This window comes from Aulonocara sp. 'chitande type north' Nkhata Bay, linkage group LG3, assembly GCF_057382095.1.
Source record: "Aulonocara sp. 'chitande type north' Nkhata Bay isolate Kocher_YH1m ecotype deep benthic linkage group LG3, A_spYH_male_GT1.1, whole genome shotgun sequence".
Lineage (NCBI taxonomy): Eukaryota > Metazoa > Chordata > Actinopteri > Cichliformes > Cichlidae > Aulonocara > Aulonocara sp. 'chitande type north' Nkhata Bay.
The window spans coordinates 10,360,612-10,421,559 of record NC_141346.1 but is presented as its reverse complement, the minus strand read 5'-3'; the positions used below and the strand labels follow the sequence as shown (position 1 = coordinate 10,421,559).

Genomic DNA, 60,948 nt, shown 5'->3' with positions numbered 1-60,948 from the left:
AGTGGAAATGGAGAGTAGTTGGACTATACTGTTTTACTTTTGCTTATGCACAATTAATGAAGCAGTGTGTTGATCAAGTACTGAGGCCAACTATTTATTTTACTTGAAATGCCAATTTTCACATTTTTAAGAGAAAAAACTGCATATTTATATATATGCATATATTGTTTATATATATTATTTAAAAAAATAATTTCTATTAGAAATAAGTTAAAGTTTGCCTGATATGTCTTACTCCTGCATCACTGTATTTCCAGGTAAAACTGCACATTGTATGTAACTTTGCTTTTCTGAAGGCTTCAGTTATTAGTCATGCAGTAGATTAAGAGATTACAGTAAGGGTGGCGTTAAAGATGAAAGATTTCCAAGTGTAAGCTTTTTCTAATCTGCTAAATCTGGTAATCTATAGTGAGGATTATCAGCATGTTGACAATAACAATCATCAGCTGGCATTAAAACCTTTGAAGAAGTCACTCCGGGTACTTCTTGAGTTTGGACTTCTTTTCAGGTTCTTGGAGAAGTTTCACTGTTTATCCATCCAAGAGGTTTGTTCAGGTCTAAAAGCTGGTGGAGACTCTCAGGTATTTACTCGTTGTTGGAGAGTCACCTTGCAGAGGGTTCAACCCTATAATCATGAGAATCATTTGGGGTCACAGGGGCCAAGGTGGGAATCAAGGCGTGGGTCACTGAAGTGAATTTCTTATGAGTCGCTGATCGCTCTACAGTCATGTGAGGCATTGAGGCATTAGGAGCACATTGGCTAAGGTGTGAGTGGAGATTAAATTGGATGAGAAGGGATCTCAGGACAGCATTAAGTGGAATTTCTGGTGAAGCAGAGGTGGTGCGTTCACTGTCCACCGCAGTCTTGGGATAGCCTGTCTGCCTGCAAAAAGCTGATGTCAGATGGAGGCGGTGCACAAATGGAGGCCTGTATGTGGACCGACTAGTGTGTGCGTCACTCTTGCTTGTACTGCTGTTGGTCCATTCATCAACCGCAGAGAAGAGCGAAAGGGTTGCAGCGGGCAGATTTGATTGGTAACAACAATGAAAAGTGTCCGTGATTAAAGGTGTTGGTGGGACTAAAGTGCACCTACTTACATGATTACAGGGCGGCTCTGCGAGTCTCTGGACCGCCTGCAATGTGTCCATGAGCCTTTAGAACTGAAATATCCTCTCAGATGAAATGTGGAACATCTTTATTAAAATTTTAAAAAGGTGAATGAAACAAGGATTTAGATGAGGATTTTCTGAATGGTCACACAAAGTAAACTGACACCGTCCATTAAGACGTTTTAAAAAGTTTATTTGGGTGCTCATTTTGTTCATGATTTCCATGACATTTTCACTATTCTTACTTGAATAGACTGATTGGACTTCAATGGCATTTAGCATTAAGGACTTTGTTAGTTTGAAATCAGACTTATTTGAAATATTTAAATGTGGCTCCTCACATATATGAGAAGAAATGCGTGATTGTTTCAGATGATGGATGAAGAGGCCACCAAGCGTTACCTTCGGGTGAGCGACGTTGGGCTGCAGCAGGAACAGGCTGAGGTACCACCGACTGTTCACATCACACAAAACATCCACCTATTAAAACCACACACGTGGAGTCACGTGGCCTACAACTTTATCTTTCCTTCTATTTCTGCTCTGACATGGTAAAGAAAACACAACTGCTCCAGCCATCAAAATAGCCCAGTACGTGTGACCAGTTTGTCATCCAAGACTGGAGATGGTCACTTTAAAGTCTGTTTGAGATAACAAACTGACAGGGTGCTTGTTCTGTACCTGTGAAATCTCTCCCACACCACTGGCAGCTTGAACAGGTGATGTAAGGCAGGATGGATCCACGCTCTGACCCTGCCTGAATGTTGCAACAGAAACTGAGACTCATCAGACCAGGAAATGTTTGTCCAACCGTCTACTGTCCAATTTTGATGAGTCTGTGAATTGTAGCTTTAGTTCTTAGCTCTCTGGAGTGCACCCAGTGCAGACTTCTGTTGACTGTTAGCTTCAAAGTTCAACACGCTGTGCATTCAGAGGCGCTCTTCTGCATGCCTTTGATCTAGCGTTGCCTTCTTGTTAGCTTGAAGCAGTCTGACCTCTGACATCACTGAGGCATTTTCATCCAGAGACTTGAAGACCATTGGATGTTTTCAGATGATTCTCTGTAAACCTTAGAGTTGGCTGTGTGGGAAAAATCCCAACAGATCAGCAGTTTATGAAATACTCTGATAACCAAAGTCTCTTTGAGTTTCAGCAGGTCATCTTGAGTCGTCACCAGTGACTTGCTGATGTAATATTTGCATTCATGAGCAGTTGAACAACTGAATAACTGGCACAAGTTTCCTGACTGACAGTAAAACAAGTGAGTGAGAATAAGGACCAGAGAGACCTGCCTGAGCTGTTGTAGCCTCAAAGCCAGACTTAACTATTAACTATGAATATGGGAATGCAGAGGCCAAAAACCAACAGCGACTCAAAGCAGAGCTAATAAATGACAAGGAGTCATTGACCTGGAACTTGAAATGCTGACGGGCTGATGATCAGATGGATACCTCTGTTCAAGAAAAGAGGGCAGAGGATCTAAGACTATTGATAGTAAATCATAAACCATGTCTGCCATATATGCACTAAACAAACAAACACAATGTGTGACACTTGAAATACAATAGGTTGACAACACTTTGTGTAAAGCAGGATTTCTTACATATTTCATAGTTTTAATGCAGCGTGTTGATATTTCACTCCTCCACCGTCCACCTCCAGTTGGCCCTTGGCGCTTCAGTAAAGGTCATTTTAACCATGTAAAGTGAATGAAGGCCGGAGCAGTAATGCTATCACATGTCACAGTGGACCAATGTATGGCAACGACAGATCATAAAACAATTAACAGATTTAGAGGTACAGATAAGCTGCTATTTGGTCATAAAAAGTTGTTAAGTTCATGAAATTGGATCACCAAACATTAAACACCCGTGTACTTGTTCGGTTATTCTTAGAAACAAAGTCAGCTTTACGTGCATGGCTGTCTGTCACATTTAAGCTGTAAATCACCCATGTGGCTGCAGAGTGTTTAGAAATCATCAAAGTTCTTCTGAAAACATAAAAGGTTGGATACATCAACTGGAAACCAGCGGACTTTAGACATTAGTGAGGGTCCAGAGCCATAAAATGTCGAATGTTGACATTTTTCATGATCTGTATGTGTGTGTGAGAGGTGGACAGTGTATCTGCTCGTTTAGTGACTGATGGGATAAAACAATAACTGTTTGTCTAGTAAACAGACAAACAGGAGGAAAACAAACAGGAATAGGTGTGCGTTCCTCTTTGACATGTGCTCACTCAGTCTCACGGTGGAGGTGTGGCCTTCCACAGGTTAGTGGGGCAAATGGGCAGACCAACAACAACCAATACCAGCACACCATAATGAACACACCCCAGTTTCTTGGCTGCGTTATCTGACTTTTAGGAGGTATGTCAGTAAGGAAGCCATCACATGACCCAATCAGAGATTACACCACACAACTACGTCACAATATTCAATAAAGGTTTTTGACCTTGGTAGTCATACGATATAGTAATGAAAAAAATAATCACTGACAAGTTTTTGCAGCACGAGTCCAATTAATGTACTTGGTTCACAGCAGTTTGGTGCCTCTGCAGACGTTGTACTAACCTGCAGGAATGAGGTGGCTGGCCTTGTACTAGTCAGACTTTTAAAGCATGACTTTACTCAAAAACTGCGAAAGTAACTTTGTGGTATTTGGTTTATAGGTGATATATATGTTGCAGGAAGCCTAAACTGGATAAGTGGTTTAAATAATGCATGGATTTTTAAGATGTAATACAGAAGAGAGTTGACCCCATATGTTATGAGCTTGTTGGCACCTTCTGATCCTCCAAAGATGAGGCTTGTTATATATCTAAAGGGTGACCATAAATTTTTCCATCAGGGCTTTCCAGCTTTGAAATGACCAGCCTGAGGAGATAAGGCTCACAGAAGTATTGGTGTTTTGCTGTGATTGAATCCTTTATGATCTTTTACTGCCTTTGATTGTCTTTTTGAAATCAGCTTTCAATTATTTTACAGTGCTCTCTGTTTTTGGTGGTTCTTCCATACCAGTTTTATTTCTCTTTACTTTTTTTTTTTGGTTTTCCTATTTCTTTCTGTTCATCTCATCACTTAAATGTTATAATAAAATTATTACTATTTTTAAAAAGATCTCTGAACACGAACAAAGTCCTGCATCAGCAGTCTTTTGCCAACTTTTAAAGAAAATCTAGGAAGTATTGAGCAAAACATAAAGAGCAAACAGAGTAACTTCTAGGGCCTTAGTAATTCGCCAACCATTGAAATTCACCTGCTTCAAGAGGTTTGGCTGAAGAGGACAAAGGACAAAACCCTACAGCCCATGTCTTTAAACCCATTCTATCTCTCTCTCTCTCTCTCTCTCTCTCACTTTTGTACACATGCACGTTTCTGGTAAAGGTAGGGAGTAAAGTTCAGGCTGGTCAAGAGGACAGAGAGATCACCGTCCTGCCCCGGAGGAAGGCGGAGGAGCCGGAGGAGCCGGACGACACGACCACGGTGAGTGTGATTCACCTCTGAGCTCTGAGAAAGGCCGTCTATTTATAGAAACCATATGCAAGTGTTGGGGCTCTGTAATTTTTAAGGTTTAGACTGAATGTAGGTGGACAGATGAGAACTGCAGCTAACCTCTGGGCAGTGGGCTCTACATGTGAAAATATGTGTAAAACACTTTGGAGTCAGAGTGAAGGAGACCAGCATGCATACAACGAAAAAAAAAAAAAGACCAAGAATTGTTGTTATTAAGGCAGTTTCTACCCATTTATTGGGAATTTTCCTTTCCAAATGTTAGAACATAAGAATTCCAAGGACAAAATTCATATAAGACACTTAATTTGAAGGGTAACACCTTATAGTTACTGAATCTGTGCTCTTTTAGCAACTACAGATGGATCGAATGCAACCTCACTCTAATGAAACCTCAGCAACCTGGTTGTAGTTGAGGGTTTAAAGTTCTCATGAATATTAATGATAGTAAAGTTTGTGGTTTAGGCGTTGTGTCCTGTAAGTGCTCAGTCACACAAGTGTAGAGACTGGTTGGCGATGTCCTAGAAACAGTCCGTTGCTAGGGAAAAATGAAAATTCACCATCTGGTTGCTGGAGTTTGCTGGCAGACACTGTTTAACTTATTGCTGAAGACTCAGTAGGTCACTGCGCTGACCGAGAGAAAGGCCGGTATAAAAATGGAAATGAAAAAATGTATATTTCCCAAACAGCTGGTCAGTGGTTGCTAGCTGTCTCTAGGTGAAATAAGTTGCAAGTTGTAGGTTGCAGCAAAAATGAAAACGTTTTTCTTGAAAGACAAATGTTCTACATTTGGCAATAGTTCAGACAAGCTGGCGTCTTCTATGCAAACTACTGGTGTCTGCAGCAATCTGTTGCTGTGACCAAATGAATGATGAATATCAGAAACTGAAAAACATCTAATGAACAGATGAAGACGCCATCATCTGACTCTTCCTGCTGCGCGTCCTGTATCAGTCTGAAGGACAGATGTCCTCGACCTCGGGGAATCATCAACCTGCTCATCACCAAAGGTAACGAACACTCATGATGCCTGTGTGTTTGTATAAGGTAACATCCTCAACTATGTGTCTTCATTAAATACTCTACCTGACCAGCAGCACTGTGTAAATGTGTCCTGTCACACTGAATCTTAATGGGATGTCACATCTGCTTGCAGTGTGTTTGTTTGCTCTGCTGTTCGGAGTCGTCTGGACCATCACGGGAAAAGAGTGTTTACCTGGAGGGAACCTGTTCGGCATCATCATCCTCTTCATCTGTTCCGTGCTGGGAGGGAAGCTGGTGGGAATGATCCAACTGCCCACACTGCCCCCCTTCCCTCCACTGCTTGGTACAGCCCAATCACTCATTCCTTTTATAGTTTAAGCAAGTAGAGCTGGGCGATATGAGATTTTTTCATATCACGATATGTTTTTTTCATTTCAGGCGATAACGATATACAGTATATCACGATATAAGCCAAATAACTATATTTGTAAGATTTAAATGTGCCGTTGCTCACAAGTAAAATGTGAAATAATCAGCAGCTTGTTTTGATTTAAATATTTATTTCCCATAATAAGTTCAACAGGGCAGATGTACTTAAAATGAGGCTTCAGTTTCAGATAAATAAAGGCAAATATTACAAACTACACAAAAGGTAGCTGCTAAAGCATTTAAGTTTCAAAATAGAACTCCTTGAATCGCTACCTTATCATGGTGGAGGGGTTTGTGTGTCCCAGGGATCCCAGGGGCTATGTTGTCTGGGGGCTTTGCCCCCTGGTAGGGTCTCCCATTGGTCCTGGGTGAGGGACCAGACAAAGAGCGATTCAGAAGACCCTTATGAAAAGATTATCGAGGGAACAGTTTACCCTGCCCGGGATAGGGTTACCGGGGCCCCGCCCTGGATCCAGGCCCGGGGAGGGTGCCCGAGGGCGAGCGTCTGGTGGCCGGGCCTTAGTCCATGGGGCCCGGCCGGGCACAGCCCGAAGAGGAGACATGGGCCCATCCTCCCGCAGGCCCACCACCCGCAGGAGGCGCCATAGGGGTCGGGTGCATTGTGTGCCGGGTGGCGGCCAGGAGTGGAGGCCCTGGTGGACTGACCCCCGGCTGCCAAGGCTGGCAATAGGGACATGGAATGTCACCTCTCTGGTGGGGAAGGAGCCTGAGTTAGTGCGTGAGGTTGAGAGATACCGGCTAGAAGGTGCTCCACCTGGAGACTCTGTTGTCCTGCTGGGAGACTTCAATGCTCACGTGGGTAACGACAGCGAGACCTGGAGGGGCGTGATTGGGAGGAACGGCCTCCCTGAACTGATCCCGAGCAGTGCTTTGTTATTGGACTTCTGTGCTAATCACAATTTGGCCATAACGAACACCCTGTTCGAACATAAGAGTGTCCATAAGTGCACGTGGCACCAGGACGCTCTAGGCCGTAGGTCGATGATCAATCTTGTAATCGTATCACCAGACCTGCGACCATATGTTCTGGACACTCCGGTAAAGAGAGGGGCTGAGCTGTCAACTGATCACCACCTGGTGGTGAGTTGGATCAGGTGGCGGGGGAGGACGCTGGACAGACCTGGTGCACCTAAACGCGTAGTGAGGGTGTGCTGGGAACGTCTAACAGAGGCCCCAGTCTGCGAGATCTTCAACGCACACCTCCGGCAGACCTTCAACAGCATTCTGAGGGAGACTGGGGACATTGAGTCCGAATGGACCATGTTCAGCGTCTCCATTGCCGAAGCTGCTGCATTGAGCTGCGGCCGCAAGGTGGTTGGTGCCTGCCGCGGTGGTAATCCCCGAACCAAATGGTGGACACCAGAGGTGAAGGGAGCCACCAGGCTGAAGAAGGAGTCCTATCGGGCTTGGTTAGCCTGTGGGACTCCGGAGGCAGCCGACAGGTATCGACAGGCCAAGCGGAATGCGGCTCGGGCAGTGGCTGAAGCAAAAATTCGGGTGTGGGAGGCCATGGAAAAAGACTTTCGGACTGCCTCAAAGAGATTCTGGCAAACCATCAGGCGTCTCAGGAGGGGAAAGCGGTGCTCTACCTGCACTGTGTATAGTGCTGGCGGAGCGCTGCTGACGTCGACTGAGAAAATTGCCAGGCGGTGGAAGGAATACTTCGAGGACCTCCTTAATCCCACTGACACGTCTTCCGAGGAGGAAGCAGAGTCTGGGGATGAGGGGAATGACCCGCCAATTTCCGGGGGCGAGGTCACTGAGACAGTTAAACAACTCCTTGGTGGCAGAGCCCCTGGTGTTGATTAGGTCCGCCCCGAGTTCCTGAAGGCTCTGGACGTTGTAGGGCTGTCCTGGTTGACACGCCTCTGCAATGTTCAGGGGCAGTACCTGTGGACTGGCAGACCGGGGTGGTGGTCCCCATCTTTAAGAAGTAGGACCGGAGGGTGTGTCCCAACTACAGGGGGATCACACTCCTCAGCCTCCCTGGGAAAGTCTATGCCAGGGTGCTGGAAAGGAGAGTTCGTCCGCTAGTCGAACCTCGGATACAGGAGGAACAATGCGGTTTTCGTCCTGGTCGCGGAACACTGGACCAGCTCTTTATCCTCTCCAGGATACTTGAGGGTGCATGGGAGTTTGCCCAACCAGTCTACATGTGTTTTGTGGACTTGGAGAAGGCATTCGACCGTGTCCCTCGGGGTGTCCTGTGGGAGGTGTTGCGGGAGTATGGGGTGTCTGGCCCATTGCTACGGGCCATTCGATCCCTATACAACCGTTGCAAGAGCTTGGTTCGCATTGCCGGCAATAAGTCGGACTCGTTCCCGGTGGGTGATGGGCTCCGCCAGGGCTGCCCTTTGTCTCTGGTTCTGTTCATAATTTTTATGGACAGGATTTCTAGGCGCAGCCAAGTGGCGGAGGGCTTTCGCTTTGGTGGCCTCAGAATCTCATCTCTGATATTTGCGGATGATGTGGTTCTGTTGGCTTCATCGGGTGAGGGCCTCCAGCTCGCACTGGAACGGTTCGCAGCCGAGTGTGAAGCAGTGGGAATGAGGATCAGCACCTCCAAATCTGAGGCCATGGTTCTCAGCCGGAAAAGGGTGGAGTGCCCACTCCGGGACGGGGATGAGTTCCTGCCCCAAGTAGAGGAGTTCAAGTATCTCGGGATCTTGTTCGTGAGTGATGGGAGAAGGGAGCCGGAGATCGACAGACGGATTGGGGTTGCAGCTGCAGTAATGCGGACGCTGCACCGGTCCGTTGTGGTGAAGAGGGAGCTGAGTGTAAAAGCGAAGCTCTCAATTTACCGGTCGATCTACGTCCCTACCCTCACCTATGGCCACGAGCTGTGGGTAGTGACCGAAAGAACGAGATCGCGGATAAAAGCGGCAGAAATGAGCTTCCTCCGAAGGGTGGCTGGCCTCTCCCTTAGAGATAGGGTGAGAAGTTCGGCCACCTGCGGGAGGGGCTCAGAGTAGAGCAGCTGCTGCTCCACATCGAAAGGAGCCAGCTGAGGTGGTTCGGGCATCTGACAAGGATGCCCCCTGGGCGCCTCCTGGGTGAGGTGTTCCAGGCATGTCCCACTGGGAGGAGGCCCTGGGGCAGACCCAGGACACGCTGGAGAGATTATATATCTCGGCTGGCCTGGGAACGCCTTGGTGTTCCCCTGGATAAGCTGGAGGAGGAATGCTTTACAAACATTCAGAGATGGACTTACACACTTGCTTTACTTCTCTCGGGGATAACTTTGTCGGAGATGAAATGCCGGGTTGCTAGCGAAGCTCCACATGCTATCCAGACCAGGTCCCGCATGCCACAGCCGCTCTATCACGTGATGCATACTGCTCCGATGTGCTAACGTTCTGAGGTGAGTTACGCGTGTTGCAAGTTTTGTGAGGTGCTTTCGTGATATTTAATGGATCGGATTACATTTTTTATTTTTCTCCGATATCCGATCCAGTAATTTAGGTCAGTATCGGACCGATACCGATACGTAATATCGGATCGGTCCATCTCTAGTCGGCACACTCATTTCCTCCATTACCCGGCCGCTGGCTGCTTTCCAAACAAATACACATGTGCGGCTTGGCACTTGAGCTGTACGTAACAAGTTAGGTGACGTGACGCTGCGGCTGTGATTGGTTCGGCTCTGCGCTGCTTAATTTGAATTGGCTATTCATTTTTTATAAGAGAGGAAGAGAGAGAGAGATGAGGTCTATCGCAATAGTTTCATTTTTCTATCGGGAAAAGTTATTTCACAATACATATCGTTATCGTTTATCGCCCAGCTCTAGTTTATAAAATCTGTGTTAAGAGCCTCTGATGTAGATCTTCCCAGCAGCTATGCTTGTGTGTCTGTGATGTGCTGCAATATGCAGCATAAACAGTAGAGGGTGGTTTGTGCTCTCTCTTGGAGTTCATCCATTCTCCTTGAGTCAATTAAAAGAGAAAATGGTGACATTAGAAGTAAGCAAAAATGCAAAGGTGGAAACACTGGACCAATCACTGCTTTGAGGAGACGTAGGTCCATTTGATGATGATTTAATAAGACAGTGATTAGGTAGAACTTTATAATACAGCATATGGCTGTAATTCCCCTGGAATTAAATTGATTCTCTGTGTGTTTTATCTGAAATTTTATCTTGGCCATTTGAATAGTGATACACACCAACATAATAAGAAATCAAAAAGGCAAAGCGAATCCCCTTAATAATAAAGCCTGCATCTCTAAAAGTACAGCATAGTGTAAATTACTTAAATATTGATACACTACTTAAAATTACTGTAATTATTTTTTTAATTCCAGTAAAACACGAATTGTTACCCCTTTATTATAACATACTGTATTTTCCAGGAAGCATTTGTAGATAAAAAGAATTTAATTGTAATTTCAGATGCATGTTGAATCATTGTATTTTGCTAGCACAGATTATGTTAGCTGGGGTACTTACAGGTGTGGCAACCATGTAAAAACCTGTGTATGTGTGTGCGTGCGTGTAGGTATGCTGCTGGCAGGTCTGCTATTGCGTAATGTTCCTTACATAACGGACGCCATCTTCATCGACACTCACTGGTCTGCAGCTCTGAGGAACATCGCCTTGTCCATCATCCTGACCAGGGCTGGTCTGGGCCTCAACCCTGAGGTACGTGTACATTTAAATATCAGTCTAAGTTAAGTTGCACACAAAATCAAATGCAGTCTCTTAACTCTGTGTTTGCATGCAGGCTTTAAGTCGACTGAAAGCAGTGTGCGTACGTGTTGCAGTTGGACCCTGTATGGTGGAAGCCTGCATTGTTGCTGTGGTTTCTCACTTCCTGCTGGGTCTGCCATGGGTTTGGGGTTTCATACTGGGGTAAAGTGCACACACACACACACACACACACACACACACACACACACACACACACACACACATAGGGATGGGTACCGGTATCCGGTGCCATGATGGCACCGGTTCTGACATAAACGGTAGTAACCAGACCGAAAAGCAGCGCACATTTCGGTGCTTTTTTTTCCTGACCTGTGATACACTTTGAATTCTAGCCAATCATTTTACGTTTCCGAGGATAGTGGGCGGGCCCAGGTACGTAGGTTCTTTTAGAGCAGAGCTACAGATTAAAAATGCCCAAGGCGAAGCGGTCAAAAGTCTGGCTGTACTTCACAGCAAAATATACAAACTCAGCAGCCTGCAACAAGTGCTTTAAGCTGATACTGTGATACTGTCAAAGGAGGTAACACCTCAAATCCGATGAAACACCTGGCGATGCATAGCGTTTTTTTTTTAAAAGCCGAGAAATGCGCCGTATTTGATAGCTTGCTGTGAGACCTCACACCGAGCACATCTACTGTGGGTATGGTGCCTGTTATTGGACCCGGAGTTAGCAACATCCCCCAAAAACACAAACAGGAGAGTCCTGGCCCCTAGCCCTGCCAGTGTAGCAGAAATGATGAGGATGATGATGCAGCAGCATCCGTTCTTCTTTGTGTGAGTAGCTTCATGTTGTTCGTGTGTAATTTACGTTGAGTAGGCTAACCACGTTATTACATTAATGCATGTAAGGTGAACTAGCAAACATCATCATAGCTACATGCGGCTGTCTTCTTGTTTGATGGCAGATACTCCCTTCACCCTGGCCAAAAAGGCTAAAATGACCAAAGAAAAAGTGGAAAACCGCTAAACATGAGAAGTTTTTGGATAAAGTTTGTATTTATTCCATTGTTTAAGCACTGCTTCCAGCCAAGAGTGATACCATATATGCACTATAGCTGCAGAAAAGGCTAACATTGTTATCTTTTTACAAAAAAAACAGCTGAACATGAGAGGTTTTTGAATTTTGTGTTCTCTATTATTTAAGCACCGGTTTGAGCACCGTTTAAGCACCAGCACTGTTTCAAAAGTACCGGTTTGGCACCGGTATCGGATAAAACCTAAACGATACCCATCCCTAGACACACACACAGAGCCATTTCTTTCTGTATGACTAGATTCAAAGTAAGTAAAGCGACACTCATTGTGCCTGTGATATTTGTGTTTGTGCAGTTTTGTACTGGCTGCCGTTTCTCCAGCAGTTGTTGTTCCTTCAATGCTGCTTCTGCAGAGAGAAGGATATGGAGTGGAGAAGGTAAATTATCACCCGTTACTATCATCACTACATTTGACTGATGAAAGGTTCATCCTGCCACAAGGGGCAGCGTATGGGTGGAAAAACAGATGAGCCTGAGATGAATCTATAGACATGACACATCATCTGTGTAGGCTTATGCAGAGCAAGTATAAAATAAAAATAACAGCAGAACCACCTGCAGGACTGTAAATATTACATAACAATTGACACCATTAATAAAATCAATATAGGGGCCTCTAGAGATCCTCGAGCTCCATCAACACATTCTCAGTGATTGCTAAGCTTCCTAATCATGCTCTACCCCCTTTACAAGAACCCACAGTGACCTCTAGGAGACCCACAGTGGTCCTTAATACCTCATACAAAGTCACTAAAGCCAGCTTAAGCAACACTTGAAACTTTGATAGGATACTGATTAAGTAGCAATACTCTTCTAAAAGCGTTGTACACCTTATTGGTTTTCACAACAACCCCAATACCTATAATACACCACTAGAATCCCTTCAGCTATTTCTCAAAGCGTTTAATCACTTCAAGTCTATTTAAAGGAAGGGAAAGCATCACCAAAAAGATCTAGGGCTCCTCCAGTAAAGCTCCTCAAACCCAAGAGCTTCCATGGGAGTCAAGAAAGATCAAGTCTTCTGCTCTAATATGAATCTTTAATGTCACTGTGTGTTGTTCTTCAGGGAATCCCCACCCTCCTGATGGCTGCTGGAAGCTTTGATGATATTCTCGCCATAACAGGATTCTCTACTTGTTTGGGAATCGCCTTCTCTACAGGTCAGACAAAATGTTTCTGTCCTGTGCTGTTCAGTTCGTTCTTTTCTAGTCTACATGGTCTCGTTGTGTTTGTCCTGCAGGTTCTACATGGATGAACATACTGAAGGGTCTGCTGGAGGTGGTGGGAGGCATCGTAGCTGGTATGATCCTGGGCATGTTCTTGTACTGCTTCCCCAGCAATGACCAGGTCTGACATTTTTTTATTAATAAGATTTTTCCTTTTTTAATTGTTCATAAAATGTGTCTTTAATATCTTCTGTCTGATCGCAGGAGGATCTGGTATTGAGGAGGACCCTCATGTTGCTGGGTCTGTCCACATTTTCAGTCTTCTTCAGTCATGTTATAGGTTTTGCTGGAGCTGGAGGTCTCTGTACACTGGTGCTGGCTTTCCTGGCTGCACTGGGCTGGAAGACTGAAAAGGTATCATATATCAGGATCACTTTAACCTGCATCCTGCCCCTTGGATTTTGTCATGTTTACCCTAAACCAACCTGTCTTTTAATGGCTGGCACCATGGAATGTGGTTAATCCAGGTATCTCTAACTTCACAATCAGGCACCAGTAGCAGAAATGGTGGGTCGGTCATGGGATGTATTTCAGCCACTTCTCTTCGGTCTGATTGGAGCTGAGATCACGATTAAAGCACTCAGCCCAAGTACTGTGGGTAAGAACATTATGCTACCAGTATATTTCAGTTAGACTTTGCTCCATTTGTGTCTAGATTTTGTTCTCAGTTACTAGGAGCCCAGTGGGCCCAGTAATCAAAGAGCTTTAACCTGCAGAGCAAAACATTTCACTGCTTGAGGAAATTTAAGATACTGGTTTCCTCTTTGTTGTTGTGTCTATGCCCTTAGGTCTGGGTATGGCCTGCATTCTTATTGGTCTGGTGATCCGTCTACTTGTCACCTTCCTGTTGGTTCATTACGGAGGATTCAACTTAAAAGAGAAGCTCTTCATTTCTGTGGCCTGGCTGCCTAAAGCTACTGTGCAGGTCTGTGAGTGTGTAATCCTGATATTAGACTGCTAGAAGATATTCATTTTTCAAGAATAATGTGCCCGACTTTATTAAACCAGAACTAGAAGCACCTCAGACTTATCCGGAAACTTCTGCATAAAGCCTCTAAACACTCCTAAAATGCCACTGGTGGTCAAAACAGCTACTAAGATATCATATAGATTTTTCTTTGTAACCACTGAAATCATTAGATTGTAATGGTGTTGATTAGCTACCTACATGGCTCCTGAATTCTCTTTATTGACTTCGAAAACCTAAATTACTACAATAACCACGCAAAGAAGTTCTAGTTCGCCATTAGTTATGATCTAAAGGCCTTTAGATCTAGATGACTAAGAACTAAAAAAGTACCGTTGTTTCCCTTAAAACCACCTCTGTGATCTTAACAATAAACTCCTTCATTGTTAATCTGCACTTCTCCTGAGCAGTTATTTATGTCTGTATGTGCTAGGCTGCCATTGGCTCCAAGGCATTGGACATGGCGAGGGAGGAAGGGGACGAGGCCTTAATTAAGTTTGGTTTGGACGTGCTAACATTAGCGGTGTTAGCCATCTTGACCACAGCTCCAGTTGGTGCACTGGGTATCGGACTGGCAGGACCACGTCTCCTGGCCCGGCAGGTCAAAGGTCAGCAGGCATACACATCTGCACACTGTGTAGTGGCTTACATCACTGAACAGTGTCAGATGTAGTCATATGTAAACAACATATGTCTTTTCTTCCCCTTTCTAAAAATCCCGACCTCAGCAGAAGAGACGGAAGGTGGAGCTACACCATCTTACCGCAACGGGGTTGTTCAAGAAAAAGACAACGGGACTCTCGAGAGCAAGCTATGAAGCATCTGAGTGGAAAAACTGACTATACAAAACTGTATATACAATATATATATATATATGTCCACACATTATGTAAATCATAAACAGAATTTAGCTGCGGTTCATTTATATAAACTGGCTGTCAATATCTTCTATTTTCTCATATGCTCAGGTTAGAAACTGTAAATGTGCAAATGTTTGTGTAGTGTACTATACTGATATTTATGCATTTTGGTAAAGTGCAATGATTGATTTTACATTACACTCAGATTATGTTATCAGCTCATTAGCAGTGACAGAATCTATATTATGAATTAATTTCTGGCTAGCTAGTGTTAACATAAAGCGTATTTGCCACACCAGGTTTCATTTTCTTACTTCATTTTTAATTTTCTTCTGTTTGTCTGTTGCATAAGTGAAGTACAGCTGAGGTCATTCATCATATGGGGACTGGCAGATAGTTTAGCTAGCATGCTAATCTGATGTGTTGGAGTTTAGATATGGTGGAGTAACAAAGGCAGACTTGATGCTGGAGGTCAGGTCTTTAAACTGACATCACATTCTTTCTGGTGTCAGGTTTGGTTATAAGAAGCTAAAATGTTCATTTTTACTGTTTTGTGTGCTTAAAACATGGTTATTTACAAGAGTAATTAATGGCAGTAACAGATAGCTTCATTAAACAGCTTCAAATGTGCAAGTGACTAATCTTAACTGGGTGGGTAATCTATTGTCTAATGACATTTTCAAAGATATATTAATATATTCTTAGATAATACTCATACAAAATAATCTGAATGTTTATCTTTGAGACACACTTCATTACACGCACGGCTGCCAGCCTGGAAGCTTGTATCAGTAATCGTGTAATCATTAAGCATGCTGTAATTGTGTGATGTCCTATTGATCAGCTGTAATTTACATGTGCAGCTTTAATTCAAAGCTCAATAAATATTTATCAATAAAGTTAGAATATTAAAAAAGGTTTCTCTTTTGTATGCATCAAGACTACATGCTATTTACTTAAGTTATGGCAGCTAGAACCACACAATACAGTCTTAATTGGTAACTAAGGTTTTAGGTTCTGCTGGGATGACATGACGAAGCTATGACACACGTATCTGAACTGTTTATGAGCTCACATGGCCACATTCACCACAGATGTCAGTGTGTCATGATTCTTAGGGCACAGTTATCTACAGTACCAGCCTGCACCATGGATCCATGCTTGATCTGATGTGTTTGATTGTCACACTTTGTGTCTGGCCAGTGAGTTGAGCATTTACCATTTCTCCTTCACTCTGTGGTTCAACTGATCCAAGTGATTCCACCTAAGATTACGTTGGTGATTGTGAAGGTAAGATCTCCTGATGCTTTTCCTCTCAGCTGGATGTGTGTTTTGGATTTTCTACTGAAAAACTAATGATAGTCCCATGATTGGTATCAAGTTGGCCCTAAATATGAAAAACATGACATGTACTTTAGTTTCTTACTCAAATCCTTGTCCACCAGCTGCTGCCTGAACACACTGAAATTTAATGGATGTGGAATGAGCCTTTTAACAACCACCAAGTTTCAAGCAACTCATCTAGAGCTGGAGTTTTATTTTAACTGTGTAAATGGGCCTAACCCTAATGAGGGATTCATGGCAGCATTGTGTTTCTTTGCAAAAGTATTTGGTTAAAAGAGTGAAGAATTCTAAGTATATAGCCAGCTGTGTGTAGTCAAAAAGCCCACACCCATACAAACCCAGTGATAAAAGTATCCATTGCTTTAATGCAGATTGTTTCATTTGGTTGTTTGCTTTTTGAGTAGATGTTGTGAACAGGAAACGAGCAAAAGCCGAGTTAATGCTAAGAAAACAAGCATACTGCAAATTGTGAAAAACAAGTGTGGTGTGGATATGATTAAAATGCAATAATGCCACCTAGAGGAATTTCAACGTAGGAAATATAAACGGTAAATGGCCTGTATTTGTACAGCACTTTACTTAGTCCCTAAGGACCCCAAAGCGCTTTACACATTCAGTCACACACACATTCACACACTGGTGATGGCAAGCTACGTTGCAGCCACAGCTGCTCTGGGGCGCACTGACAGAGGCGATTTTCAAACAAACCGACTAGAAGATGAAAATACACAGAGGCAGTCTGGTTTCAGTATTAAGATACCTTTAAGATATTCGCTTTTTTCCTTAAACAATTTCAGCATGGATCACAATAAAAGATGAGTGTGGGAGGGCCATCCTATAGTAGAGTCCCAAATTACGCAAAACAGCCTAATATTGAGCTGGACTAACAGCGAGGACCATTAGAGGAAAATCACATTGTTATGTTCATTTTGATCAATGTTGTCATTGTTGCACTTACACTTGTAAACCTTGCCTTAAACTGCATGTTTAGATATTCTTCTGTTCCTCCCCTACACATCGAAGCAATTGGCTATAGTGTTAAACTGCAGGCACACTCCAATCTAAAGGTTCTGGTTGTCTTCTCTGTAAAGGATGATCACTCTTAGCCATAGTGAACCATTAAAGTTGAGCCATATAAAGGGTGAGAGGAGATGACCCTTTGTGATCAGCAGGATGTCACACACACACACACACACATGCTCGCACATGCATAAACACGCACACACACATACACACGCACACATGCTCGCACACAGTGCTTTAACTGTTATGACACACCATTTATGGTTTTACAATGGGGGGTTGTTTCATTTCAACCAGCGGGGCTGCAAGCGCAGACCCAACATTTATGTACCAAAGAAGCAAAAAAAACAAAAAATAAAATAATACCCTAAAATTTTACACCCAAGTTGCTGTTCAGCAAAAGCAGTGTGGAAGAGGACTCCACCACCAGAGATGTCCCGTGGGTACTGGCTTATCCTCGGTCACTGCAATAAAAAACAAACAAGCAAACGTAGCAAAAACAAGAACCACTAAAATCTCTACTCCAGCAAATCAGTCACTCCGCAAACAGGGCGTCAAATAAGCCATTACACCGCATACGGCCACATTTTTTAATATTTCTGTTATATATTCGTGGGGGGTCTCATGTAATATTGGTACCAAACCATTATCACACAGCTACAACTAATGGGTTTTAGCCCACACATACTAGTAGCATGTGAAACCAACCCTGGGACATGCAGATAAACACTGTGTGTCTCCAAACTTGCAGTGTTGGTCTTAGATATCATTTTCAAATATCTCAAGTTAGATTCAGAACCATCCTGAGTCTCATAACAAACACAAAGAGACATGTGTGTTTCCTGCTTCTGCTCGTCAACTTCTGCTCGTGTTGTTGTTTTTGGTGTTGATGTGTACGGCTGCAGCGGGAGAGCTGCAGCCGTTGAATGTACTGTTACAGCGACCGTGTGATTACTGTAAGGGTGGACAGCGTGCGGCTTGGGGTTAGCTGGAGGCTGGCACGCCGGAGGGACCACGCTTAAATGAACATAAAAATAAAAAGTGCTAAGTAGATATATATATACATGATATATACATGAGTGCAGGTGGTGATCAGTGCCAAACATGGAATGATGCAGTGAACACAGCGTAGGGTCATGTGTTAGTGGTGGGAACAGTCATACGGTTATTGTTCATGTGTCCAACAGCAGAGGGGAAGAAACTGTTCTTATGGCGAGAGGTTCTGGTGCGAATGGACCGGAGCCTCCTGCCTGAGGGGAGCAGGTCAAACAGACTGTGTCCAGGGTGAGAAGGGTCAGCTGAGATCCGGGCTGCACGCCGCAGTGTCCTGGAGGTGTACAGGTCCTGCAGAGATGGGAGTCTGCAGCCAATCACCTTCTCAGCAGAGCGCACAACACGCTGCAGTCTCTGTTTGTCCCTGATAGTGGCTCCAGCGTACCACACGGTGATGGAGGAGGTGATTGTAGTGTAGAATTGCATCATCGTCTGTGTTGGCAGGTTGGCGGGCGATGGGGGTATGTGGCGGGGTGTGTTCTGCGATACCACTGCAGGTTTGGTGGTGGTGATGTGTACAGCTGGCAGTGGGAGAGCTGCAGCCGTTGAATGTACTGTTACGGCGACCGTGTGATTATTGTAAGAATAAACGATGCTGTGAACCATGAAAAAGCCATCGGGTCTGCTGTGGTGGTGATCTTTGTTTTGTTTTTTATCTTAAGTGCACGCAAACCAGTAAACAAATTAAAACAAATGCTGTTGATAAACTATAATACAAAAATTACAATTAAAATTCTCAACAACAAAAACAATTGGTGAAAATATAATTAATATGTAAACAACTTAACAACCCCCAAAATGTCTAAGTCACGTGACGTGACAGCGCAACACCGAAACATAACGTTGGGGGAGAGGGAGCAAAGTGTGCCTGCTCTCCGCTGACACAGCGACCTGGCTGTTTCGTCTTTGCACAGCGTTGTAAACAAGCAGAACTCAAAGTAAAGGATCAATCTCACCAGGCTAGTATCGATCCGATACCGATGCCGACTTGGTATCGACACTATTGATATTTGCTTTGATGTTTGCCAAAACTCATCAGAACTTTTTAGATAACATTTGTTACTTTTCAAATTCTATATGTATTAAGTTATGCAGGCTTGTTTGCACAACAAGGCTAAATAATTAAACTTTTCTGAATCGAAATAGTCTACAGTCGTCGTTTCAGTTGTTTCTGTGATTCACTGAAACATAATTACAAGCACTTCATACGTTTCAAAGGCTTTTATCGACAATTACATGACATGTATGCCAAGAGTCAGTATTTTCCGTGTTGGCCCTTCTTTTTCAGGACCTCTACAATTCGACTGGGCATGCTCTCAATCACTTCTGGGCCAAATCCTGACTGATAGCAACCCATTCTGCCATAATCACTTCTTGGAGTTTGTCAGAATTTATGGGTTTTTGTTTGTCCACCCGCCTCTTGAGGATTGACCGCAAGTTCTCAATGGGATTAACATCTGGGAGTTTCCAGGCCATGGACCCAAAATTTCAACGTTTTGTTCCCCGAGCTACTTAGTTATCACTTTTGCCTTATGGCACGGTGCTCCATCGTGCTGGAAAATCTGTGTCTTACCTCTTACTTTTATTTTTATTTAATTACATCTCTAAAGAGATCTCTGAGCATGAAAAATCTGTAAATCACATTATCATGTTATGTTTATACCTTTTAAGAAGTTGTTGTTGTTGTTTTTTTTAGCTTTTTTTATTTTATTTTATTTTTAGCATTTTTTAAATGTTAACAGCAATTATATGGAGTACATTTTAGGGTCTTAATAATTCTTGACCATGAAATGCACCCACTTTAAGAGGTTTGGCAAGAAGAGGATAAAGGACACCACCTTACTCACAGTCCATGTCTCTAACCCAGTTAGCGCTCTCTCTTACACATGCGCGCGCGCATGCACCTGTTCCTGGTAAAGGTACACAGCAAAATCGCCAGTGTTAAATTGACACTGTGAGTGTTAAATTTAACACTAGAAAAGTGTCTATATGTGTCCACTCTTTTGAGTGTTAAATTAACACTTTTCAAAGTGTTATATTTTTAACAACGAGCTAGTGTTATTTTAACACTGCACAGAGTTAAAAATTAACACTGAGTAACACTGACCAGTGTCAAAAATATTCTACACTGGTGTTAAGTGTTAAAAATTAACACCGAATAGTGTTGGTGGTACTTTACACTAGCCCTGGTGTTAAAAAATTCAACTCTGAATAGTGTTAATTTTCTAACACTAACACTAGTGTCAGTCAAATCATTAATACCACCAGATTACAATAAACTCCCATTAATCTCTGATATCTCTACTGCTACAATTAACCCCCAACATCCACCCATTACAAAGAAATACAAGACATTAACGTTCCAAAATACTTTGTATTCAGATACACCACAAGTAAACAAGTCATACAAAATTACAGTATGGGACAATGTACATTTTGTCATCAGTGCCATTTGAAAATTGCCTATCATAAGGTCTATAGTACACCAGATCATCTACAGAGATCAGTGCAAAGACATCTAATCCATCCTCAATAACAAATGCATTTAAGTGATCATTGAAATATACTGTTGAGACCTTACAAGTTAGAAGATAAGTATTGAAATCGCTAACAATTATACTGACAATCTTACTGAACAAAGGCATCTCATTTTCAACACCAGAACAAACATACATCCCAACTTGATATTCTGTACCATAACTTTTGACCCAGGAAGTTGTAGAAACAATAGAAGAAACATCAAACATTTTATTCAGTGCTTCACTGCCTTTTAAGCTGCTGGCCAAGACTTCATTAATGGGGCCGAACTGTAATCTTTTAAAATAAAAATTTTCAAAATGAAAGGCTAATTGATTCTGATGTTTTTTTACTAGTGTTTTTGTGATATTTTTAAAGTTCTTTACAGATCTTTTGAAGAACTTGTGCTTTGCTTCAAATCTCATGCACCACATATGTATGAGTGGCCCAATTTTTCTAATGCAGCGTGGGTAATGGATCATTAGGTGGTGCTTTGGAATCAAATTCCGTTCTGGAAAGAGAGATTTGAAAGCCTTGTGATGATCGGCAATCAGATGTTTCAAATAGCAAGTCATGCCATGAGTTATAATGGGTGAAAAAACAATGTTCACAATTTGAACTAACAAAAGTAGCAAGTTCCAATGTCCATCATTTCTGCAAACGATATCTCCAAAAATCAATGGGCTATTCCGCAAAAGACACCATGACTGCACAGCATTAAGCCCAAGATCTTTGCTGTTGTCATCCAGTTTTAGCCCACCTGGCCTGTTCCTTCTCTGTGCATATCCGTAGTTAAAGCTTATAATTCTCTGTGACAATGAATTCAAGGATATCAAAGAGGTCTTAATCAAGTACTGAAACACAAGCTTTAACTCATACTGCACCACTCCCTCTAGTAGATCATGCATTATGTCTACAGCATAGTTGTCTGAAATATGGAACAGCCGAAGTGAATTGAGTAAACAATTTCTTTTTACACCAAATGTTGAGGCCAAAGCAGGATTTTGTTGAATGGCACCACAGTGTTTGTAATGAAGTTCTTTGGAACGCAGTGTTAAGCCTACATGATCTTCACTAAAAACTGACTGCAACTCTGTCTTATCAGTTAAACAAAATCTACAACAATAGTTTGCACTAAATGATTCAACAAAACCAAAAATGCTATGTAAAGCCAAGTTGTCACCTGTAATCTGAAAAAGCGAACCTCTCACAGGTGTGGCTGAAAAGGGCACTTGCATTCCTTCAGTTTCTAAAATCTTTAGATCATCAACAAGTGGCTTTAGGATAGGATCAAACCCATATTTTTTTAAGTCTTCTGAATGAAAAAGGGCTACAAGATGAATGTTCATCAACACAGAATTTAACTCTGGTGGCAAATTTCTCAAAACAAAATAAATACAACCAAGTTTGTGCACCCCCTTTTTTGAGCCTAAAGGATTAGCAGTTTCAAAATCGTCATAGTAGAGCTGGATCTGGAGAGCATGTTCTTGTTGTGAGAATAAACTGTGATTTTTGAAGTAGGAGCCGTCATTTAAATCTCTGTACAATCCCTCCATGTTTAGTTTTTTTTCTGGAAACTGCTACAAAGTTCACTGTTTCGAAACATAGATGAAAGGGATCCCATGATAGGAACGTACATGAATTTATCATTGACAGGAACTTGCCTGTATGTCCCTGTTGTTCTATCTTTGCGTACATCAAAACGCACACCAAGAACATGCTCTATGGGTTCAACTATTTTCCATTTTTGCTCAAAATATCTTATCCTTTTAGATTCTGTGTTAAGACATGAAAATGGATTTTCAAGCTGATCAAAGCAATCCTCAACTTTTTCTAAGGTTTCTCTTGATGTATCAGTTGACAAACAGTCGACAACAGATTGTTTTGCATGTGCATGGATGTCATTAACCAGTTCCTCCAATGAACCAACTAAACACTGTACAGTACTTTCAGGAACTCCTGATGATTGTACTTGAGCAATAACAGAGCTGCACATGTTCAGTATTTGCCTTTTTTCAACTGGAACCGGTGTAGTTATTGTCATGGGATGAGCCACATTTACAGGCTGTGAAACAGAGGTTCCATCGTTAGGTACAGGCTCAAAATTGTTGATGACCTCAGAGTGAACGCAGTCTCCATGTGCTCGGAATAAGTGCCGCTTGTAACCAGAGTACGTGTGAAAGATAAATGAACATCCAGGCTCTCCACAGGTCAAACGTAAAAACTTTCCTGGGTACAAACCATGCTGGAACTTCAAATGTCTAAATAACACTGAGCAACTTGTGTGGTGTATCTTGCAAATGTAACAGATGAACATTTCCAGTCAAAGTGCTGAATAGTGGATATCTTTAAACCGTACAGTGAAGACTTCCTCTTGTTTCATTGACCCGAGGACTGTCCTTCACGCTGCCAACATCAATGCCATACACTTGATGGTCTGGATGAATGTGTAGAAGTTGTCCAATGCCTTATCAAAGGACACGGCAAATTAAAAAATGTGCCTTGAAAAGTTTTGCCTTGTCAAAACCTGCATCTCCCATCTGTGTCACACAGGGAATGACCTTTTGATCTAGGACAATGTAGAAACTTTGGGTAGAAACTTTGGATGATGTTCTTTCTTTCTCCAACCCACAGGACGAATGGCTGAGTGGGGCCAGCCTTAAGAAAAGCCTCTGTGCTACCTCCCACCTGAGGGAGAGAAAGAAACCAAGTGATTCACATTAAACAAAATTGATAATCTGATGTTGAGGCATTGCTGTTTGAAATTATGACAATATTAAAATGTTTCACTCCGCGCGCACAATTATTTTTGTTTCAATGTGTACATTTAGTTTTAATAGAAACAATGACATGTCAGTCCTGCAACACCAAGCTTGTCTGGGATAGATACATCTGCTGCAGGTTGGATCACCTTGCCATCTTAAAATATCAGCCGTTGATAATTTGCATCTGTTCTCATCAAAAGAGAAATATACAATTCTAAAAAGCATACCTTGATGAATTTCATTAGGTGGTGAGCAGCATCTGATGTGCTAATCTTTGAAGACGTCCTTCCCTTAGATGTTGGAGTGAAGTGAAGCAGCAAAAGATGGCAGCCGCCTCGCAGTCCCAAACTACAGAATAGAAATTAAGATCATCACAATTACTGTCATTTAAAGGACCACAGCAGTCATTTTTCCACGTTATGTAATACCATGATGACATTTTAGACACCTGATAATTTTTCTAATAAGGCAGTTTTCCAGCGCCTTGGTATAAAAATTCATTTCTAGAGACTTAAAATCTTCTGGCCACCAAGTGAAGTAGATATCGAGTCATAACAATAGTAAGATTATGTAACTTTTTTTGTGTTCAAACTACATTAAATGTCATTTCAGGTTTAACATGTTTGTAAGCTTGTTTTCATACCATACAGAAATGAGTGATATATTGTGTTGCGGGAATTAAGCAAATGCTGTAAAGGCATGCAAAATCTACCATTTCCAACTTACACTTACCAGCCTCGTTAGAGTAACGCTGTGCAGAAATGAGCAGCTCATCCAATTCTGTACTCTGGGACAGATTTTTGCAATCTTTGATGATCCTTGGCTTGAAGAATGTTGGCCACTTTGCAAGGAACTTACCAGACACTTCCTCCCCAAAAAACAGCATTGTGAAGTCTTGGTCAATCTTAAACACAAAGTGTAACAACAGAAACAACACATTAACAAGAAAACAAACAAAGGAACCACAAAGCAGTCATTAAATTATTTTATGCCTTACCAAGCCAGGTGTATCCAGAAATCTTGGGAAAAGGTCCAGGACAGTAGAAGCTGTGGCAGGTTCTTGAACCACTTTTTGCCTATGTTGAAATGTCACCTTCATGTTGTCTTTGACATGTTTCATGTCAGTTGAGTGCCTCTTCCTTGCATTTATCACCTGACAACGGCCTCACATTTGAACACAAGTTGCGAAGAGTCTTGGGGCTGTCTTGAAAAGCTGACTTTGATTAGTTCATCTCTTCTTGGGAACCAGCATATCACCACCTGCCAAGAGTAAAATAAGGTCCAGCATATAACACCATTTCTTTGCAAAATATCTAGCATGTCTAGTCCCTTTAGACTGAGTTAAAATTAATTTTGTTAAGAAAAACATCCTTGATCCATTTTTTAAGTAGTACAAGCTGTGTAACATGACTGCAATACAGTATTCTCTCAACTATCACAGGGGTTAGTAGGAACCATATTTCTATTTTATTATTTTTTATATATTTTAAGCGATAAAAACCCTCCCCACAAATATTCCTGACAATGTAGCGTTTGGTTTGTTCGTTTTTAAATTTCAAATATTGTATAACAAGACAAAACTGCAAATATGAACGCATCCCCCCCTCTCCCTCTTAACTAACCGATGCCTTTAATTGAACTACCAAATTAACACAATGGTCCTCTCTTTCTGGTCAGACACTTTGCAGCACTTCTGCTGTAATTTTATTCATATTTAACAAAATAAAAATGCAGAAATAAGTGTACACATTAGTTTTTGACTCTCACTGAACTAACAAAGCCAATCCCTCCACATGTTTGTACTCTCTTGTTACCTCGGCCAGGTCCGCGGCTCTGAACCGTGGTAATGACACCTCTGGCCAATCCGGTTGTTCAGTGATGACGCGACGAATCCTACTTCCGGGTCTAAAGTAGTCTGCGTTTAATATGGCTTTTGTGTTGTTAACATGTTTAATGTTTTGTATTTTCTTCTATTTGATCTCAAAAAGCTCCTAAAACAGTCAGTGATCCCTGTTGACCTCCCTCGGCTTTTATTACCACTAATCATTTATTTAAGCTCAGTCTTTAAAACCTTAGGATGTAACTACAGCCCAGCCTATGCAGCAGTATATGAATGACTAACCTCGTATTGTGGATGGATTATCTCAGTTGTTCTCCTGGCTGAAGTTTGGTCCTTTTACAGCATCCTGCCATGCGATTACATTTGTTCCTGACCACCGAGAACACTCACGGTAACTTTTATCGAGTGGGAAAAAAGTTAGCTTGTTTATATTATGCTAACATAGCTGTGTCGCTAGCGGTCACCTAGCACATCATTATATACCAGCTAGCCAAACTTCAGTAACCCTACAAACGTCACTGCTGTTTAGTTTTCTGTCTTCATTTATGCTGGAAGTGATAACAGAGCTGTACGTTTTAATTTGTTTCCAAAACCCGCAGTCAGGACATGCTATATTGTATTTAGATAGAAGCTAGCGAGCTAACTCCCTGCTAACTTCTAACTCCGTTAAATGTCATAAATTCCGTTTTCATGGATGCCTGGATGTTAAACTCAATTCTTACACCTGGTAGAGCAGAACGCTGATCATTTTATTAAAGATGGAAGACTTTAGACAGTTTTTCAACTCTCAGTAATCCCATAGTGATCGTTTGATATATGGACCTGCAGCGGAGTTTAGACCCAGACACGGCTAGTGACGTCAGACTGAACAACCGGATACGCTGGGTTGTCGGGCTTGTAGCTTTACTGTCAGCGAACACAGGGTACAGTCGAATCTTAACAGCTTTCTTACAACCAGGCACTCATTTTGGCGGCAGTGGTTATTATTATATTTACATGCTCTCTTCTTCCATTTCTCATCGGTAACAGCTCTTACTTTCTCCCTCTCTCGCGCTCAAACACACAACGGGAGGGGCAGTTCCACACGTTCTCCCCGCAGCACGGACTACACTACCCATGAGGGCCGGTAACACTCTGCCCTCATTGCCTTTATATTAAATCATTTTTGGCTAATGACAAAAAAAAGTCACTTTAAGGGCCAAATTGCATTATACTTCTTCACCTCACCTGACGTGGGCCGCAAGTGGCCTTTGGCCCACGAGTGGCCTCTGGGCCGCGAGTTTGAGACCACTGACCCTAAGGCTTTAAAAGGCATTTAATAAAAACTGTGAAATATATTAACATGTAATATTCATTACAGTCTGCCAATAGCCAGATTATGCTAAATGAATATTAGGAAAGAAACTGGTACTTTGCAGAATTCTAGCTAGCAGTAGCCCAGCTTAACAAAAACAGTTAAAATTCAAATATGACACTTAAAGATGATGTATTTTGATATAAATACTATTTCTTTTACTAGTTATCATGTTACTTGTTCTAACATCAATCTAAAACTTAATATTTAACCGAATAAAACTTACCGCATCAGCAAGAAAAAATGGCGACCGAAGATTCTGGATTGCGAAGCTCCACAGGAAATGAAGGTGTGGTCTAATTTAACACCCACAGTGTTAAAATGCAGTAACGACTAAAATCTACACTTACACTTTTCAGGAATCAACTCCCGATGTGTTATTTTAACTCGATTAAGTGTTGAACTAACTCGGAACTCTGTTGAAATCTACTAACACTGAAAAATCAACACTGGCATTTTTGCTGTAGGGAGTAAAGTTCAGGCTGGTCAAGAGGACAGAGAAATGCCCCGGAGGAAGACGGAGGAGCTGGACGGCACGACCACGGTGAGGGCTTGATGAGTCACCCCTGAAAGGCTATTTATAGAAAACATATGCATGTGTTGCGGTTGTTCTTGCTCCAGACTCTGTGATTATAAAGGTTTAGGCCAAATGTATGTGGACAGATGAGCACTTATAATTTGCACCGATGTTTTTTTGAAATTCTATACGTGAAAAGTGAGCGCGAGAGCCCTCGGTGCGCCTGCTCGCTGCTGAAGTCAAAGTAAACTTTATTGTCATCTCCGCTACATACAGTCCAGTATATAGTGAGACGAGACGACGAGGCTCCAGTTACAGCGGTGCAAGTAAACAAACAATAAATATACACTTTAGGACTCGGGGTAAAGGGATCAATAACAATTTAAAATGTATATTTTATATTTTGTTGATTTAAAGTCTCACACACAACCCGTTTTTAAAGTTTAAAAACAGAGAAAAGAAGAGGAGGAGTGTAGCGACTTCCTCAGTCGCTAGAGGCCGGGGACTGAGCCTGCCTATTTGCCTGACGCGCTGTCAACTTTACGCCATAATGCGAGAGGTGGAATTGCTTGTTTATTAAAGTGCTTGAAAAGTTTACAGAGCAATAAAACATCACAGGCTCTAATGCAACAATTAAGGGGAAACTCGTTGTGCTGCGGTCAACAAAAACTACGGCGACCCAGCCCTCTGTCAAAATCAAACCAGTGAAAGACAAACTGACAACGCCCTCTTAATGTCACCGCTAGCACCCGCGTGACTCCCGTTACACATCACCATAGCAACCAAACAAATGAAAACCCAGTGATCCTTAAAATTCAATACATTTACAGTTTTTTCTGATTGCGTAAGCACATTTTTTGTAACTATTGGCTAATTTTGCAAAACTCTTCACACAAATAAGAAAACCTGTCACCCAATCATCAAAACATTGTAGTTCTCTTGCAAAAGCAAACACAGCTAGATTAACTCTTCACACCTTCGTAAAAATGGTGTTTCCGTATCAAACAGTACACACAAGCCATCATCTACTAAGCACACAATGCGCCAACTACACACTGATGGTATGAATACAAAACACATCTGGCTTTTGCTTTCTCTGTGCACAAGGTAGGCTATGTCAGTTTGAGCTCATACTGCTGTCATAGATCCATAAGCATAGAGGGATCCAAACTTCAAGTACTGGTGTTTATTCAAACACATCAAAACAAACACAAGTGTTTATTTCCAAGTATAGGATTATTTGCAATCGCCATAATGACTATATGGGTTACTTGGTCTGCAGTGAACATGCTTCCTCTGCCCCCAGCATCTGGTCATCTAGCAATTCTGTAAAGTAACAACTTCAGTATTTTTACATCAATGGTATTGGTGTGTTTCTCATTGGCATACGGCAGTGCTACAAATCTTTGTGCAAAGTGACTGTACTAACCGATTCTCATTTCAAGATGTCCTTATGGTGCTTGCTACAGTGTAGCGGCTCGAGTTAGGCTGGACCCGTTGGCCAGCTACCCTCAGGGTCATTCCACGGTTGATTACATGGTCCACTATTGTAGCTCTGATGTCATCAGCAATTCTATTTCTTACTCTTCTTACCCTTCCTCTCCCCCCTCCTCATCTTCCTCTCCCCCTCCTCGTCTTCCTCTCCCCCCTCCTCGTCTTCCTCTTGCTCCTCCTTGTCCTTGTCGTCCTCTTCATCCTACTTCTTCACCTCCACGTCCTCTTCCTCGGCCTCCTCTACTTCTCACTCTTTCTGCTCCTTCCATTGTACTCCGCACACACAGCTTACCTGTATTATAGTGCTTAGGCTGATTGCAAAGTGAACTAATTATCTAAAAAAGTTTTCACATGTGAAAGTGTGTCAGACAGTTGGCAAATTAGTGTTAATGATAGCCATACATGTGTATACTTTTGCTAGGAGTGTGTTGGAGATTTGGTAATTGAGTGTTGTGCAGTGAATTGTGCCTACCGTTTTGCAAAGTGTGTGTTACAAAATTGCAAACTGAGTGCAAAGCAGTCTTTGTGCTTTTAGTTTTGCAAACTCAGTGAGTGGTTTTGCTATAAGTCTGAATAGTTTTAGAAACTGTGCTACAGGAATCACAGTTAGGGTTTAAGCATTCAGAAAAAACTGTAATTATGGCTCCTACAAGGAGAAACGAGCAAAAGATACAGGTAAGCAGATGTGCGATTGGATAATGGCAGGTCATCCTGAAACAATCAGAATACTTTATTAATCCCTAAGGAAATTATGTGGGTTACAGTTACTCCAAGAAGAAATGGTAAAAATAGCAACAGTAACAGACTAAACTCCTAACAATATATACAATAATATAATATTAATTAGTCAATTTTAATTGTTGATTTGTCCTGTTCTCATTGCATGACGAAGTATGATGTCTGTTTAGTAGCCGTTTGCATACTATGCATACTCTCTCTCTCTTCATATGTATGAGGTGTGTGCGTGTGTGTGTGTGTGTGTGTGGAGGGGGGGGGGGGGGGGGGGGGCAGAGGGGGTGTTCGCCCAGGGCGCCCAACAGGCTAGGACCACTGGGTGTGTGTGTCTGTGTGAGTGAAAGACAGAGAGGGAGAGCAAGCGACAGATTTTGTGTTATAAGCTTCATGTTATGGATGCACAGTGTGAGCACTCAGGTCGTATCTGAGCATCGGGCCGTATAGTGTGAGACCCTGCATCGTGACCTATGAACTTCTAAACCCTGCGAGTCAATTGTGCAAAAGCAGAGCAGAAGCTGAATAACGCGACTGAAGAAAAAGAAAACTTGCACAGTGTATGCCCAGCTTAAGACATAAAGACTGGTTGGCAATGTTCTGGAAATGATCAATTGCTAAAAAAAAATGTATTTTCCCATCCGGTTGGTGGGTGGTAGCAGGAGGTAGTAACTATGAAACTGGTTGCAAAAGGAAGTAGTTGCTAGCAATCTCTAGCTGAAATTTGTTGCAAGTTGTGCTCTTTGTCAGTTGGAAGTTGCAATAAAAAGGCACAACTTTTACTTGAAAGACAAATGTCCGATAATCGGCAATATTTCAGACAAGGTGGAGTCTTCTATGCAAACTGCAGTAATCTGTTGAGATATTTTTTCCCTAGCATTTAGTGGTTGCCATGGAATTACCAGGCAGTATCTAGGCAAGTATGATCAGGTGATTAAGGTCCAATTATCTAACTTGATCATATGTATTAAATAAAAATCAAAAACAGAAAAAAAAAATCTGTGTGTGGACAGATGACGATGCCATCATCTGAGTCACCCTCCTCATGCTGCGCGCCCTGCATCAGTCTGAAGGACAGATGTCCTCGACCTCAGGGACTCGTCAACCTGCTCATCACTAAAGGTAACAAACACTCATAATGTGAGAATTATCAGCCCAAGGACCAGAAGTGGGTCGAGTATCCAAAAATTGTACATTGTAAAAACATCAACAAAATAAGGCACACCAATTCCAATTTCCAGATTTCAGTTTTTCACAACATAAAACCTTTTTAATCGGTATCTACAGTAAATAATATAAATATATAAACAATGCAAACCACTTCCAGTGACAATGCTGTATACTTTAACGGAATACAGTTACTCATATTTTGTATTTTAAATAACGGCGGTACATGTATTCCGTTACTCCTCAACACTGACTGTGAATATGTGTACTATCAGAGAAATAGAGAAACTATGAAACTTAACGAGTCTAAAAGATTTCCCGTCTGCTTGCAGTCTGTTTGTTTGCTCTGCTGTTCGGAGTCGTCTGGTCCATCACGGGAAAAGAGTGTTTACCTGGAGGGAACCTGTTCGGCATCATCATCCTCTTCATCTGCTCCGTGCTGGGAGGGAAGCTGGTGGGAATGATCCAGCTGCCCACACTGCCCCCCTTTCCTCCGCTACTTGGTACAGCCCAGTAACTTATTGTGTTGTAGTCTCATCCAGATTAATAGAGGTCATGTAAAACGTAATAAATACTTCCTGTGTTAAATATAGAGCTTACAGTGTAGCACATGCAAGTTCCCAGCATTTATACTCGAGCGCTGTTATGTGCTGCAATTGTGCAGCTAGAACACTAGGGGGTGCTGCGATTTCTCTCTTTGAGAATGATCCATTCTCCATCAATCCAACCACTCGCTTTCAGTCAGTGTTTTGCATTATAAATATGTTCTACTTTCAGGGGTGTATGCAATGTTATGTAGCGGCTTTTGTTTGAAAAACACAAACACAAAAGCTGCCACATATTTTGCTTTTTTTGTAGTTTTACTAAAGTTCTTTTGTAGTCCATTTGAAAGTTGTGGTTGGTGGTTGTGAAAGAAAAAGTCAAGTTCGACTTGGCTCAGTTTTCTCACATGGGCCTCTGCTATTCAGTGTACAATGCTATTTTATTTTCTTATAAGAAGGAGAAGGAGAACAGTCCTCATATGTGACATAAATGGACATTTGAATATTGGAACATCCATGATAAACACCAAAATAATGCATAATAGGAAAGTATAAAGGCAATGTTAATCCACTCTATAATACAGCCTGCATCCCTAACAGTACTTCATGCATACAAACTTTTTCCATTATATTACCTGAAAATCTTCACTGCTTATTATTTCTTCATGTCAGTAAAACTTGAATTGTTGTCCTCTTATCCTATGTACAGTATCTATCAGTAAGTATATGTAGATACTTAGACGTACATTGCGATTTCAAATAAAATACAATTAAATTCCATTTAATTTTAGGGGGATCACACCCTCAGTCACAGGCCATATCACAAAGTGCTACCACACATTATGTTAGTTATGGTCCTTACAACTACAGCATGCCTGTACAAACTTGTGTGTGCGTGCGTGTAGGTATGCTGCTGGCGGGTCTGCTGTTGCGTAATGTTCCTTACATAACAGACGCCATCTTTATTGACACTCACTGGTCTGCAGCTCTGAGGAACATCGCCTTGTCCATCATCCTGACCAGAGCTGGTCTGGGCCTCAACCCTGAGGTACACAAACAGTCAAATACTGTAGCAGCATACAATTCCTGACATGCTGGTAGTTACACACAGAAAATCAAATGCAGTCTCTTAAATCCTTGTTTGCATGCAGGCTTTAAGTCGACTGAAAGCAGTGTGCGTACGTGTTGCAGTTGGACCCTGTATGGTGGAAGCCTGCATTGGTGCTGTGGTTTCTCACTTCCTGCTGGGTCTGCCATGGGTTTGGGGTTTCATACTGGGGTAATTTGCACACACATACACACACACACACACAATGGTCTTAGTCAATACTTTAGTTGACATGTTGGAATCTCTTAAACAGACTTTAAACAGGTGGTTTCTGCATGTTAATTGCAGCTATTTCTTTCTGTATGGCTGATCCAAACTAAGTAAAGTGACACTCACTGTATCTGTGGTGTGTGTGTTTGTGCAGTTTTGTACTGGCTGCCGTTTCTCCAGCAGTTGTTTTTCCTTCAATGCTGCTTCTGCAGAGAGAAGGATATGGAGTGGAGAAGGTAAATTATCACCCGTTACTATCATCACTACATTTGACTGATGAAAGGTTCATCCTGCTAGAAGGGGCAGCATATGGGCGGAAAAACAGATGAGCCTGAGATGAGTCTATAGAAATGAGAAAACATGTGTGTAGGCTTATGCAGAGCAAGTATAACCTAAAAATAACAGCCATTACAGCAGTTCTAGAGGACTCTAGAACTGCTGTAATGGCTCTAGCTCCATCAACACATTCTGAGCGATTGCTAAGCTTCCTAATTGTGTCCTAGCCCCTTTACAAGGACCCACAGTGACCTCTAGGAGACCCACTGTGGCCCTTAATACCTTCTACAAAGTTACAAGCTTAAGCAGAATCAGAATACTTTATTGATCCCTTATTGATCACTTATCAATAAGGTATTAGTCACTCATTAGTCACTTATTGATAAATAGCTGGATAAGAAGAAGAGCATGTGCAACAGGTGCAACAGGGGTGTAGCTGTAGCAGCAAACAGTGTGTTAAGTGGATGCGTTGTACAGGGAGATGGCCACAGGCAGGAATGATTTCCTGTGTCGTTCAGTGGTGCTTTTCGGTAATCTCAGTCTCTCACTGAACGAGCTCCTGTGACTGACCAACATGTCATGGAGTGGGTGGGAGGTGTTATCTAACATTGTCTTTATCTTGGACAGCATCCGCCTCTCCGACACCACCTTGAGGGAGTCCAGCTCCATCCCCACAACATTGCTGGCCTTACGGATCAGTTTATTAAGTCTGTTGGCATCTGCGACCCTCAGCCTGCTCCCCCAGCATGCAACAGCATAGAGGATCGCACTGGCCACAACAGACTCATAGAAAATCCTCAGCATTTTCTGGCAGATGTTGAAGGACCTCAGTCGCCTCAAAAAATAGAGACGACTCTGGCCCGTCCTGTAAAGTGCTGTGGTGTTTTTAGCCCAGTCCAGTTTATTGTGAGTGTGTACTCCAAGGTATTTATAGTCCTCCACAATGTCAACACTGACCCCCTGGATTGAAACAGGGGTCAAGTGTTTCCTGGTTTTCCTGAAGTCCACGATCAGTTCCTTGGTCTTTGCCACGTTGAGCTGCAGATGATTCTGCTCACACCACGTGACAAAGGAGTCGACCACAGCCCGGTACTCTGTCTCATCATCCCTGCTGATGCATCCAACCACCGCAGAGTCATCAGAAAACTTCTGAAGATGGCAGGTCTCTGTGCAGTGGCTGAAGTCTGTGGTGTAGAGGGTGAAGAGGAAGGGGGAGAGGACAGTCCCCTGTGGTGCCCCTGTGTTGCTGATCACCTTGTCAGACACACACTGTGGGAGACGTACATGTTGTGGTCTTCCTGTCAGGTAATCAACAATCCAGGACACCAGAGAAGCATCCACCTGCATCGCTGCTAACTTATCACCCAGGAGGGTCGGCCTGATGGTGTTGAAAGCACTGGAAAAGTCAAAAAACATGACCCTCACAGTGCTCGCCGGCTGGTCCAGATGGGTGTAGACACGATTGAGCAGGTAGATGATGGCGTCCTCAGTTCTGAGACAAGGCTGGTAAGCAAACTGAAGGGGATCCAGATGTGGTCTGACTATGGGTCGGAGCTGGTGCAGGATGAGCCTTTCCAGGGTCTTCATGATGTGGGAGGTCAGTGCCACAGGCCTGTAATCCTGGGGGCCACTGGGACGTGGCGTCTTTGGTACAGGGACGAGGCATGATGTCTTCCACATCACTGGGACCCTCTGCAGACTCAGACTCAGCATGAACAGTTTATGGAAGACTCCACACAGCTGGGGGGCACAGGCCTTGAGGATGCGGAGACTCACTTCGCCTGGTCCACAGACTTGCTTGAGTGGAGTCTCCTCATTTGCATCTGAACCTGGTCTTGAGAGAAAGTGATGGGTGGTGGAGGGGTGTCAGGAGCATCCCTTGAAGCTTTTAATAGGATAGTGATTCAGTAACAATAGCCTTCTAAAGGATTTGTAAACCTTATCAGTTATCCCTCCAAATTAATTCATAAGCTTGTAATACACAAGTACTTTCAGCTACTTAGTAGTAGCTGCTACAGCTACTACTAAAAGTCTTAAAATACTTGAAGTTTATTTAAATCAAAGTGACACTCCTAATCACCCAAAAGAGCTCAAGGCTCCTTCAGGACTGACTAATAGTTAAGCTTCACCAACCCAAGAGCTTCCAAAGGGTCAAGAACATTTAAAGCTCTAATGTCACTGTGTGTTGTTCTTCAGGGAATCCCCACCCTCCTGCTTGCAGCTGGAAGCTTTGATGTTATTCTCGCCATAACAGGATTCTCTACTTGTTTGGGAATCGCCTTCTCTACAGGTCAAAGAAAGTTTTTCTGTCCTGTGCTTTATGGTTTGTGTTTTTTCTAGTCTACATGGTCTCGTTGTGTTTGTCCTGCAGGTTCTACATGGATGAACATACTGAAGGGTCTGCTGGAGGTGGTGGGAGGCATCGTAGCTGGTATGATCCTGGGCATGTTCTTGTACTGCTTCCCCAGCAATGACCAGGTCTGACATTTTTATATTAATATGATTTTTCCTTTTTTAATTGTTCATAAAATGTGTCTTTAATATCTTCTGTCTGATCGCAGGAGGATCTGGTATTGAGGAGGACCCTCATGTTGCTGGGTCTGTCCACATTTTCAGTCTTCACCTGTAATGTTATAGGTTTTGCTGGAGCTGGAAGTCTCTGTACACTGGTGCTGGCTTTCCTGGCTGCACTGGGCTGGAAGACTGAAAAGGTATCATATATCAGGATCACTTTAACCTGCATCCTGCCCCTTGGATTTTTGTCATGTTTACCCTAAACCAACATGTCTTTTAATGGCTGGCACCATGGAATGTGGTTAATCCAGGTATCTCTAACTTCACAATCAGGCACCAGTAGCAGAAATAGTTGGTCGGTCATGGGATGTATTTCAGCCACTTCTCTTTGGTCTGATTGGAGCTGAGATCACGATTAAAGCACTCAGCCCAAGTACTGTGGGTAAGAACATTATGCTACCAGTATATTTCAGTTAGACTTTGCTCCATTTGTGTCTAGATTTTGTTCTCAGTTACTAGGAGCCCAGTGGGCCCAGTAATCAAAGAGCTTTAACCTGCAGAGCAAAAAATTTCACGGCTTGAGGAAAGTTAAGATACTGGTTTCCTCTTTGTTGTTGTGTCTATGCCCTTAGGTCTGGGTATGGCCTGCATTCTTATTGGTCTGGTGATCCGTCTACTTGTCACCTTCCTGTTGGTTCATTACGGAGGATTCAACTTAAAAGAGAAGCTCTTCATTTCTGTGGCCTGGCTGCCTAAAGCTACTGTGCAGGTCTGTGAGTGTGTAATCCTGATATTAGACTGCTAGAAGATATTCATTTTTCAAGAATAGTGTGCCCGACTTTATTAAACCAGAACTAGAAGCACCCCAGACTTATCCAGAAACTTCTAAAGGATCCATAACGTCTCTTAACACTCCTAAAATGCCACTGGTGTCCAGAACAGCCACTAAAATTATCCACACACATCGTGTCTTTTATAAACCACTGAAATCACTAGATTGAATTGATTAGAACTACCTACATGGCTCCTGAATTCTCTTTATTGACTTCGAAAACCTAAATTACTACGTTAATCTCATAAACATGTTCTAGTTTTTCATTAGTCATGAAACCCAAGGTCCTATACATCTTCCTCAGTTATGACTAAGAACTAAAAAAGTACTGTTGTTTCCATTAAAACCACCTCTGTGACTTTAATGATACATGCCTTCATTGTTAATCTGCACTTCTCCTGAGCAGTTATTTATGTCTGTATGTGCTAGGCTGCCATTGGCTCCAAGGCATTGGACATGGCGAGGAAGGAAGGGGACGAGGCCTTAATTAAGTTTGGTTCGGATGTGCTAACATTAGCGGTGTTAGCCATCTTGATCACAGCTCCAGTTGGTGCACTGGGTATCGGACTGGCAGGACCACGTCTCCTGGCCCGGCAGGTCAAAGGTCAGCAGGCATACACATCTACACACTGTGTAGTGGCTTCATAATTTTACTAAAATCACTGAATGTCTTTTTTTCCCGACCTCAGCAGAAGAGATGGAAGGTGAAGCTACACCATCTTACCTGTGAGAGTATTACACCATCTTATCCACCTTATACTTCTAATCAAATAATTGTTGAATCATTGTACGGCCATAGGCCACATTATGCCTTTGATTAAAGGTTGTGAAATCATTACACTGTTTTATGATGCATTTTACTGCTGAGTTATAAGAAATGCTGTTTGTGTAGAATCATGGCCTTCCTTTTCTGATTACAAAGAGAACAGAACATACTGTAGAGTTTTTCTGCCCCATCTCATCAGGAGGAGATAAAACAGGAAGCCAAGGCCGTCACTTAGGCGCTGTAAGATAGAAAGAATGTGAGGGTTTAGGCTTTATGGCCCTGAAGGGAGGGGGAAAAAGCTGTAAGAGTCTTTGTAACTGTTGGACACTTCGAGATGTTGCCAGACACCCTCCTGTGCACATCTCCCGTCTGGACATCGGTAATGCTCAAAGTGTTGTATAGAAAGAATTGTATAGAATAAAGAGATTTTTGATTGAGCATTTATACACCATTTATACACCGAGTGTTGTTTCTCCTTCAGCCCAAAGATGGTAAATGGTAAAGGGCCTGTATTTGTATAGCGCTTTTCTAGCCCCTAAGGACCCCAAAGCGCTTTTCGCAACCAGTCATCCACACAATCACACACTGGTGATGGCAAGCTACAGTGTAGCCACATCCACCCTGGGGCGCACTGACAGAGGCGAGGCTGCTGAACACTGGCGCCACCGGGCCCTCTGACCACCACCAGTAGGCAACGGGTGAAGTGTCTTGCCCAAGGACACAACGACCGAGACTGTCCAAGCCGGGGCTCGAACTGGCAACTTTCCGATTACAAGGCGAACTCTTGAGCCACGATCGCCACAGATGAAAGAATTGGGGTATTTAACATACCGCAACGGGGCCGTTCAAGAAAAAGACCGCTTAAAAAACTCCTTATATACAAACTGTATATACAATATATTGGTATGTCCACACATAATGTAAATGATAATCAGAGTTTAGCTGCAGTTCATTTATATATACTGGCTGTAGGTTTCTCCTATTGTCTCATATACTCAGGTTAGAAACTGTAAATTTGTAAATGTTCATATTTTTATTAGGCTATTATTAATAAAGCAAATGTGTTAAAAGTACTGATATATTCTGTGTTATAACATTTTACATATTTCAGCTATTTTACAATCCTTTGAAATGAACTCTGTTTGTTAAGCGTCACATGTCTGAGCTACACCGGTCTTAGATATACTGGTGGAAACCTCCATGTTTGTATGAAAGATGAGGACTCGTCTGCAAGCACTCGTCCACTCCTGGCCAAGTGGCAGTGAAATGTTTTTACAGGTATTGTTACTACGTCAGTGGTTTTGCTCTTCAAGGGCATCACAAACATGTCCTTTGTAGTGTTGTAAACTATACTATGTTGATTTTTATGCAGCATTTGTTTTTGTTAATCCAATTATTAATTTTACATTACACTATAATGTTATCAGCTCATTAGCAGTGACAGTATGTGTTTTATAAACCAATTCCTGGTTAGCTAGTGTAGCTAGCTAGTAATGGGGTGGCTGTAGCTCAGGTGGCAGAGCAGGTCAGCCACTAATCAGAAGGTCGGTGGTTCGATCCCAGGCTGCCTCCTGGCTGCATGCCAAATATCCTTGGGCAAGATACTAACCCCATGTTTGCCTACTGGTGGTGGTCAGAGGGCCCGGTGGCGCCTGTGTCCGGCAGCCTCGCCTCTGTCAGTGCGCCCCAGGGCAGCTGTGGCTACAATGTAGCTTGCCATCGCCAGTGTGTGAATGTGTGTGTGAATGGGTGAATGACTGAATGTAGTGTAAAGCGCTTTGGGGTCCTATGGACTAGAAAAGCGCTATACAAATGCAGGCCATTTACCATTAGTGTCAATATAAGCTAAAATATATTTGCCACACCAGATTTAATTTTTTTTACTTCAGTTTTTTCTGTTTTTCTGTTTGTCTGTTGAATAAATGAAGTACAGCTGAGGCCATTCATCATATGGGGAGTGGTAGAGTTTAGCTAGCATGCTAGTCTGATGTGTTGTTGTTTTTTGGTTATTTTGGTGTGGTGGACTTATGTAGATAGACTTGATGTTGGAAGTCAGGTCTTTAAAATTACACCACATTCAATAACAAAAAACAAAGCAATCATTTCTGATTTCAGATTTGGTTTGTTATAAAAAGGTATTTTTTTTTTACTGTTATATTTGTTTAAAACATGCAAAACGCAAATATTAGATACAGATTAAGTAAATTATGGCAGTAACTGATGCTTTTCCTCTCAGAGGCTGGATGTGTGCCTTGGATGTTCTACTGAAAAACCAATGGCAGCACAAACTTGACACTAATCATGGGTCTAAAGATGAAAAACGACATGTACTTGAGTTTGTTACTCAAATCCACCAGCTGCTGCCTGAACACACTGAGATTTAATTATAGAGGACTTTTAAGATCCCCCAAGTCCACCAGTGATAGCAGTATCAATACCTTTTAATGCTGCTTGTTAGTAAAGTGGACGTCAACAGGAAACGAGCAAAAACTGAGCTGCTGTAGGCGTTTCCTCAACTTGACTGGACCAAAGCACTTAAACACCAACCGCTTGATGGAGGCAATGACTGGCAGCTATCAGGTCTTAGAAATAACAGTAGCTTAAGCTAATAGCTAAATCCAAGTGCCAGTATTAATGCAACAAGCCTCCCCACCACACAAATAAGCAAGCAAATAAGTCACTACACTGCTTAATAAACCAATAAAATGGATAGTATAGAGGAGGACGAGAACACCTGTAACTGTTGTAGAGCCTGATTAACACTGCCTGGTTATCTGGCTGAGTGCTGAATGAGCCAGCTGTGCTCTTGGGTGTGCCAGGACAGCCACACAACATCTAAGTGTGTGAAGAGGACTTTTGATTTACATTAAAAAACTAGAGTCTACTAAATAGATATCGTTTAAAGCACTGCAGCACAGTACCTTTAATACCTACAGCATGCTCTAGTTGCTATAATAAAATATCATGGTCCACAACACTGAATGTGTGCTTTAGAGCAGGTAACGCTATAACATTACCTGCTGTTCACCATTCGTGGCCTCCCTGTTTCGTGGATTTTTTGTGTGCAATTTTGCATGGTTTTTTTTAAACAGCGCATAGTGTTCTGCTTCCTCATTGGCTGTAGACCACTGTCAATCAGTCTCGTGCCGTGTCTCCTGTACAGTACAGAATGCATTCAGCTTGTCAAATTCCCATTAATCTTCGATCACTAGCAGTGTGACTCTGAAGTGTTTTACTGTAAGTTTTCTCCCCAACAAACAACAATGTTGACGAAACGTTTTGCAGTCAAAGGAATCTGTGGTAGCACCCAAAAGGCAGAGGAAGATGCTAACCATCGCACAAAAAGTTGGACATCTGGACATGCTAAAGAAAGGTAGAAGTTACTGTATTTTTCAGATTATAAAGCTCGCCGGATTATAAGGCGCATTAAGCGAAACAAAACAGTCAGAGAAGTTAAACTTTACTCAGCTCATTCTTCTTGCTTCCCCTACTTCGTACGATTGATTCATAAATGTTGCATTCTCTGCCAGCTGGTCTATTCCTATGTTCTAAACCTGAAAAAAGGGTTTGATCTTTAGTTTCATTCTATTTCTGGACTTATTTTTCTACGATGGTTTGAACTTTTGAGAGTGTTTAAAAGTAATGAAAATATTCATGCCTGTCTGAGAAAAGTGTATAAAGCATTTAGTGAGGGGTATTACAGCCTTAAAACATCTATAATAATTATAAAATATAAAGCCTGCTACCATCAACACAGGAGCACCTCAGGGATGTGTCCTCTCGCCACTGCTCTACTCCCTCTACACTTCAGACTGTGTGGCCACCCATGGCTCCAACACCATTGTGAAGTTTGCTGACGACACAGTGGTGTTGGGTGCCATCTCCAACAACGATGAGGCGGCCTACATGGATGAAGTGAAGAATCTGGCATCGTGGTGCCAGGACAACCACCTCCAGCTGAACATCGGCAAGACCAAGGAGCTGGTGGTGGACTTCAGAAGGGGTCAGCACAGAGACTACAAGCCCATTATCATCAATGGAGCTCCAGTGGAGAGGGTGCAGTCCTTCAAGTATCTCGGTGTCCGTATCTCCTCAGACCTGACATGGGCTGCCCACATTCAGGTCCAGACCAAAAAGGCTAGGCAGCGCCTGTATCACCTTCGACAACTGAGGAAGTTCAGGGTCTCTCCAAAGATCCTCAGGATTTTCTATACAGGCGCTGTGGAGAGCATCCTCACACAGAACATGACATCGTGGTTTGGGAACAGCTGTGTGAAGGACCAAAAAGCTCTCCAGAGAGTGATCCGTACAGCAGAACGCTGCTGCAGGATTGCTCTCCCCCCGCTTCAGGACACCTACACCAGGAGATGCTGGACTAGAGCAGCGCAGATACTGAAGGACCCGTCCCATCCTGGCAACAAACTGTTCCAACTTCTGCAATCTGGTAGAAGGTTCCACATCATCTGGGCAAGGACAGAGAGACTCAAGAGGAGCTTCTATCGCCAAGCCATCCGGGCCCTAAACACACACACCCGCCCTCTCACATCATCTATAACTGACTGAGACAGGACTCTCTTCCAGACACTCTAAACCCAGGCACAATGTACATTTCAAATTCCTTAAATTTTAAATATGTTTATATTGTCTATCCTGTAAAATAGTCAGATGTCTATTCATATTAATGTACAGAATTCACCTGCTTGCTGCTACTACTGCACATTCACCCAATGTACATATTATATATATATATATCAGAATCAGAATCAGAATACTTTATTGATCCCTGGGGGAAATTATTTTTTGTTACAGTGCTCCATTTTAAACCAACATTAAGACAAGACAGACAATACGCTAACTAAGAATAGTACAATATATACATATATATACATACATACATACATAAGTCACTTATAAATAAATAGTTGGAAAAGAAACATGTGTAGCTGTAGCAGTAACCAGTGTGTTAAGTGGATGCGTTGTACAGGGAGATGGCCACAGGCAGGAATGATTTCCTGTGTCGTTCAGTGGTGCTTTTTGGTAATCTCAGTCTCTCACTGAACGAGCTCCTGTGACTGACCAACATGTCATGGAGTGGGTGGGAGGTGTTATCCAACATTGTCTTTATCTTGGACAGCATCCGCCTCTCCGACACCACCTTGAGGGAGTCCAGCTCCATCCCCACAACATCGCTGGCCTTACGGATCAGTTTATTAAGTCTGTTGGCATCTGCGACCCTCAGCCTGCTCCCCCAGCATGCAACAGCATAGAGGATCGCACTGGCCACAACAGACTCATAGAAAATCCTCAGCATTTTATATATATATATATATATAATGTTCTTCCTCTACCCCCCCCCCCCCCCCCCCCCCCAATTTTTGCACATGTCGAGGAGCGTGTCAGGCTACATTTCCCTGTGTGTTATACTTGTATAACTATGCATGTGACAGATAAAGAACCTTGAACCTTGAATGTATGTATACCACAATACATGTGGTTTAAAAAAGCAAAGATGGTAAAATCCCAGAGCTCAGGCATTCGAAACAAGACCTCACAAACCATTTATTTTGCAAACAGTTCGCACCAATCTCAGCACGTTACCACAGGAACCAAAGACCAGGTACAGTCAAGAACAGAGGTGAGAATATTCACGCACATATTTTAAAATATTTTTTCATATATTCTTTGGGATCTCATGTAATATTGGTACCAAACCATTATCACACAGCTACTGGATTTCAGTGCAGATTATAAACCATCCCACACACATACTTGTAGTCTGTAACCCAACCCTGCCACATGCAGATAAACGCTGTGTGTCTCCAGACTTGCAGTGTTGGTCTTAGTCACTGTCTATTACAACAGTGAACATCCAGGATTTGGGCATTGAAACGGGGGTGGAGTACAAATACCTGGGTGTTCACCTCAATAACAAACTGCATTGGTCCACAAACACAAATGCACTCCACAAAAAGGGTCTAAGCCATCTCCACCTGAGCCTGTACGAGCTCGTTCAGCAGTAAACTTTTACACCCACAGTGTAGGATGGAGCGCTACCGCAGGTCATTCTCATCAGCAGCTGTTAGATTAAAGAACACAGTTTAGTTCTGTACAAACAAATTTCAGTTGCTTAAGTATATAGGACTACTTTGTGTCTATATTCCTCTTGCTATAAGAACTATCTAACATCAAAATGTCTAATTTGTGATAATAAAGGTTTATTCTATCCTATTCTATTCTGAACTATTCTAATAAATATCACTTTCAAATATCTCACTCAGATTCACAACCATCCTGAGTTAAACTGAGTTGCATGACAAACACAATGAGACGCGTGTGTTTCCTGTTTCTGCTCGTCACCTCAAACAAAACATCTTCAGTCATAACCACAGTCAGTCAGACAGACACCAGTGGAAAGAAAACCCCCGAAGTGGAACTGTGGTCTTTTGTAAATTTTTCCATAAAGGCACCAATATCAGCTTTTGTAGCATTCGCTTTGCAACCATAGTTAATACTTTATGACTGAAATGTGCTGCAAAAAGGTTGAGGTGATATCGCTGTTTCAGGCCATGCATAAATCACAGGTGGTAATGCTCAGGTTGATGAAATAATCAACAAAGCACAAACAATGGGCTTTCCAATTCTACAGGTGTTAATTCTTGACATACTGTGATAAAATACTTGCCACAGTTTGGCACCATGGTGCCAAACTGTGGCAAGCTAGATGTGTGAGTGTGGGTGGAAGACATCTAAAGAGAAAAGTATTACTGGACAGTAATGGCATGAGTAGCAATTTGTCCAGATGGCCACAAGAAAGAAAGTCATTCAAGACTTGTAGGCACAAAGAAATTTTGGATTTATTTAAATGTTTAATGTAAGTTGTTTGTGTTTTCTGCATTCATTTAACCTCAAGAGCTAATTGTTATTTGCTGCAGACCAAGTGAAAGCATGTGTAATGGACATAGCTACCATGACATCATCACTGAGGGAGAGCAGAAACATGCAAGTCCCTGTTAAGTCCATGCATGAAGCCTCGAGCTATATTTACATCACCATCTTGGTATTTTGAACCCACGTGAGGTTGGTTAGGGTGGATCTTACTATCGAAGTGAGAAAACTAGTCCAGAGGGGAAGCTTCAAAGTGTTCAGTGACAGTTCTGTGTATCCAATCATATATTGTATAGCAAGACTCTGTTAACAAACAGCTTGGTTCATTTAATTGTACAAAATGAAAAATGTCTCCACATGTCCACCTATCCTGGATCATGTGACAGAGCAGGTGCGAGCTGACTGTGTGTTGAGAGAAGGAGGAACTAAATCACAAACAAAAAGCGAGCCTTTTATTGTGGCGGAACATGAATACAAAAATAAAGCAAAAAGGCAAACAGGGGTAAAACTAAACTGGAAAAACTAAACTATGATAACTGACATGAACATGATTATGAGCAGGAGCATGATGGACGCTACAGGACAAAACAAGGCTTGAAATATGAACATGCCCCAAACAGAATCATGAGAAAATACTAGAACCTGACGTGACTTGAAGGCAAAAAGACAACCTGATAACCATCTGCTGCTGCATTCTGGGGTGGGTTCAAGAGAGCCAGCTAAGCGATGTAATCTCCCACTTCACGGAATCACATGGCCAGAACAGCATGCCCAGGAGGCATCCTTATTAGATGCCCGATGATCGTTGTGCCAACTTTAACAGTGAAATTGGTTCACTGGGGCCTCCACCATCAACTGCTGCCCAGCAGGGGCACTGTGGTCTGACTCAAGTGGACTTCAGAGGAACTGCAGTTTTTGAAACTTGTGATTTTTGATTACTTGTTGTTACACATGGTTTGAAACTATGAGTAATAAGTGACGACCCCCCCCCCCCCCCCCCCCACCACCACCACCACCATCGTCACCACACACAGACACAGACACGGAACAAGTGTACAGTTTGTCCATGCAGTTGGCTTTTGCCTGTTTGTACTGTTCTGTGTCAAAACAAGCGCTGACCTTTCAAAAATGCAGAGAGAGGATGTGTGTTGTGTCTTATTTTCCTGTGTTCGCTCTGTTCACAAACACATTAAGATAGTATAATAGGAAAAAGCTCATCTATGACAAAAGATGCTTTGATTGGAATTAAAAAATGTTAATGAATACCAGAGGTATGCAAGGTAAAGGTTAAAATGTCTCATGTTCTTTTTGGTTTGCTAAAGTCCCCCCCCCCCCCCCAACAGTATGTGGTTTTTTAACAGGATGTTGTCGCCACTTTTGCTACAAAACGGTCAGTGAAACTGCAGCGTGCAGACGCTATGAAGACAGTTTTGCTTCTGCTCTGTAAGTACTGAACAACAAACCCAAAACTTTTTCATCACAAACAGCATACTATATATACTATACTGTAGCTTAAGAACCACAGAGATGGTTTTGGATTTTTGCTACATGTATTTTGATCTCTTTGTTTACATGGCACACTGAGTTACGTAATTGTGATACTTGGTTATGTTTTATCCGATGTTGCTTAGCACTTTTTTTTATTTCTGTTTTTACGTTTATTTAAGTGTTTGTCTAATAGTATGTTTCGCACAAAGCACTGCAGCAATTTCCTGTTGTAAATCTGCTCAACATTTGGCAATGAACCCTTTTCTGATTCTGAAAGTTAAATAACGACTGAGCTTCACCCGTAACTTTGTGTCAAATATAAGTAACACAAATACATAGACTCAAATGTTTGGGAGTTTTCAGAAGCACTCACACACTGTGTGGTTTGACTTTCATTTCAGTGTTGAGCACCTGCCGGACGTCAGCCCACAGTCGTGGTAAGGTTCAGCCCTGTGTGTGTGTGTATGCTAGTGTGAATGTAATGTTAGTAAAAAAATGTGAGCATTTTATTCACCTATACTTTGGAAACACTAGGTTTATAGATGTGAACTCTTCATAGTAAAGTAATTATGGAGTGAATATGTTAAGAAGTTATTGGAAGCTTTTTTCTTTTTAAAAATCCCAAATCTGCTCTTCTGCTTCTTCCAACGGTCTCTGCTCGTCTACTCACGAGGCCAAAGAAACAGAGAAACAGCTGCATGAGTAATTTCTTCTTTAAAACAAAATCAATTTGGAATAATGGAAATGGGAAAATGTCCCAAAATGTTTCACCGATCACCAAACAAAACAAAAAAACGTCCCCTAACCGTATTGATGAAGCATCTTTTATCAAACTAAGCATTGTTATTGTAGCCTTAGCTTAAGCCGCACATTTGTTCCTTGGTAACCACATTCATTTCAGTACACATGGCCAGGTTTTCATCTGGTCTTTAAGTCTGACGTCATTAGTTGTGTCTGGGCCCAAACTCCGCTGCAGGTCCCAAAGTCAAATGATCACTGCAGCATTACTGAGAGTTGGAAAACTGTCTAAATTCTTTCATCTGTAATAAAATGATCAGTGTGGATGCTCCACCAGGTGTAACAATTAAGTTTAACATCCAGGCATCCATGAAAACAGAATTTATTACATTTAACAGAGTTAGAAGTTAGCAGAGACTTAGCGCGCTAGTTTCCATCTAAATATAATATAGCCTGTGCTGACTGAAAGATTTCTTAAACAAATTAAGACGTACAGCTCTGCTCTCACTTCCGACATAAATGAAAACAGGAAACTAAACAGCAGTGATGTTTGTAAGGTTACTGAAGTTGGACTAGCTGGTTTATAATGATAGCTACACAGCTATGTTAGCATGAGATTAGCATAGTGAAGCTGGAGGATGAACACTAACTTTTTTCGTCAGTCAGTTTTTTTCGTTAGTCACTAATATACTGCTGCATGGGCTGGAGTTACATCGTAAGGGTTTAAAAACGGAGCTTTAAAATTAATAGTGGTCATAAAAACCAAGGGAGGCCGAGAGTCAGTGATCACTTTTTTTTTTTTTTTTAAGATTAAATAGAACAAGATACAAAGCATTAAAACATGTTAAAAACACAAAATCCTTACTAAATGCAGGGTAGTCTGGGCCCGGAAGCAGGATTCCTCACGGCATCACTTAAAGACTGGATAGATCTTTGGCGCAAAAATGCTATTGCATGCCTGTCAAACTCCAGAAATTTTTATAGATTCAACTAAAGAAATTGGAGCAAATTACAGCTTTTTGCAGCAGGTAACAAAGTGTCTACAGATACATTTTCAAGTTCTTTGTCAAGTTGTCCACCAGTGATCTGTAAGACAACATGTCACACAGCAGATAAATGTCCGATCAGAGCACAAGAACAAATAGCTGCCTTACTTTACTGTTTATTACTGCTGTGGGGCAACATAACACATGAGTTCTGTTAATCACATTTCTTCTGTGTGTGTGTGAAGTGAAGCACACCATCATCAGATCTCTCAGACTCATTATGGTAACAACAGCAATTGCAAAGCTCAGTTGTTCCCCTGTTTCACTAACTTGGTAACTCTCTGGGTTTTTGATTAATTCAGTGAGTGCATTTACTCACTTTGGCTAACATCTGGTCTCAAATAATAACCCCTCAGAAACAGCACTCAGCTGAAAAATCAAAATTTGAGCATTTTTATTCAGCAAATGTTCAGAAAGCCCAAAAGAACCACTTGCTTATTTTATTTAGGCCATTGCATGGGAAGGAAACAGGAAGTCAGTCGACTTAGGAGGCACGGCTCTCATTGGTGCAGGTTCAACAGAGAAAGGCACGTTTTCTTTAGGCCAAAGTTTGCATGAGTTTACATGACACCAGAGTTTGTAGTGGAGGAAGCTTTCTCAGCACGGGGTCGACTGTTCAACTACTGTTCATACGTAGGATGGTACGACAAAAGTTACCCACTTAGCCTCTTTTCTTACACAGAATATAAGGCTAAGAACATTTTTTTGTTTATTGTTGTTACTGCCATTTCTAGCTACTTTTTTTGTGCATCACCTCTGTGATGTAGTTGTGATCCACCCTTCATTTCTTTATACTTTGCTAGGAAAATAGAAATACCCTATAAGAGGAAAGAATTTGTCGAATTCTAAAATGCTTAAAATAAATCCTTTATTATTCTGAGCTGCATTAGATAGTCTTCAGGAACAGTTCTCCAGGCTCCTCGAAGGATCAAAAATCTTATTTGGATGTTGATGACTATGATTCATGGTGTTCCTGATGGCGTGTTTTTCTATCAAGGTGTACTTTTACTGCAGTGGCAGTGTTTGAGCTCATTTCCATGCAGAAAAATCAATCTGCTATCAATCAGATGCTTTTCAGATGGTATTTCATGATAGATGAAAAATCTGATGCTGCTCTTTGACAAGAACGTCAACACCACCAACTGAAGCCCCATAGCACAGATGGCTGTACTCACTATTGCACCTCTCTCCTGACCTCCATACATATTGATGATGATTTAAACCAACGTTTTATCATTTCACATGATCTGTTATGGCTAAAAGTTGTCACTTTCAGTGCAGTTCTTTTGTCAATACCTTTGCCTTTTCTCCCTCTTTCCCTTCTTTAAGAATGGCTTTTATTTTAGCTTCTTTAAGGGTACATGACTAGTTTTTTAGCTAATAGGTATTTGGTGCAAAAAATACTATTTCATGCTGTTCCAATTTTTATTGACTCAACTAAAGGAATTGGAGCAAATTATAGCTTTTAGCAGCAGGTAACAAAGTGTCTACAGATACATTTTTAAATTCTTTGTCAAGTTGTCGGGGTGGCTGTAGCTCAGGTGGCAGAGCAGATCAGCCACTACCCAGAAGGTCGGTAGTTTGATGCCAGGCTGCTCCAGTCTGCATGGCAAATATCTTTGGGCAAGATACTAACCCCATGTTGCTCTCCGATGCATCCATCGGAGTGTGAATGTGTTTGAATGTTAGATACTTAGCACTTAATCTTGGAAGAAGTGCTTGTGTGAATGGGTGTGATTGGGTGAATGAATTAGTTGTATAAAGCACTTTGTGTGCTCAGGCAGAGTAGAAAAGCGCCAGTCTATTTACCATTTGTCTATTATGTGGTGACACAATACTGGGTCATGTCTTAGGTGTTGGAAGGATTCATTACTTAGTGTTTACAACCAAACCAAACAAAAAAACCCCAAAACAAACATTTATCTGAAAATGGTTCGAGAAATGAGTGCCAAAGGAGCCAATATCCAAGTAAAGTCTTTGATAGACTTTCAGAAAGCCTGGAGAACTGCTGATCAAGACCTCTTTAAAAAAATTAAAAGAAAGTCTTTCTCCTTCAAAGCAAAATATTAAGAAGTGAAATGTGTCTTTGTGTCTAGACACTCAAAAAATGACTGATACTGAAAGGAAAAACCCTACTGTTCTTCTGTTACTGTAAACTGTAAAATTAAACTAAACTAAAACTGTTACTGTTACTGTTCTTCTGTCTCTCTCAGCTTCTTTGAAGGTCATTCCCAACTGGTCTCAGTTTTTTGAGTACGAGAAAATTACTCTCAGCTGTGACGAGATAACCTCTGGTGAATGGACGGTGTGGAGATACACTACAGAAGGGTCAGTTTACCTCTGAAATACCAAAATGCACACAGAACAAATCTGACAGGTTAAAGGAAGACCATTATTAATGTTTCACTCAACTAACAACAAATCCAATATACATTTAATTTCCAGACGCTATTAATCGCCCTTTAGGTGTGTTTCCTTATTTCAGATAATGTTAGTCTGGGTTGTGATTATCTGTTCATACATATTAAGAATCCATAAATCCATCCATATAATAAGAAATATAGTAAAATACAGTTTTATCACTATTCTTATAGTTGTATTCAAAGTTGAATTATCCTTAGGTGATGTTGCTTCTATTTGCATCTTGAGCTAATTATTGCTGCTTAACAAGTTGAAGCTATGAGGACAACCAAACTTTTGATTTTGACATTTTTAGAAACCTAGTCCTTGAGCAGGGAGTCTGTGTAGCACTTATAACTGCAGATAAAGTAAAACTGTGGCACTTCCTGCTGATTTTGAACTTTTGGCCTACTACAGATCATATTGCACGTTTAGTATCAGTTACTACAGTGAACTAGTTTGGTAAAAGGAGAGCCATCTTCATGACAAAAAACAAGAACAAAAACACAGCATCTGACTTAAGACTTAATCTTTTTTACCACTTCACCCTGTTTGGAGAAGTATAGTGATAAAAGCATTAGTAGAGATTTAACTCATCTGTCCGGTAGCCAAAGCCTCTCTTTCATGGCTCATGTTAACCCTTCTTTGCCTTAAATTGTTTTCTGAAATTTGGGATGGAACCACCAACCTAATTAGTAAAGCTCCGGCTCTACCTGGTGTACCTTCAGCCACCCTGGAAAGCTCCGCCTTTTTAATACTTGGGTTTTAAAGGTCAAACTGGTTACTGGTTACAAACTGTTACAAATGTAACCATGAAAGTTGGTACTGTGTTATTCTTGGGCTGTCAGTCAATGCTGTCAACCTTCACGTATGGCTCATTTACCCTTTTGTTTCAGTATCTTTATTTTTCAGTGAGTAGGGTTGCTGTTTCACAGCAGTCGTATCACTTTCAGTGAAAGCAAAGAAAAAGCAGAAGAAAAGAAACAAATCAGCAAGAAAAATGAAGAACAAATTCAAAAGGTCTCGTGACAAACTACTGAAAAACTGATATTTAGTAAGTTGGAATAAGAGCAACAGAACCACTTTGTGAGTGATAAGGATACCAGGAGATATCTGGAAAATGCTATTATATCATGTCCTCGTCCTCGTTTGAGAATGTTCGAATAATTTAGAAACTGTTCAGTGTAACATGGAGAGTTAAATCCAGTCCATTACAGAAATAAATTGTTACTTAATTCATTAATCATTTTAGGAACTGAAATAAATAAATTTCACATGTGTAACTGATTAAAATGTATAATGTGTCCTCAGATTGAAACTGTCTGACTGCACCTCGGGTTGGGGTACTGAGTCTTCCTCTACCTGTGAAATGAAGACAGTCAAGCGTTCTAATTCAGGTGTTTACTGGTGCCAGTCCACACACGGTCACAGCAGTAATGCCATCAACATCGCTGTCAGTGGTAAGCGTCATCAAACTGCATCTCAGCATGACTGTAGGCAAAGCCACATAAATACTTCATCCTTCTGCTTCCTGTTTTAGGACAATACACATACTCAAGGCTTGTTGTGAAATTCAATGTGACTCTTATATGCGTGATTTAGATTTCCTCTCTTCATTGAACCTTTGCAACATGCACAAATAAATCAACACAACCGTAACACTGTTACTATACACGGCAGTGTTTTATAAAATGTGACTGTTTAATTTACCATTAGATTGTTAAAGCTCAAAAAACATATTCCCATCTAAGTGGGATCAAAACAGGGAGACACTATACACGCTAAAAACCATAATACAATAAATAAAAAGCATATGTAACTGTGGAGAGTGTTATACATAAGTCTATATAAAACAGTCTGGCTATACCTCTTGTTGCTCTCCACTTGTATTTAGGAGAGGCTGAGCAACACAAGCGTCTTCCTTTTTCTGTTTTCCTAACAAAACATGAACATGGAAACACCACAAAGGAGAAAGAAAAAAAGAACTAATAACATACAGTGCATTTGTTTCTTTGCACTGAACCAGTTGCTCAAGCATTTGACATTTTCAGACGACAGGGCAGCGCTTCTTCTGAACAACATGGCCAGAAAGTGAAAATAACCTCTCACATGGTATGGATGTGGCAAGTGCTGCCACGTACTTGCGTTTAAGGTACCATCTCAGTGCTTGAGCCACACACTTCTCAATACAGTCCTCCTCTTCATCAGATGAATACTGTGATGCAAGCGTGAGAGCTGATCTTTTCTTAGATGGCTCATATGTTGCTGGTTGTTCAGGCTATGCAGGCCTCTCCCTCAGCAATGCACTGATCAAGCGCCACACCTCAGCCCTGTCAGGTCTGCTAAGAAACCTAGGATCCAGTGCTGTCGCAACCCTGAGCCACATGACGGCAGTTTCTTCCTTGTGCTTCTCCATTTTTGCTTTGAAGGTCTCCTTGAACTTAACCATGTAAGCTGGGTCATCCTCAGAGACCTCCATCACTCGCGACAGGTGACACATCGCTGGCAGCACCACTGAACCAGGAAACAAACTTCTCCCCTCCCAAAAGTTCAGATATATACCTGCAGTTTTAGAGAAACACACTTCATTAAGAATTTGTTACATTCATTTGTATAAGGTTAAAAAGGCCTTTGACCTTTCTGCATTTTGCCAATGCAAGGTTAAATTGACTGTTCTGTGTGATGGCTCGATGAAGGCTGTGTGCGACGCAAGGCATGTGCTCAAATGGCAGCTGCCTGGCCGCTAACCATGTTGTGTGCACTGTCACTGGTCAGCGTGCTGACTTTATGTTCAATTCCCCACTGTCTAGCTAAATGCTTAAAGTGCACGCCGCACGTGTCAGCGAAGTGCCTCTCCTCCGTCTTCATAACAGTCAAAGCATGCGAGTGAAGTTCCCTCTGTGGTGAAAAAATAATGTGCTGTTATTCCAGGGTATATGGTAAATGGTCTGTATTTGTATAGCACTTTTCTAGTCCCTAAGGACCCCAAAGCACTTTACACAACCAGTCATCCACACATTCACACACTGGTGATGGCAAGCAGCCACAGCCACCCTGGGGCGCACTGACAGAGGCGAGGCTGCTGGACACTGGCGCCACCGGGCCCTCTGACCACCACCAGGAGGCAACGGGTGAAGTGTCTTGCCCAAGGACACAACGACCGAGACTGTCCAAGCCGGGGCTTGAACTGGCAACCTTCCGATTACAAGGCGAACTCCCAACTCTTGAGTCACGATCGCGGTATGATTACTTGGAGAAGTCCAATAGTCTCCAGTGAGTGCAACCGTGTTGGTCTGCCCCAAAGCCTCCTCGACTTTGGTTTTCTCATCTTCATACAAGTTGTGTATCTTGGTTACAGTGGTGGCTCTCGAAGGCAATTCATACGTGCAGTCGCAAATTATTTCAAGTAGCCCCTCATCCTCCACAATGATAATTGGCCTCCATGCTGTAGCCACCCATTTTGCTATGGCTGTTGAAAATTTGTTGGTTGTAGAATTGTCCAGACGTCTCCTTTGAAAACTATCCAGCGTGGTCTGCCTTTGGCGAGAGGGAGGAGGTCTCTCTGTGTTAGCTATGTGCTTGGTTAGCAAGTGGTATTTGAGACTGGATGTACTATGGTGATAACTCAGTTCACATCGACAGTAAATTCAAATTCAATTTACTTTGTTTTTGTCAAGAAAACCATCTGGCATTGCATGGCAAAATTGAACTTGCTGTTCAAAAGACCTTTTCCTTTATCTATTTCTGCTCAAATCTACAACTGCTGCGTTGCTTCCTGATTTCTGAAAAAAGGGGGCAGGCCAAAGATCACAGGCTGTTAATTCTGTGTCAAAAAAAATAAATAAAGCTGTTTAAATGTTTTTGCATTTATGCATTATTATCACATCAACATTGACATTTGTGTGTTCCCCTCTTGCCCCTGCGGGCGATCTATCCTTCAAGCTCAGGTCCTCTACCAGAGGCCTGGGAGCTTGAGGGTCCTGTGTTGTGTTATGGCGTTCCATGTATGCCCTGCCTGCTAGCATCTTGCACCCTGCTGTAATGTGCTGGATTGTCTCAGGGGCATCATAGGAATATATAAATGTATTATATACCCAAAGCAAAAGCCCAGGAGGGGGAGTGGCAGCAATCTTTCACTCCAGCTAATTAATGAATTAAGACCCAAATTTTTAATTCATTTTTTGAAAGCCGGTCAATAATAATAATAATAATCATCATCATCATCATCATCATCATCATCATCATCAACAGTTGATTTTCTTACCACCATTGTTCTAGGTCAGTCACTGCTTCCCTGTAGGCTGTCTCATCACCTGAAGTCAAGCAACAACATTTTTTGCCTTTCTGTTGGTTTAGAGAACCCAGTCATCCTGCAGATTCCTGCTGCCCCTGTGGTGGAGGGAGATAACATCACTCTGCTCTGTAGAACAAAGAATCCCTCCAACAAATCAGCTGATTTCTTTAAAGATGGTATCTTCATCAAAAAGGAAAATGCACGTCACATGACCATCTACCAAGCATCAAAGGCTCATCAAGGTTCCTACAAATGCAGCATTGGTGGTCGTGATTCACCATCCAGCTGGCTGCTGATACAAGGTAAAGAACGAAGAATCAAGTCAACCGTAGATCTAAACATTTTAGAGGTGTCTAACAGATGGAAAAACAAAACAACACAATTGGTGGTTTGTACAAACTCTTATTATAGTCTCGAGCTACCAGAAACCTCCTTACATTTTAAAATCAAGTGACTGAATAAGAGCAGCTGAAGCTGAAGTTACTCAGGACTGGAGAACATCTGATAACCATCGGTCACTAGGGAAAAATATGCTGGGTGAGGTCACTCACTCAAAAAACCTGTGATCCCTTTGGCTGCTGGAGTATTATTTGTGTGCTTTTCATTTCAGATTAGTTTAGTTTTTGTCCAAGAAAAAAAGTGAAAAGCAATCAAAGGGTCATCTTAAGGTTGTGCAGTTTTTTACCATCTTGAATGCAGCTGAACAAATTTTTAAACACACTGATGTAAAGTCTGCTTCTGTCCCCAGATGATGCTGACCCCCCAACTCTCACACCGTCTCCCAACACAGCTCAGCTGTTTGAGTATAAGAGCCTGAGCCTGAACTGTGGTGTTCAAGGATGGACAGTAAAGAGGTTCACAACATTTGCTGAAGACCTGTCCAGTTGTCAAGCATGGGGGCAAGTCGTTTCCCATGGCTGCGTCCTCCCTACGACCAAGCAGCCTGACAGCGCGGTTTATTGGTGCGAGTCTGCTACACAGCAGCGGAGCAACTCAGTCAACATCACTGTTCATGGTATGTTCAGTAAAAAAACCCTTTAGAAACAGAAACTCTTCAAATTTTCTAAGAATGAGGGACGACTAAAAGTAAACATAATTGTCCCAACAACTGCAAGTTGTTGTAAAAGAACCAAGAGACAGATGCAGATACAATTGAAGGGTGCATGTGTGTGGGAGGGGGGCATGAAACCTTGAGAAACTAACCTTTTTCTGAACCAGCTGAAGGGAAATCATTGTGAATGTCTTGTAACCATTGCGTGGCAGACAGGAAGTGTAACCCAAAGCAGTACTCGCAGCTTTTATTAGCTGTTTTCTACTGAGGAAGAAAAACAACTGACTGTCAGGATTATAGGACCCAAACGCAGGACTCTGTATGATGAATACAGCACTTTTATTTACAGTGCAGCAAATAGTCATGACCCGATAAATCCCATGCGTGATCCTGATGAGTGTGCGTCCCCGATTCCCATGCTGTGTCTTCTCCCAGTGTCCGTGGTCCTAGTTTCCGCTCCCTGCGTGTCTACGTGCAACATGCTTGCTTGTCCTCTCATTTACACAAATCCCCTGGAAAATCACAGAGGAACGAGGGAAAGGGAAGCAGGTGGATGACGGCTGACACTTGCATGGTTGGACCTTAGACCCTACTTCTGTTGGGATTTACACTCCTGGGAAAGTTTGCAACTCTCTTGAATGTTGTTTACTTGTGAGTTATCTTCCTTACTGAAGAATGATGGACTTTATCTCCGAGCAGGTCGAGATACTCCGGTAATCCTGCAGAGTCCCGTCCTCCCCATGATGAAGGGAGATAATGTTACTCTGCTCTGTGAAACAAAGAACACTCAGTCCACCCTCCCAGCAACTTTCTACAAAGATAACTCTATTGTTGGTACTGAGCCTAGAGGTCACATGATCATCTATAATGTCACCAAGTCTCATGAAGGCATCTACAAGTGTAACATGAGTGTGGGAGAGTCTCCATCCAGCTGGCTGTTCATTATAGGTAAAACAGGATGACTGAAAGCTTTGAAAGTCCAAAGAATCAAGTGACTGTCATCTTTTTTAAATTTATTTTCTTTATTTACTGAACCAGCTGTGCTTGTTTGTTTCTAGATCCTGATGCTCCCGCCTCACATTCAGATTCAGACAAAAACCTGTCTTCTCTGGGAATGCTGCGCCACATCTTGGTGTACTTTCCATATATAATCTCTACATTCCTCATGGTCTCTATATATCGTGGGTCTACAGGTAACATTATTATGTTCAAATATCACCCATCCATCCATTTAGTTAAATCCTGTGTTTATCCGTTCCTGTTTCCATTATCATCTATGTTTTGTCCTTTGTCCGTCTGCTGCCCAGCTGTGCTCCCAGGTGTTTCCACTCGTTCCTAATCACCTCCAGTGTATTTATAGTCTGTGTCTGCTGCTGTTCTTTGTCGCGTCCTCCCTCATTATGCGTGTAGTCTCTGTCTAGTTTGTTTTATTTGCTATTACAAATAAACGCTATGATTTATAGTCATCCTCTGTCTCTGGAAGTAGTGCATTCTGGATCCACTGGCTAGCAAACTGTGGTTTGTGACCAAGGTTGGATTCTTCTGCCTGATTTCTGGTGGTGTAGAAGTAGACAGTCTCCATAGGGATGAGGTTTTGGGGGGATGGCAGGAATAGAGAAGCTGCAGAGAGGCAGATAACACTGCAAGGAAAACAAGAAGTGTGCATATATCAAGGGCCATTAGGTTCAAAATGAGAATTGAATCTAAAAGAATTACTTTTGATATGTTCTCTTTGTTAAACAATCAGTGAGATGTGGGCTGTCAGTTTTTGGTCATTTGCATTGTTTCACACAATTAATGCCCACTATACACTTAACAGGAAGAAGCTCACATCAAAGAACAATGTCTCCACCCACTGAGGAAGATGAAGACCATCCGTATGATGATGCTATGGCTGATGTCACCACTGAGCATAGTTTCTAATAAAATCTTTGTCATCTTGTTTCCTAAACATTTTGCACTTTTCAGAACAAAATACTTGTTTCATGTAAATGTTTTTCTGGTTTACATTTTGTTTTCAATGTTTTTTTTTATATAAATAAAGATTAAAAGCTATTTTTACAGCTGACTGGTATTCTTTAAAAGCATTGTCCTGACAGCGGGAATTATCAGTGTTAGAGATAAACTTCTATTTTTATTTGTTTGAATGTGCCCTGATTGGAACATTTAAATGTCACCTTAGGCCTCTGTTGTGTTAGACTGGGGATGAAGATTCACAGTGAGCAGAACTACTCTTGGTGATGTGCTGCCACCTGCTGTCTGCTTTCTGTCAGTGCTCAGGCTGTCCATCCCTGAGACTGTGGAGCTACAGCAGGGAACTAAAGCCAAGTGATTAAAGCCCAGAAAATTTACTAAACCAGTTTTATTCAACTTAACACCTGAAAGAAACCTTAAAGTGACAGCTAAAGAAAACCAAATATTTCTGCACTTTTTTTCTGATGCTGACAAATGTTAAGTGCTGTTTAAATGATTCAGTGTTAGAATTTTAAATCTAAAACAGCCAAACATTGCTGCCTATTTCAGCTGTCAGAGGTTGCGAAGCGGGGTACACCCTGTGACAGGTCCTCAGTTTGTCACAGAGCAAACACAGAACTATTAATGTTTATTTACAAGATCAATTTAAAATCAACTTGAATTGGAATATTTCTAACATTTTGAGTTATTTTCCAGTGTTAGAAAATCAGCACTGCTCAGTGTTAGCCATTGTTAATCTTCAAAACTGACTAGATTACTTTAAAACATATAACACTGTCAAAAGTGTTAATTTAACACTCAACAGTGTTGTATTTAACACTCAGAGGTGTGGACCCATATAGAGACTCTCTAGTGTTAATTTAACACTGGAGATTTTGCTGTGTGGCACTGTAACCTGATTGGCTACAGTAAGAACATAAACTCATGCTATCTGTTTGGGCGTATGTTTGTGTTGACTTGAGCCTCATATTGATCTCCAATCTCAGTAAAAACCTGTGTTGTTTATGAAGGCCTGGGTTGTAAGGCAGTGGTCTCACTGGTCTCAACTGAATATGAAAGGCAGAAGAGGCCAGCTTTGCCAGCAACACCCTGTAGGAGGTGCTCTAGTAGAAGAACTCCAGGAAAATGAAAAAACAACTGAAGGATGATGATGCAGCTGGTGTTGGTGGTTTTGATAAACAGAGTAACAAGTGCACTTAAAATTAAAGTTAATGTCAAAGTGCAATTAAAAACAGCAATATTTTAAAACAAAAACAAGCCAAAAGGACTGAAGTCCAGCACAGACAGGTCAGAAATCATCTGTCTTGTTGGTGCTTTTGGCAGATTTCAGCCTGTAAATATTGCCAAATATCAATGATGTGACTAAATACGAGATCATCTAAGTAAAGAAATGCACACACGTGAAGTATGTAATAAACACACATCTTCAAGACACGTTACTGTCTCTGTTTATAGCAGTGAAGACAAACAGGAAATAAGTCAAAGCGCTGGTTAGCAGTTTGGTTACTGTGTTTTTCCTCATCAACGGCGATACTGTTAAACTGAGAGGACGTATAGGCACAAGCAGCTTTTCCTGCTCACCGAAAACTGGAAAAACACAGGTGAGTCCTGCCGGTTCCTCATCCTCAAATCATCTGTATTTCTACTGATTTCATACTTAACTTAAAAGATGACTTTTAGTAGCTCCTGCCACAGGAAAGAGAAGCACTTCACACAGCTACCTCAGGACCACAGCCTCCTTCTGCCAGTGTTCAAGATTCAGTATATATAAGATAAGATAAGATAAGATAAGATAAGATAAGATAAGATAAGATAAGATAAGATAAGATAAGACTTTATTGATCCCAGAATCGTCTCGTATTCATAGAAAATATTACGTGTTTCGTCTTGAGGTGAAAAGAAATGCAGTTTGTCCCGGACTTCAGCTACAATGAAAAAGACACACAGCTGGAGTTATTCTGTGTATTTGCTGCACAGCTGCCTCTTCTTCTCTCATCCTCTCACCCTTCCTCTCCTGTTTCTACTTCAATCATGAAACTGATCAATGATCAGCTGATCGGCTCTCTTGTTTGTTTATCGCCCACTTTGCGTCAGAAAGAAGAAACCAGCAGATGTAGCGCTAAACAACAGCAGCACGTTTAAGCTTGATCAGCTGTTGTTAGAATTTATTTAATATTAATTTCTAGTATCAGCTGATGTTTGCTGGAGCCACAATTGTTAGATTTATATGGTTGATTGTCATTTATGCTTAGAAATATTTACTCATATATGCTTAGAGTTTTATAATCAATTGCATATTGATAGAGGTTTGATCCTTAGCAGTCTGTAAAGACTCTGTGTGCCTTCCAGAGTGTTCATACAGTGGGGCAAAAAAGTATTTAGTCAGCCACCGATTGTGCAAGTTCCCCCACTTAAAATGATGACAGAGGTCAGTAATTTGCACCAGAGGTACACTTCAACTGTGAGAGACAGAATGTGAAAGAAAAATCCATGAATTCACATGGTAGGATTTGTAAAGAATTTATTCGTAAATTAGGGTGGAAAATAAGTATTTGGTCACCTCAAACATGGAAAATCTCTGGCTCTCACAGACCTGTAACGTCTTCTGTAAGACGCTTTTCTGTCCCCCACTCGTTACCTGTATGAATGGCACCTGTTTGAACTCATCATCTGTATAAAAGACACCTGTCCACAGCCTCAAACAGTCAGACTCCAAACTCCGCCATGGCCAAGACCAAAGAGCTTTCGAAGGACACCAGGAAAAGTATTGTAGACCTGCACCAGACTGGGAAGAGTGAATCTACAATAGGCAAGCAGCTTGGTGTGAAAAAATCAACTGTGGGAGCAATCATCAGAAAATGGAAGACATACAAGACCACTGATAATCTCCCACGATCTGGGGCTCCACGCAAGATCTCATCCCGTGGGGTCAAAATGATGATGAGAACGGTGAGCAAAGATCCCAGAACCACACGGGGGGACCTGGTGAATGACCTGCAGAGAGCTGGGACCAAAGTAACAAAGGTCACCATCAGTAACACACTACAACGGCAGGGAATCAAATCCCGCAGTGCCAGACGTGTTCCGCTGCTGAAGCCAGTGCATGTCCAGGCCCGTCTGAAGTTTGCCAGAGAGCACATGGATGATACAGCAGAGGATTGGGAGAATGTCATGTGGTCAGATGAAACCAAAGTAGAACTTTTTGGTATAAACTCAACTCGTCGTGTTTGGAGGAAGAAGAATACTGAGTTGCATCCCAAGAACACCATACCTACTGTGAAGCATGGGGGTGGAAACATCATGCTATGGGGCTGTTTTTCTGCCAAGGGGACAGGACGACTGATCCGTGTTAAGGACAGAATGAATGGGGCCATGTATCGTGAGATTTTGAGCCAAAACCTCCTTCCATCAGTGAGAACTTTGAAGATGAAACGAGGCTGGGTCTTCCAACATGACAATGATCCAAAACACACCGCCGAGGCAACAAAGGAGTGGCTCCGTAAGAAGCATTTGAAAGTCCTGGAGTGGCCTAGCCAGTCTCCAGACCTCAACCCCATAGAAAATCTGTGGCGGGAGTTGAAAGTCCGTGTTGCTCGGCGACAGCCCCAAAACATCACTGCTCTCGAGAAGATCTGCATGGAGGAATGGGCCAAAATACCAGCTACTGTGTGTGCAAACCTGGTAAAGACCTATAGTAAACGTTTGACCTCTGTTATTGCCAACAAAGGTCATGTTACAAAGTATTGAGTTGTATTTTTGTTATTGACCAAATACTTATTTTCCACCCTGATTTACCAATAAATTCTTTACAAATCCTACCATGTGGATTCATGGATTTTTTTTTTCACATTCTGTCTCTCACAGTTGAAGTGTACCTCTGGTGCAAATTACTGACCTCTGTCATCATTTTAGGTGGGGGGACTTGCACAATCGGTGGCTGACTAAATACTGGACGCTAACTGCTGACAGTTCAATGTCTTTGGTACAGCGCTGTTCCTTCACAGTGATGTGCCCAGGTTACACCATCGCTCACTGATGTACATTGGCAGTCCCCCACCTCTCCTCTTACCACTCTCCATTGCATTCCTCTAACCAGTTGAAAGCCATCCAGAGTTATGACAGAGTCCGGTGTGTGGTCCGTGAGCCATGTCTCAGGGATCAGTAGGAGGCTGC

The 60,948-nt window shown here is 42.0% G+C and overlaps 3 protein-coding genes and 1 long non-coding RNA gene across 9 annotated transcripts; 3 read left to right on the top strand and 1 right to left on the bottom strand.

Moving 5' to 3' along the window:
* The first annotated feature begins 1,482 nt into the window (after positions 1–1,482).
* On the top strand, positions 1,483–15,718 carry LOC147333912 (sodium/hydrogen exchanger 9B2-like). The gene is made up of 14 exons (XM_086287314.1): positions 1,483–1,554; positions 4,496–4,594; positions 5,529–5,631; positions 5,778–5,948; positions 10,550–10,692; positions 10,775–10,902; positions 12,091–12,172; positions 12,862–12,955; positions 13,036–13,142; positions 13,226–13,375; positions 13,511–13,619; positions 13,810–13,946; positions 14,422–14,596; positions 14,717–15,718. Exons 1-14 carry the CDS (start codon positions 1,483–1,485, stop codon positions 14,803–14,805), a joined length of 1,659 nt encoding a protein of 552 aa, XP_086143440.1. The 3' UTR covers positions 14,806–15,718.
* A 4,503-nt stretch (positions 15,719–20,221) lies between these two features.
* On the bottom strand, positions 20,222–27,221 carry LOC147333911 (uncharacterized). Of its 2 annotated transcripts, none has more exons than XR_015125977.1 (5): positions 26,971–27,221; positions 24,548–24,810; positions 24,283–24,454; positions 23,778–23,898; positions 20,222–23,473 (listed from the first exon to the last, which is right to left on the bottom strand). It is a non-coding gene; the product is annotated as an uncharacterized LOC147333911 (long non-coding RNA). The 2 variants fall into 2 exon arrangements; XR_015125980.1 differs by lacking the exon at positions 26,971–27,221 and adding an exon at positions 25,673–26,135.
* LOC147333910 (sodium/hydrogen exchanger 9B2-like) lies at positions 27,038–37,972 on the top strand. 4 transcript variants are annotated; one of them, XM_086271239.1, is made up of 13 exons: positions 27,038–27,288; positions 30,498–30,606; positions 30,984–31,154; positions 32,180–32,241; positions 32,345–32,472; positions 32,666–32,747; positions 34,984–35,077; positions 35,159–35,265; positions 35,349–35,498; positions 35,635–35,743; positions 35,934–36,070; positions 36,563–36,737; positions 36,823–37,972. In XM_086271239.1, exons 1-13 carry the CDS (start codon positions 27,247–27,249, stop codon positions 36,861–36,863), a joined length of 1,407 nt encoding a protein of 468 aa, XP_086127365.1. In that variant the 5' UTR covers positions 27,038–27,246; the 3' UTR covers positions 36,864–37,972. The 4 variants fall into 4 exon arrangements, with proteins under 4 accessions (XP_086127365.1, XP_086127350.1, XP_086127341.1 ...); XM_086271224.1 differs by having other exon boundaries at positions 27,039–27,288; positions 32,099–32,241; positions 36,826–37,972; XM_086271215.1 differs by having other exon boundaries at positions 27,039–27,288; positions 32,099–32,241.
* Positions 37,973–45,151: 7,179 nt separating this feature from the next.
* Positions 45,152–56,769, top strand: LOC147333909 (high affinity immunoglobulin gamma Fc receptor I-like). 2 transcript variants are annotated; one of them, XM_086287313.1, is made up of 9 exons: positions 45,152–45,227; positions 45,674–45,709; positions 49,270–49,384; positions 50,768–50,916; positions 53,813–54,052; positions 54,499–54,765; positions 55,501–55,749; positions 55,860–55,994; positions 56,621–56,769. In XM_086287313.1, exons 1-9 carry the CDS (start codon positions 45,203–45,205, stop codon positions 56,722–56,724), a joined length of 1,320 nt encoding a protein of 439 aa, XP_086143439.1. In that variant the 5' UTR covers positions 45,152–45,202; the 3' UTR covers positions 56,725–56,769. The 2 variants fall into 2 exon arrangements, with proteins under 2 accessions (XP_086143439.1, XP_086143438.1); XM_086287312.1 differs by lacking the exon at positions 56,621–56,769 and having other exon boundaries at positions 45,176–45,227; positions 55,860–56,213.
* The last annotated feature ends 4,179 nt before the right edge of the window (positions 56,770–60,948 follow it).

What these genes read in the sequence shown, in the direction of transcription:
- LOC147333910 (XM_086271215.1), top strand. Translation starts at nt 27,247, where the DNA reads ATGCCCCGGAGGAAGACGGAGGAGCTGGACGGCACGACCACG. An exon ending in TGGGCTGGAAGACTGAAAAG is followed by an intron (nt 35,499 to 35,634) that starts GTATCATATATC and finishes CTTCACAATCAG; the next exon opens with GCACCAGTAGCAGAAATAGT. An exon ending in TGCCTAAAGCTACTGTGCAG is followed by an intron (nt 36,071 to 36,562) that starts GTCTGTGAGTGT and finishes TGTATGTGCTAG; the next exon opens with GCTGCCATTGGCTCCAAGGC.
- LOC147333909 (XM_086287312.1), top strand. Translation starts at nt 45,203, where the DNA reads ATGAAGACAGTTTTGCTTCTGCTCT. An exon ending in GACAGTTTTGCTTCTGCTCT is followed by an intron (nt 45,228 to 45,673) that starts GTAAGTACTGAA and finishes CTTTCATTTCAG; the next exon opens with TGTTGAGCACCTGCCGGACG. An exon ending in CATCAACATCGCTGTCAGTG is followed by an intron (nt 50,917 to 53,812) that starts GTAAGCGTCATC and finishes CTGTTGGTTTAG; the next exon opens with AGAACCCAGTCATCCTGCAG.
- LOC147333912 (XM_086287314.1), top strand. Translation starts at nt 1,483, where the DNA reads ATGATGGATGAAGAGGCCACCAAGCGTTACCTTCGGGTGAGCGACGTT. An exon ending in GCTTCCCCAGCAATGACCAG is followed by an intron (nt 13,143 to 13,225) that starts GTCTGACATTTT and finishes GTCTGATCGCAG; the next exon opens with GAGGATCTGGTATTGAGGAG. An exon ending in TGCCTAAAGCTACTGTGCAG is followed by an intron (nt 13,947 to 14,421) that starts GTCTGTGAGTGT and finishes TGTATGTGCTAG; the next exon opens with GCTGCCATTGGCTCCAAGGC.